Consider the following 62277-nt stretch of genomic DNA (forward strand, 5'->3'; position numbering starts at 1 on the left):
GCCGAAGGTGGAATAAGGGAGAAAGCATCGCCGCTGCAACAATAGGGAGCCTAAAAGAAACATAAGAGTTGCAAAGCCAACGTACACTGGGGAGCCTATGGAGCATGAGCCATGCATTTCCGTCTCCTTGCATGAGTACTTCCTGAAGGATTTCTTCCAATAGTGCCCTACCACTGCCTGTCACATGGATGAAGTAGAGATAGAAGAGCATTCAAAAGGAAAAGTTGTCATTGTTGAGGAAGAAAAAACTCATACGCCTGTGGAAAGCCTGTCGTTATACTTTAGCATCGAGGAGGCGCTATGATTGCCCAAAAAGATGCAAAGAGCACTAATAGCAGTCTTGGCAAGTCCTAACGACCATGAAATGCAATAAAGAAATGACAAAGGCCTGGAGCTTCAACCACGTGAATACGCCATATAATGTGAAACCCATGATGCAATCACCTTCATTGACGAAGACTTGCTGCTAGGGTCAAAGCCTCACAATCATCCTATCTTCATCTCTGGGTATGTGAGGCAGCACAAAGTCAACCGCATGATTGTGGATGAAAGTTCAGCCATAAACATCATGCCGAAGTCAATAATGACTACATTCGGCATCAAGGTAGATGAACGATCTCGAAGCCATCTTTTAATCCAAGGTTTTAATCAAGCAGGACAAGGAGCGACGGGTATGGTCCGAGTTGAAATGACCATTGGCAAACTCAAGTCAAAAACGTTATTCCACATGATTGATGCGAGAACTTCCTACAGCTTACTCTTGGGAAGGCCTTAGAACCACAAGAATGGAGTGCTGTCGTCCACCCTCCACCAAAGCCTAAAGTTCTATCGAGAAGGGGTAAAGGTGATACAAGGCGACACCAAGCCATTCACCGAAGTCGAATCACACTTTGCAGATGCTAAGTTCTACATGGATGAAGAAATGGTGCCTAGAGCTCTTTAAAAAAAGATTAAGTCCATAGGTAAAGCCGCACCCAAAAAGAATGAGTGGCAAGCTGTGCCCAAAAAGCAAGAAGGGGAAGTTGTACCATCTTCAAGCAAAGATGACGATGAGCCTACTAAGCCCGTAACAACCAAAGGGAGTGTGCTGCCCTCAAAATGGTCAAATACACCCGTCTTCCAATATATCCCAATGTGGAGAAGAAAGAATGGCCAATCCCCATTCAAAACTGGAGCAAGCAAAGCCGACACGCAGCTGCACAAAGACGGTGTAAAAATGCTCAAGACAAATGCAATGTTACCTCTGACACAGCTAGGCAATGCTAAAGTTTCAAAACCACCATAAGGTTTCGTAAAACCCCTGCCAAAGGGGGCGGAACCAAGCTCTCTTCCAACCAAGAGAACCGAAGAAGGTTTCGACCTACAAACTCATGTCAAAGGCTAGGTACGATTTCACCTCATTTTCAAATCTTGGAAAGAAGAACGCAAACACCGTCAATGACAAAGAACATGAACTTACTAAGACTCAAAAGAAGTTGAAGAAGCATGGGTACAAAGTTGACAACAACAAAGCTGGACTTGGCTTCACACCAATTACATCCGTGAAGATCTCAAGAAAAACGAAGAATGCTAGTACTCAACACATCAGCATTAGCATTAAACAAAATCAAGAGAAGCCTAAACCCACCCCTCGAACATCAACCTTCGATCGGCTGAACAGTTCAAAACCTAGGGTTTTGACACTTGATCGCATTGGTAGACAAGACTGAACCTCTATCTTAAAAAAGATTAACACACCAACACACCAAAGCTCTGTTTTTGAAAGGTTGTCAAAACCCAAGAAACAAAGCAATAATTTTCCTCCATGACGGTCGACCTTGGAAAGACTTGAAAAAACCAAGGAGCCTTTTAGAAAGAGGAAGACAATGCCAAAGGAAGAAAAGCTCGATGGTCTAGCAGAAAAAGACGATGTTCGAAGCTTGATTCCTTCAAGGATGAAACGCCAAGCAACCCTAAAGGTGGACACAAAAGAACCATTGAAGGTAAGAAGGTGCACCATCATCCACATCAGCTAATCTTCACGCCAACAAGCCCAAGGGGACGACACTGAATAGGAGGTCCAAGACGTCTTCCACATCACAATCCAATAGGACGAAGAAAACGAAGTCCCCGATAACTGCTGCACCACCTCAACTTAAAAACCGGGGGCAAGCCACGGTTGATGATCTCAAGGAGCTAAACTTAGGCATAAGCGAGGAGCTTAAGCCTATCTTCGTAAGCGCACTGCTAAGAATGGACGAGGTCAAAGAGTATTGATAAGAGCATATTTGTGCGACTTTGTTATTTTATTTCTTTACATTTATTTAGTTAATTTCCATTTATTTTGGTAATTTAAGTTATTTTTGTATTATTGTAGGTCCAATTGGTAAAGATGATAATAAAAGGCAAAATGGACTAATTTGGAGCAGTTTTGGACTTGGATTAGATAGTAGGCATGGATAGCATATGGGCTAGACATTTTTGGTGTTTAAAAGGTGTTAGACATGTGCTAAAATCTGGAGAAATTAAAGTTGAGGCTTGGACGACAAGGATTACCAAGAAAGAGGAATCGTAGTTGGAGACAAACATTATCTTATCTTATCTTATCCAACATTGTCTTATCTTATCTCCAACTGCAAGGAGGAATCCTAATCACATTCCAACATTTTCTACCTGATTCTTGGAGTCCTAAAATAATTCAAAATGCCTATTCCCTTTCCTCCTTGGATTCAGACGTTCCCCCTATATATATGAAATTCCTGCAACGATTTAGGGTGTGCCATGTCTACCATTCATCCATTGAAGTTGGAATTTTCAGAGTTCTTTCTATCTTTGTTTTAAGTTTCAATGTTTATTTTAGATTGTTTTTCAGTTATGATGAACATGTGTAACTAAGTTTCTTTTTAGCTAGAGGTGAATTCGAAGCCATGATCATATGTTTTATATAAATTTATTACATCCAGCTATTGTTTCATAAAATATGAATGCGATTTACTTATCTGCATTATAGAGAACTGATAGGAGCATATTTAGGCAACTTAGTTGGCTTGTTCTTGTGCATTTACGTTGTTATTTCTTAGTTCTTTAAGTCTTTTAAGTTATTTTCGTATGTTTTCAGGTCCTAAGGGCTAAAGGAGCAAAGAAGTGCATTTTGGAGCCTTTTGGAGCACTTTTGGGCTAAGGATGGATAGCTTATGCTTGGAGCCAAAGTGTTAGGACATAAAACAAAGGGCCTAGCCCATTCTAACACCATTGTCGTGCATTCCCCTTCCACTCCTTCCAATTACAGCTTTCCCACTTCATCATTCAACCACATGCTCTCCCATTCATTCACCCTTTAATCATTCACTCCCTAGCTGTTTTTCCATTCATTCCCTTCATTATTTCAGCCACATGCACTTTTAATCATATTCCCTAGTTGTTTTTCCATTCATTCCCTTCATTATTTCAGCCACATGCACTCTTAATCATAGAGCCACATGCACTCTTAATCATTCAGCCACATTCTCTCCCATTCTCTCCCTATAAAACCGTGCATCCCATCACCTATAGAGAAGAATCCTTGGTGCCGTGCATTCCCCTTCCATTTTCCAGCATTTCCCCCATCCTGGCAGCAGCACTCCAACCATTCCTCACTCTATTCCACACATCCACATACCTTTCCACCACTAGATTTGAACAATTGGAAACACTAGATTTGAACAATGCACAATTGCAAACACTAGATTTGAACAACGCATGTTAGATTTAGGTGCTTCTATTAATGTCATGCCATATTCCATTTATGCATCTATGAACCTTGGTGAGTTAAAACAAGATGGCGTTATAATTCAATTGGCCGATCGTTCTAACGCTTATCCCAAGGGAGTCCTTGAGGATGTTTTAGTGCAGGTCAATCATCTTATTTTTCCTGCAGATTTTTATGTCTTAGAAATGGAGGATTCGAGCCATGCTCCATCATTGCCAATCTTGCTAGGCCGTCCATTCATGAAAACAGCGAGAACAAAGATAGACGTGTTTACGGGAACATTAACCATGGAGTTTGATGGGGGCATTATTAATTTTAATCTTTCTGAAACCATTAAATATCCAATTGAGGACCATTCTTGTTTTGCTATTGACATTGTGGATTCGTTGGCACAGATGCATTTGGATCAAATGAACGAAGATGCACTCGAGGTAGCCTTAGTACACGGCATAGGAGCAAGAAATGAGGGTGGGGGAATTCTTGCAACCCACGGCATGCAATCTGACCATATTGCCGTGCCCGCTTGTGGTGAAGTGATTGAAATGGTTGCTGCCCTCGAGTCATTGCCCTCACACTCTGGTAAGTCTCCACTCTCAATTTTGGATTCGATTTTGACTAACAAGTTACTTCCATCAATTGTGCAGCCACCTACACTTGAGTTAAAGCTTTTACCTAGTCACTTGAAGTATGTTTTCTTGGGAGAAGATCAAACACTACCCGTCATCATATCAAGCTCACTCACGGCCCAAGAAGAAGACAAGTTGATAAGGGTGTTAAAGGAGCACAAATCTGCCATTGGATGGACCTTGGCGGATATCAAAGGCATTAGTCCCACCACGTGCATGCATCGCATCCTTTTGGAGGAGGGAGCCAAGCCATCTCGTGAAGCTCAACGTCGCCTTAATCTACCCATGTTGGAAGTAGTGAAAAAGGAGGTTATAAAATTGCTTGATTGTGGTGTTATATATCCTATTTCTGATAGTCGTTGGGTGTCACCCATGCAGGTTGTTCCAAAGAAGTCCGGAGTCACGGTGGTGAAGAATGAAGAACAAGAGCTTATACCCACTCGTGTTGTTACCGGTTGGCGTGTTTGTATTGATTACAGGAAGTTAAATGCCATGACAAGGAAGGATCACTTTCCATTGCCATTCCTTGACCAAATGCTAGAAAGGTTAGCCGGTTATAAATTTTATTGCTTTCTTGATGGATATTCCGGATATAACCAAATTGTGATAGCTCCGGAGGACCAAGAGAAGACAACCTTCACGTGCCCCTTCGACACCTTTACATATAGGCGCATGCTTTTTGGTTTGTGTAATGCCCCTGCGACATTTCAACGATGCATGGTGAGTATATTTTCTGATTATGTGGAGAAAATTATTGAGATATTTATGGATGACTTTAGCGTGTTTGGTAATTCATTCGATCATTGCTTGAATAATCTGACCTTAATTTTGAGACGTTGTGTTGAAACTAATCTTATGCTTAATTGGGAAAAATGTCACTTCATGGTTAAGCAAGGTATTGTTCTAGGACATATTATTTCTGAAAAAGGCATTGAAGTGGATAAATCTAAGGTGGACCTTGTTCGTCACTTACCCTCTCCAACTTCGGTTAGAGAGGTTCGTTCGTTTCTTGGTCACGCAGGTTTTTATAGGCGTTTCATAAAGGATTTCTCCAAGATTGCGCAACCACTATGCCGATTGCTTCAAAAAGAGGTGGTTTTCGAGTTTGATGATGCATGCTCCACGGCATTCAAGCACTTAAAAGAGGCTCTCACTTCGGCTCCCATTATCACACCTCCAGATTGGAGCCTTCCATTCGAGTTGATGTGCGATGCTTCGGACTATGCAATTGGTGCTGTTTTGGGGGAGCGAAAGAACAAACAACCTCATGTTATTTATTATGCATCTAGGACACTAAATGATGCTCAATTAAATTACTCAACCACTGAAAAAGAATTACTTGTTGTGGTATTTGCATTAGATAAGTTCCGATCCTACTTACTTGGTACTAAAGTTATTATTTTTACTGATCATGCAACTCTCAAGTATTTGCTCACGAAAAAGGAGGCCAAGCCTAGACTAATTCGATGGATGTTGCTTCTACAAGAGTTTGACATTGAGATTCGGGATAAGAAGGGCGTGGAGAATGTGGTGGCTGACCACCTAAGTCGAATGGTGCATGAGGAAGCATCGCCAATTTCTGAAACCTTCCCCGATGAGCAATTAATGTCTATCCAGGTAAGTGAGCCTTGGTATGCATATTTGGTGAACTTTTTAGTGTCTAAACAAACCCCTAGCACACTTAATAGGAATCAACGTGATAAGCTTAAAAAGGATGCTAGGTTTTATGTTTAGGATGACCCATACCTTTGGAAATTTTGTCCGGATCAGATTGTAAGACGTTGTGTGAATGAATCTGAGTTTCAATCTATTTTAACATTCTGTCATTCATATGCATGTGGGGGACATTTTGGCACCTAACGCACTGCCCTGAAAGTCTTAAAATGTGGGTTTTATTGGCCAACCATTTTTAGGGATGCTAGGACATTTTGCCTTACATGTGATCGTTGTCAACGAATGGGTAATATAAGTGTTAAGGTTCAAATGCCACAAAACCCTATACTTTCTGTTGAAATATTTGATGTGTGGGGAATTGATTTTATGGGTCCTTTTCCTTCATCACATGGTTTTCTCTATATCTTGTTGGCGGTGGATTATGTTTCCAAATGGGTGAAAGCAAAAGCCACCCGGACTAACGATTCCAAAGTGGTTGCAGATTTTGTGAAGTCTAACATTTTTGCTAGGTTTGGAATGCCTCGGGTCCTTATAAGTGATGGAGGTTCACATTTTTGTAATCACACGATCGAGGCACTACTCAAGAAGTACAACGTTACACATAGGGTTTCGACACCCTATCATCCTCAAACAAGCGGGCAAGCCGAGGTGTCAAATCGGGAGATAAAACAGATTCTTGAGAAGACGGTTGGGCCAACAAGAAAAGATTGGAGCTTGAGGTTAGAGGATGCATTGTGGGCGTATAGGACCGTCTACAAAACACCCATAGGAATGTCCCCCTTTCGGCTTGTTTATGGCAAACCATGTCACTTACTTGTGGAGTTGGAGCACAAGGCTCATTGGGCCGTGAGGAAGTTCAACATGGATGTAGATGAGGCGGGAATTCATCATAAGCTTCAATTGAATGAACTTTAGGAAATACGGAATGAAGCTTACAAGAATGCCCGCATTTACAAAGAAAAGACAAAGGCCTTTCATGATAAGATGATTCGCACCAAGTCATTCTCTGTTGGACAGAAAGTGTTGTTGTTTAATTCTCGTCTTCGTCTATTTTCGGGTAAGTTACGTTCACATTGGATTGGACCCTTTGTTATTACTAATGTTTTTCCTCATGGTGCAGTCCAAGTTCGTAGTTTCAAAACAGGTCAAGAGTTCAAGGTGAATGGGCATCGATTGAAGCCTTACTACGAGAGCTTTGTGGAACATAATGTGGAGGAAACAACCCACTATGCCATGGGTTCCCATGAAGGTTGATCAATATACCATCGTCCGGCTGCAAGACGATAAAGAAAGCGCTACTTGGGAGGCAACCCAATACACTGAATAAAATAAAGCATGTCCATTGATCTCCGATAAATTACAAGTGCGTAAAAAAAAAAAAAAAAAAAAAAAAAAAAAAAAAAAAAAAGATGGAGCCTTCACAAAGGTTGTTTACGTGAAGCCCCACTACTTGGCAAAACTCCAGGAGCGGGAGGCATCGAAGATAGATCATTCAAGGCCTCAATACTTGGTGGAACGCTAGATGACACAGGAAAAAGGTGCCTCTGGAAGAAAGCCGCAAGCCTTTGACGGTCACTTTGAATTCGACCTTCAGATTCTTGCAGCTGATCAAGCTTCCTCTTCATGCTTGTCGAATAATTATTTGCAAGCACGTGCAAACCTCTATTCTCGTGCTTAAGCTGTTTGATCTCTTGCTTAAGATTTTCCACCTCCGCCATCAATGATTCAACTTGACGGGATCGAGTAAGTAGGCGTTGGCCCATGTTGGACACAGAGCCTGCACACTGAACACTGAGAGCTAGGGACTCTTGAACGGCCAACTCATCGGACCGTCCTGAAAGCAGCCTACTATCTTTAGGAGTGAGGAGGTTCCTAGCTACTATCGTAGCTGTTGTTGCATCCTTCATCACGGAGTCTTCACCTGTAAGAGGGCCATTAGAAGATAAGAAAGACGGGCACCATACATTACCCTGACGCGGCGCACCCGGATCACTGCTGAGACTCAAATCTAAGCAAATGTTAGATGGGTTAGCCATTTTCAAAGATGTTAAAAGAGAAGGGTTGGATGTAGTAAAATCTCAAAGGGCCGGAGACGATTTTCACGAATGGGCAATCTTCAAAGTGTGCATGTTAGAGGTGATCGATATCACTATAAAAGGAGAGGCGACACAACCACCGATTCAAAAAGTCAGATTTTCCTGCGTAAAGCCGGATTTTCCTGCGTAAAGTTCGTCAACACTCTTCAGACACAATCTCGGCTTTTCAGATAACACGTGCAACTTTGTCAAAAGATCTCTGACAAAGTTGAAAACGCGTGGAGGTCATTATCCCAACTACACACTTTTGCCGACAAGCGTGGGTGACAAAGCCGCATCCGCACTACTACTTGCCATTAAAATTCCTATATACGTCAACATTCATGGCAAGGCATACATCCAAAAACGCATGACTTTTCTTCTCGGCCGAGAATGTAGCTGCAACCAGACCTCTCAACATGCTCAGTTTTCTTCTTCCCTTAAGAACACCTATTCAACCATTGATGTACCCCCAAAGAAGATACCAGATGCCTGGAGTACAGATGAGGCAGGAGGAAACGGTAGATCGAAGCATATGGAGACAAGCGCAACAAATATATGTGTTGATTCATTCGCTGCTTCTTCAAAAGCAAAAGTATCTCATATCATCAAGGGCGAAAGCAAAGGTATCTCATATCATGCTCTTTCCCTGTCTTTTCCTTTGTCCTTGTTCTTACTCGCATAGCAAAGTGAAAGAGAGCAATCAGCCGGCACTTGGAGTCAATCTTCCGATCTGGAACCGACTACCTGGAATCTATTCCCTGGTTGCTTACCTAGCGTTGCTCTCGAGTAGTCATCTTCAACGGTTGATACACTTCCAGAGAAGGGACCACATCTGCTTGGAGAACAGCTAAGACAAGTGACAATGAAACATCAATCTTGTGGATCGTCAACAAACGCAACAACTGCATATGCTGAGTTATCCTCTAACCCTCTTCAATATGAATTGGAAAGATTGAACAAAGAAACAGGTCATCACCTCCACCTCGTACTTGCCTGCCATGTGTCTGAATCCTGAAACCGCTCATGGTCCTATTTTTACTCAAGATCAAACCTCGATGGCCCTTGAAGAAATCACAAGTCCGATTCAAAATCAAGTGTTCACCACCCTTGAATCAAATTCAACTCCAGATAAAAGGAGTAAGTTCAGACCTTCGGGGGAGACCAAAAGAATCCTCCAGCCCAGTTCAAGATTAAGCCTGTGGAAAATCAACGATTGGAGGAAACCAGAAAATCTTCCAGTCAAACTCAAGATCAAGCCTCAATGCAATCACCAAGGAGAAGATGGAATTTACACTCCATAACCAGATTTGCATCCCTAAACTCTTCTCTTTGTTAGTTACATTCTGCCATGTTTAGTATGTTTAGTTGCTGTTTATGTGTTTACTTTTGTTTGGTGTGATTTTAGGCTTAAAACATTGAGGACAATGTTTGATTGAAGTGTGTTGGGGGGGGGGGGGTGACTAAGTATGTTGAGGCAAATTCGTGGGATTTTATCACCCATAACTTCCAATGTTGTTCCTTGCTGTTTTTAAGTGTTTTTAAGCTGTTTTAGAGTGTTTTAGGGTGTTTTGTTTTATAACTCCGAAAATCACATAAAAATTTGAAAAACATGTTTTGAAAAGCCTAAAAAGAGTGTTTTGAGTCATTTTTGTGTGTTTGTGTCTTAGGGTACCTTCCAACACAATGATGAGGATTCGGTTTGTAATTGCATGGCTGTTAAAGAGAGTTATAAACATGGATGAAAGTTTGATTTACTCTTGGTATATGCTTGGTTATGGTTATAATGTATGACTTCACATGCAATCATAAAAGAAAAAATTCGTTTTTGTAACATGCTTGAAGGAAGGAACTCATACAAACGCTACAACCTTGTGAGACTTGAGCCTAAACGTTATTTGGAGAGTTAAAATCTGTGCATTATTGTTTTCTAAAGCCGTTGCATGGTCTCATTATTCTTTGCTTGGTTACTACTTAGAAGGCGTTTCATCACTTAGTTCCAAATGCTAGAACTCATGCCCATTTCATTCAAAGCATGTTATTGATTTGCATAACACATATTCAAGATGAAGTTGTGTAGTGACCACCATCAAAGCCAAAAAGCCATGTGCCCTTAACTCATTTTGTGTTTAAGTTTAACCCCATTGAGCCGTGTTAGCCCATGTTCTTTGTTAACCCACATTATCCTCACCTAGCCTAGAATAGGACCATCCTTACCCTTGTTCTTGAAGCATAGTAAGCAATGAATTCCTTTTGATTAAGGTGTTGCAGAAAATAAGTGTGGGGGAAAGAGTATTTATGTAAGTTGATGTGCCATAGGCACGGCTAAAAAAAAAAAAAAAAAAAAAAGAGTTGAAAAGTATTGTTTGTTGAAGTAAGGGCCCAAAACAATGAATTAGGCCCTAAGAGTTGTTGAATCTCCCCCTTATGTCTAAAAGTTGATTTTTGCATGCCAAGTGAATTCTAAGTCTTAATTTCATTACTTTGCTTGCTATTGTTTAAAGAACTTTTGTTTATCCCTACCTTTCCTTGTGAGCCAATACCCCAAGCCCCGTTACAACCCTTGACTTCAATCTTGAGTGTTATGTGTTTCAATTCGTGGAGTTTGAACTTGGTATGAGCATATGGTGTCACTGGTTCTCGCATCTAAGTAGTAGCATTCCATTCATGAGATCATATCTAAACATGCTTATTAACTCCAGAAATTGCTTTCTTTGTGATACATATATGTGAGTGTTCGTTTTCATGCTTACATCAATCTTCTCACATATAACTAGATTAGGGTGTGTAGTCAAAAAATTGGAGTGAAAATTGAGTGCATATCTTGTAAGGAATTGAGCAAATTCTCTAAGGCATGTTACTACATTCAAAACATGGTTTTAAATGCTTAATTGTGAACTAGTATGTGATGACTATGATTAAGAATGTACTTAAGTGTGAAGATGACTAAAATCTGTGGGAATGATGATTTTTAACATGTCATGTGCATTGGAAATCCCTGAGGCAAATGTTGGAAGGTGTAAGTTGTGTTTTGTTCGTTTTGTCTAGTTTCGTGTTCTTTTGTTGTTTTGTTTTGCTCGAGGACTAGCAAAAGCTAAGTGTGGGGAATTTGATAGGAGCATATTTAGGCAACTTAGTTGGCTTGTTCTTGTGCATTTATGTTGTTATTTCTTAGTTCTTTAAGTCTTTTAAGTTATTTTCGTATGTTTTCAGGTCCTAAGGGCTAAAGGAGCAAAGAAGTGCATTTTGGAGCCTTTTGGAGCACTTTTGGGCTAAGGATGGATAGCTTATGCTTGGAGCCAAAGTGTTGGACGAAATTGAAGGCCTTGTATGCACTTTAGGACATAAAACAAAGGGCCTAGCCCATTCTAACACCATTGCCGTGCATTCCCCTTCCACTCCTTCCAATTACAGCTTTCCCACTTCATCGTTCAACCACATGCTCTCCCATTCATTCACCCTTTAATCATTCACTCCCTAGCTGTTTTTCCATTCATTCCCTTCATTATTTCAACCACATGCACTTTTAATCATATTCCCTAGCTGTTTTTCCATTCATTCCCTTCATTATTTCAGCCACATGCACTCTTAATCATAGAGCCACATGCACTCTTAATCATTCAGCCACATTCTCTCCCATTCTCTCCCTATAAAACCGTGCATCCCATCACCTATAGAGAAGAATCCTTGGTGCCGTGCATTCCCCTTCCATTTTCCAGCATTTCCCCCATCTTGGCAGCAGCACTCCAACCATTCATCACTCCATTCCACACATCCACATACCTTTCCACCACCTTCCAACCATCAAACACTCATCCACACCCAACCTACACCCCTTGCCGTGCCTCTACACCCCCCAAAACCCATTCTACATCATCAAAACAGCCCAGAAACCATCACTATCCAATCTGCCGCAAGCAAGGGAAAGGAGACAGTTTCACACAATTGTTTGGCTCTTCATTCTGAGTTGTTGAACAATTATAGGTGTATTCTATCTTATATTTCAATGTCTAATTCATGTAATCTTTGTTTTTCCTTGAGAATGATTGGCTAAATTCGTTTTGGCTAAGGGTGTATTCGAAACCATGATTATATATGTGAAATAAGTTGATTACTTCCAGTTATCGTTGCATAAGTCGTGAATACAATTTGCTTAACCATTTGATTTAGAACTTATTCTTGTATGTTGATTGAGAGTGCACGCTTAATTTGCATGCTTGAATTTGGTGCTAGGATATAAGTTTGTTTCACCTAATCGTTATGAATTTATATTCACAAGTAGTGAAGGTCGCTAGTCACGATCATGTTAAGTAGATTCCTGGCAAGAGTTTCATGCTTTTCATAGTTACAAATGCCTTGTCAATGCTTATGATTTCCAAAGATCGTAATGTTTCTAACTTGTATCTTTATCATGCTGTTCATATAGAGAACTTGTTAGGAATAATTTGTTTGCGATGCATATTCATCCAATTCAATGTTTCTAGGGAAATCTGAAGGTTAATTTAAGCGGACCTAATTAACTTGGAGTGTCGAGGTTCATAACTTATTGAATTGATAACTGGAAGTTGATTTACGTTGCATATATTTCATGTAAGGAGAAGAACCCCTTAGCTATTCCATCATCCATTGGTCTATCACAATTTGTCTTACAATCTGTTTTCTTTACAATATGTCCATTTAATTTAATTTCGTCCAAACACAATCCCCCCATATTTTGTTAAGTCTTAGTCATTACAATCTATCTTATTTTGTGTTTTTAAGTATTTGGAGTCTTGTGGACTTGTTTTGAGTTTTTGTTAAGTGAGTTAAGTGTTTTAAAGGTTAGTTTTATTTATTGGAATCAGTTTAAAGTGTTTAGCACCCCTAGTTAATCTCCGGTCAGAACGATCCCTACTTACATCATTACTACAATTGTCACAAATAGGGTTTAATTTGTGTGTCACATTCGTAACGCATCAAGAACTTATTCTTGTATGTTTATTAAGGGTGCACACTTAGTTTGCATGCTAGAATATAAGGGAATTTCACCTAATCGTTATGAACTTATATTTGTAAGTAGTAAAAGTCACTAGTTATGATTGAGTTAAGTAAATTCTTGGCAGGAGTATGATGCTTTTCATAGTTAGGGAACTTGAGAAGAATAATTTGGTTGCGTCGCTGAGTTCAATCAATGAACTTAGGAAAATCTGAGAGTTAATTAGTGATGTTCACAGTTAATTTGGGGCATTGTCATTCATGGTTTATAGGAAGAATAACTAGAAATTTATTTGTATGCCTATGTTTCATGTGGGGAGAAGAATCTTTTAGTTATCCTCTCATCCATATTTCATTCACAACTTAATTTACCTGCTGCCCTTTACTTTTATTTTAAATAAATTTGTCCAAAATCCCCCCAGTCATTGTTTTGATGTTAGTTTAACTTAGCTTTTAGTTTTATTAGTTTAATTTGTGTGTTAGTTTTTACCACATCAAATTTTGGCGTCATTGCCGGGGATTAGTAAAATTGCTAATCACTCTATGTTTTTCAATTTTTTTTTTCTTGATATTTTATTTAGTTTTATTTCTTTGATTTCAGGTACTAGAAAGGCAAGGCATGGAAATTGCTAATCATCGAGCTCAAATGGCGAATCTTACTTCTCTTATGTCATAGTATATCAAAAGGTTCACAATGCAAAGTGTGGCTACATTTGATATGTCCTATAGGCAAGGATATCAAACTAATCAACATCCTCAATTAATTGAGAATGGAGGTTAGGATAGTGTCAATGCTTGGGGTTATCAAGGCCATAATTAATCAAGGGATGACTTGTTTTCCAACACTTACAATCAAGGTGGGAGAGATCATTCAAATTTTATGTGGAGGGAACCTCTACAAGTTCAACAAGAAGGATATTGGCAGCTATATGAAGAGTTCTATTCAAGACTCATGCAGCCACCACAATCTCCCCCACAACAATTCCAACCAAATTCAATTATGCCAATGGATCATGTTAAAATTCTTCAAACACTAAATATTTCTTGAGCTTCATTGACTCATGACCTAGAAAACCAAGCTAAAGAGATGGTCGAATTGAAAAATCAACCAATTCTAGTAAGGTTGTTCCGAATTCAATTCTTTCTAACCCTATTCTACCAAATGTACCTTTTCCTCGCAGGTTTATGCACTCTAAGAAAGAAGAGAGAGGGAAAGACATCTTCGAAACCTTTCCAAAGGTGCAAGTTAATATCCTGATTCTTGGTACAATAAATCAAGTTCCAGAATGTGCTGAATTTTTTAAACAGCTTTGTACAACAAGATGGATTCAAGAAAAAGAAGTGGCTAGGGAATATCTAGAATTCATCAAAGAGGATGTACTTGAGACAACCATCCCTAAAGAAGTTGGATTTTATAACACAAGACAGTCACTGCTCTCACCCCAAATATGGACGAGAACAACATTCCTGAAACTTTTAAAGTAGTGTTTGTCCTAGAGTTCTTATCGCAACACATAGGTGGGCCACCTCCTTAAATTTCAATTTCCTTTTCTACTAACATGTTGATTTCAATGATTCAGGCACCCACTCTAGCATTTAAACCATTACCATATTCATAGATCAACTCCATGCTGCAGGCCATAGTAAAGCTTAAATGAAGGTATCGTCCAGCTATAAGACGTTAAAGCAAGCGCTTCTTGGGAGGCAATCCATGTGTTCAAATAAAGAGACAATGGAATTTTCGGCTCCTACAACCAGATTTGATCTCTTTTACCCTTTTCCTTATTGTTTTTACCTTGCCATGATTGTCTTGTTTGCTAGTTATCTTTTATTTCTTGTTTAAGTTTATTTTTGAAACATTGAGGACAATGTTTGGTTTAAGTGTGGGGGGGGAGGGGGGTAAACAGATTGCTTTTCATGACTTATCTTCGAATTTCACCACCTTTCACTACTAATGTTGTTATTCATTGTTTTAAAGTAAAGTGTTTATTGTTTGTCATAAAATCAAAATTTGAAAAAATAATCGAAAAAGTTCGAGAAAAAAACAAAAAGAGTCATTTTTGTTGCTTATTTGTGTCTTAGGGTACCTTCCAACACAATGATGAGGATTTGGTTTTTAATTGCATGACTATTAAAGAAAGTTACAAACATGGGTGGAAGTTTGATATGCTCTTTGGTTAATACTTAGTTGTAGTTGTCATCTACAAATTCACATGTAATCACAAAGAAAAAAAAATCAATTTTTGTAACATGCTTGAAGGAGGAAACTCAAACTAACACCACAACCATGTGAGACTTAAGCCTATTCTTTGTTTGGAGAGTTATTAATCTGTGATATTCTTGCTTTCTAAAGTCGCTGCATGATCTCATTATTTCTTTGCTTGGTTGCTACTTAGAATGCTTTTTCATCATTTTAGATCCAAATACTAGAACTCATGCCTGTTTTATTCAAAGCATAAAATTGATTGCATAACAAATAACAAGATGAAGTTGTTTAGTTACCATCAGAGCCAAAAAGCCTTATCCCTTGCATATGTATTGTAGGTTTAACCCCTTTGAGCCTTATTTAGCCTATTTTCTTTGTTAGCTTACATTATCCCTACCTAGCCTAGTATAGGAATATCCATACCCTTGTTCTTAAAGAATAGTGGAGCATGACTTGTTGGGAATTCCTCTTGATCTACAATATGTAGAAAAACAAGTGTGGGGGAAGAATTTGTTCTTTTGAATCTGGTGCAGTAGTGCTTATGTTTTATGTTTCAAAAAGAAAAAAAGAAAAAAAAAAAAAAAAAAAGAGAAGAAAAACGTTGAAAAAAGGTTTGAAAAGAAGTGAGAATGAGTTCATAAGTGTTGGTTGTTGAAGAAGGGTCCAAAAATGTGAATCTGACCCTAAAGTTGTACGAATCTCCCCTTTGTGTTTATAGTTGGCTGCTGCAATCAAAAGTTGAATTCTATGTGTTGATTTCATTACTTTTCTTACTATCACTTTAAGAACCTTTGTTTATCCTTAACCTTTCTTTGTTAGCCAATACTTTAGCCCCATTACAACCCTTACACATTTATCTTGATTGTTATGTGATTCAATATGTGGAGTTTGAAATTGATACAAGCATATGGAATCCATGGTTCTCACTTCTAAGTAGTGGCATTCCGTTCATGAGATCATATACATATTTGTATTAATTATTGCAGAAAGTGTCTTCTTTGTTATAACATATGTGAGTGCTAGTCTACATGTTTACATCAATCTTCTCACATATACTTAGTCTAGGGAGTGTAGTTAGAAAATCTATGGGAAAATAGAGAGTATATTACGTGAGGAATTGAGTGAATTCTCTAAGGCATGTTACTAGTTTCAAATGTTGTTTTAATTGATTAAATGCGAGCTAGTGACTGGTTACTGCAATTAAGTATAAGCTCAAGAGTAAGGATGGCTAAAATCTATGTGAGTAGTGATTTTTAACATGTCATATTTCATTGGAAATCCCTGAGGCAATTGTTGGAAGGTTTAGGTCTTGTTTTGTTTTCTTTGTTTTGCTCAGGGACTAGCAAAAGTTAAGTGTGGGGGAATTTGATAGGAGCATATTTATGCGACTTTGTTTTTTTTATTTTTTTACATTTATTTAGTTATTTTCCTTTTATTTTGGCAATTTAAGTTATTTTCATATTATTGTAGGTCCAGTTGGTAAAGATTACAATAAATGGCAATTTGTAGCAGTTTTGGACTTGGATTGGATAGCATGCGTGGATCGCATATGGGGTGGACGTTTTTGGTGTTTAAAAGGTATTAGACATGTGCTAAAATCTGGAGAAATTAAAGTTGAGGCTTGGAAGGAAAGGAATTACACAAGAAAGAGGAATCCTAGTTGGAGAGAAACATTATCTTATCCTATCTTATCCAACATTATCTTATCTTATCTTCAGCTGCAAGGAGGAATCCTAATCACATTCCAACACTTTCTACCTAATTTTTAGAGTCCTAAAATAATTCAAAATGCCTAATCCATTTCCTCCTTGGATTCAGCCATTCCCCCTATATATGTGAAATTCCTGCAACTATTTAGGGTGTGCCATGCCTACCATTCATCCATTGAAGTTGTTGGAATTTTCAGAGTTCTTTGTATCTTTGTTTTAAGTTTCAATGTTTATTTTAGATTTTTTTTAATTATGATGAACATGTGTAACTAAGTTTCTTTTTAGCTAGAGGTGAATTTGAAGCCATGATCATATGTTTTATATAAATTGATTACATCCAGTTATTGTTTCGTAACATATGTATGTGATTTACATATCTGCATTATAGAGAACTTATTCTTGTATGTTTATTAAAGGTGCACACTTAGTTTGCATGCAGGGATTTGATGCTAGAATATAAGGGAATTTCACCTAATCATTATGAACTTATATTTGTAAGTAGTAAAAGTCACTAGTCATGATTGAGTAAAGTAAATTCTTCGCAAGAGTATCATGCTTTTCATAGTTATGAAAGCATTATCAATGCTTATGATTTTCACAAAACTTAATGATCCCTGAGATGTATCTCTATCATGCTTTTCATAATTAGGGAACTTGAGAAGAATAATTTGGTTGCGTCGCTGAGTCCAATTCAATCAACTTAGGAAAATCTAAGAGTTAATTAGTGATGTTCATAATTAATTTGGGGCATTATCATTCATGGTTTATAGGAAGAATAACTAGAAATGAATTTGTATGCATATGTTTCATGTGTGGAGAAGAATCCTTTAGCTATCCTTTCATCCATATTTCATTCACAACTTAATTTACTTGTTGCCCTTTACTTTTGTTTTCATTAAATTCATCCAAAATCCCCCCAGTCATTGTTTTGATGTTAGTTTAACTTAGTTTTCAGTTTTATAAGTTTAATTTGTGTGTTAGTTTCTACCACATCAAGTACTACCAACTGCTCATAGAGTATAAAGATGTATTTACTTGGACTTACAAAGAAATGCCCGACCTTGACCCTACCATTGCCATGCATCACCTTGCAGTCAAGCCCAGAACTCAACCGATAAAGCAAACTCAAAGGCGCTATCGATCCGAGCTCATCCCACAAATTGAGGCCAAGATTAACAAGCTGATCGAAGCAGGCTTCACTCAAAATGTGCAATATCCTAAATGGCTCTCCAACATTGTCATTTTCCTTAAGAAATCTGGACAAATACGTGTTTGTGTGGACTTCCGAGACCTCAACGATGCTTGCCCGAAGGATGACTTTCCCTTGCCAATCATCAAAATCATGGTGGACACAACCACTTGCCACGAGGCACTGTCATTCATGGATGGCTCCTCTAGATACAATCAAATTCGCATGGCTCTCGAAGACGAGGAATTAATAGTTTTCCGCACTCCAAAAGTTATCTACTGCTACAAGGTAATGCCCTTTGGTCTGAAGAACGCTGAAGCTACATATCAACGCGCAATGCAAAAAATCTTCAATGACATGCTACATAAAAATGTAGAATGTTACATAGACAATGTGGTTGTTAAGACTAAGAAGATATCTGATCACTTGAAGGATTTACGAATGGTGTTCGACAAACTACGGCACTACAGCCTCAAAATGAACCCGTTGAAGTGTGCATTTGGCGTTACTTTTGGTAAGTTCCTCGTCTTCATTGTCAAGCACCGTGGCATTGAAGTGGACTAATAAAAAATGAAGGCCATTCAAAGCATGCCCAAGCCAAGGAATCTGCACAAGCTGAAAAGTCTACAAGGATGACTAACTTTCATTAGGCGCTTCATCTCCAACCTTGCTGGACGGTGTCAACCCTTCAGTAGACTCATGAAGAAATATGCTCCATTTATATAAGATGATACTTGCCGCAAGGCCTTTGAAAGCATAAAAAGGTACTTGACAAGCCCACCTGTCTTAGAAGCTCCCATGCTTGGAAAGTCGCTCATCTTATACATTACTGCATAAGAAGATTCCATTAAAGCACTCTTAGCACAAGAAAATGACAACCAAAAAGGAAAAAGCACTCAACTACCTAAGTAGATCTTTCACTGGTGTCGTGCCCAACTATTCACCAATTGAGAAGATATGCCTTACCTTAGTCTTTGCCGTCCAAAAGCTTAGACACTACATGCATGCTTACACCATCCATTTGGTTGCTAAAGTTAACCTCGTTAAATACGTTATGTCCAAACCAGTTTTGACGGGGTGACTAGCTAAATGGGCATTACTTCTCAATCAATATAAGATCACCTACGTCCCAGCCAAAGCCATCAAGGGATAAGCCCTAGCAGACTTCCTTTCCGATTATCCAATACCAGCTGATTGGAAAATCTCAAACGACTTGCCTGACGAGGAGGTGTTCTACATCGACATCTTCTCGACATGGACAATGTTCTTCGACAGATCCACACGAGCAAACGGAGAAGGGGTAGGAGTATTATTCATGTCACCACAAAGACAAATATTACCCTATTCCTTCCAACTAAGCGAGCTATGCTCCAACAACGTTGCTGAGTACTAAGCGCTACTTATCAAACTCAAATGGCAATCGACATAGAAATCACAACACTAAAAGTGTATGGCGACTCCAAGCTCATAATCAATCAACTCTGGACTAAATATGAAGTGAGGAAAGATGATCTCGTCCCATACTTCCGACTAGCAACTTAACTGCTACGAAAGTTCGAGGTCGTGACACTAGAACATGTGCCAAGAAAAAAAATCAAATGGCAGATGCTCTCGCTAACTTAGCCTCAAGTATGGCGCTAGGAAAAGACGAAGTTGTAGACGTGCCAATTCGCCAAAGATGGGTGATCCGACTCGTCACTGAAATGCTATTGGATGATACAAATGTCATCTCAGTACTTCTAGTCGACACTGAAGAATGGAGATAACTGCTGGAGCATAGAAAGCTTCCAGACAATCCTAGACGCCACTCTGAAGTACATCAACGAGCACCTCGCTTCTTTTATTACAAATGAACACTCTATAAATGCTCTTTTGAAAAAGTACTTCTAAGAAGCCTAGGTGAGGAAGAAGCCAATCAAGCTGTGGAAGAAGCACATTTAGGCGTATGCGAAGCACATCAGTCTAGACCAAAGCTACACTTCCAGCTCAAAAGAATGAGCTATTACTGGCCAAGCATAGTGAAGGATTGCCTGGAGCACACCAAAAGGTGCCAAGCCTGCCAGTTCCACTCCAACTTCATACATCAATCGCCTGAGCCATTACACCCTACGGTTGCTTCATGGCCATTTGATGCATGGGGATTGGACGTTATGGTACCAATCGCACCAAAATCATGTACCGGATAGGCCTACATCCTAGTAGCAATGAATTACTTCTCCAAGTGGGCTGAAGTCGTACCCCTAAAGGAAGTCAAGAAGGAAATCGTTGCCCGTTTCATCAAGGAGCATATCATTTATCGATATGGTGTGCCTCGCTACATCATCACTGACAACAGAAAACAGTTCTTCAACCGACGCATGGACAAGCTCTGTGAGAAATACAAATTCAAGCAACACAAGTCTTCCATATATCATGCTCTGGCCAACAGTTTTATAGAAGCATTCATCAAAATGATGTGCAACCTCCTGAAGAAGGTGATTAGCCATACAAAGAGAGATTGGCATGAAAAAATAAGTGAAGCAATTTGGGCATATACGATGACACATAGAACTTCTACCCAAGCTACGCCTTATTCTCTCGTATATGGCGTGGAAGCTATTCTGCCACTCGAAAGTTAAATCCCCTTACTAAGGATGGTTATATAAGAAGGCTTGACTAAAGAGGAAAACGCAAAGCTGCGACTTCAAGAGTTATAAGCACTCGACGAAAGGAGGCTCGAAGCTCAACAACACTTGGAATGCTACCAAACACGACTATCTAAGGCATTCAACAAGAAGGTCCACCTAAGGTCTTTCCAAACTGGAGATCTTGTCTTGACATTACGAAGGCCCATCATCATAACTCATAAAACAAAAAGCAAGTTCACATCAAAGTGGGATGGACCTTACGTAATACAAGATGTCTACACCAATAGCGCCTACTTAATCATGGCAGAAGATGGCTTAAAGATCAGCCCATCAACGACATGTTCTTAATGCACTATTACCCCTAAACCAAACAAACAATGCTCCTTACCTGCACGAGCCTAAACTTCACCTGACAACAATGCTCCTTGTTCGCACAAGCTTAAAAGGTGACCCATAAAGCTCCTCGCCTGCACGAGCCTAACTACACACAACACAATGCTCCTTGTTCGCACGAGCTTAAAAAGCGACACTCAAGATAACCATCAAGATCGCCAAGACCCATCACTCCCTTCCTCAACTGAGGGTATGTAGACAACTTGAAACTTCAAAAAAACTTCAAGTACAGTCAGATCATCAACAAAAAAAACACAAACACCTTGAAGAATAAAGAACAAATTCAAAAAGTGAATACTTTATTTCTTTAAAGGAAAAATTTGGCTACAAAGCCTTATTACAAAATGAGCAAAAACAAAGAACGCTTCAAGCAGAAAAATGGAAGACACTACTGAAGAGCTACGTCCCTAAAACTAGGACGACGTTCTTCAAGCAAGCCTTCCAAAGTCTTCAAAGTCTCTACATCAGTGGGAGACAATGTGATGCTAACTAATTAAGCACACAAATTAAAACCCTCTTTTGACAATTGTAGTAAAGATGCAAGTAGGGATCATTCTAGACCGGGGATTAGGAGGGATTACTAAATCACTTGGAAACTGACTCAAAAACGTAAAACAAACGTTAAAAACACTAAACTAGACTTAAAGACTGCAAAACACTTATAAACACAAACTAAGACACTTTCTAACTAAATTAAACACTAAAGTAAAGGGGGATTGAGGTTTTGACGAAATTAAACTAAATACACAGATTGTAATTTAAAGGCAGAATGTAAATATGAATGTGATGAAAATATGGATGAATGCTAGCTAGAAGGTTCTTCTCCACACATGTCACACTTGCATACAAGATGATTTTCAGTTGGTCTTTCTATGAATTATGAAACTCAACACCCCGGGTTAATTAGGTCCGCTTAAATTAACCGTCAAGTTTTCCTTAAGTTAATGAATTGGATGATTGCATGCGACAACCCAAAGCATTCCCCACAAGTTCCCTACATGAATTGCATAATAGAGATACAAGCAAGAATCATTAAGCATCATGAAAACTATAAGTGTTGACGAGGCATTCGTTACTATGATTGCATGAAACTTATGCCAAGAATTTATTTAACGCGATTGTTTATAAGCAACCTCCACTACTTGTGAATATAAGTTCATAACTATTAGGTGAAACTCACTTATATTCTAGCGTCATATTCATGCATGAAAATTAAGCGTGCACTCTCAATAAACATACACAAATAAGTTATCGATCAAGTAGTTAAACAAATTGAATTCACCATTCATGAAATTCCAACCAAACGTAATCAAATCATATTGCAAGCATAAACATGGTTTCGAATCACCCCCTAGCTAAATAGGGGTTTAGCCTCTCATGTTCACAACAAGAAAAATAAAATTGAATTTAAACATAAAGAACAAAGGATGGATTACACCTAGAACGCCCAACGAATCCACTTGAATTTCTGCACGTCTAAGTCCTCTTTCCTCTTCTCCTTGCTGCGGCAGTGAGGTTAAATGGATGATTTGGATGTTATTTTGGGTTGGGGATGGATCTAGGGAAGTGTGGTTGTGTAGGAAGGTGGTGGAGTGATGGAGGAAGGTTGGTATAATGGCTGGAAGGGTGGAGAAGGTTTGCGGCTGTTCAGTTTTTGGGTGGTGGGATGCGGCAGTTTTTTGTTTTGTGTGTGAATTTGTGATGGTTGGCTGCGGATTGGTGTGGTGGCAGCACGGCCAAGGGAAAAATGGAGATGTTGCACGGTTTTTGGGAATTAGGTTAGAATGGTGAAAAGTGCGGCTGCATTTAGAATTAGGGTGAATGGTGTCTTGGGAGTTTTTGCGGCTGTTGGCAGAATAAGTCAATGCATGCCGCTGGAATGAATTCGGAAGTGATGCTGCGGCTGTTTGGTGGATAATTAGGGTGCAAAATTGATGGGGGGGGCCACGGCTTAGAAGAATGGGATGGTGGCTTTTGGGGAGTGACGGCTTAGGTGGTAGAAATTAGGGTTAACTTTGATAAATAGGGGGGGGCCACGGCCTTGTAAGGCTAATGGGATTTTTGTGGCTGTTTTGTTTTATTATAAAAATGAAAATAAAATGGAAAGCTACGGATTAAAGGGGAGGATATGGAAAGGTGCGGCTAAGTATGTAAAACCTAGAGTTTTTAAATATGTTTGGTTCCTAGCTTATTTTTATTAACGAAAGTAAATTCAAAGGCTTCTAGAATTTAGGAAATAAAATCAGAAATTAAAGAGGGAAAGATTAAAGGGTGCGGCTAGGGTTAGGTTAGGAGAGGGAAATAGGGTTTAATTACATAACATTAGACAAAAATGCCCCCCCCTTGCACGGCAAGGAAAGGGAAGAAGGGTTAAGGCACGGCAAGGTTGTGTAATTGGGCTAGGGCCATGGTTTTATGTCCTAAAGTGCTTACAAGGCCTTCAAAGTAGCTAGAAAATACGGACGTTTAAGTTTAGGAAAGGTTACCAAAACGGGAACTTAGGGTTAACTTTCCTACTTCAAATAGGAAACCTTGTTTGAGTAGGATTCCTCGTTTTGGTAAGAATTCATCGTTGGAGTAGGAATTCGTCGTTTCTTCAAATCTTCAACTCATTCATTCCTCTTTCGCTCCAAAATACTCCAATTTGCATCTTCTTGCACACTTTGGCCTTATAATCTGAAAATACACAAAAGTAGCCTTAAACACTAAAATAGCTAAGCAAACACAACATAAATGCACGAGAACAAGCTAATTAAGTCGCATGAATATGCTCCTATCACAATGTGATATGGTAGAAACTAACACACAAATTAAACCATATAAATTATGCAATCGTAGTATGTATACGTAGGGATTGTTCTATTGCAAGGATTAGAAGGGATGCTAATCAACACAAACTAAACTTATAAATTGAAAACTAAGTTAAACTAACATTTGATAGGAGCATATTTATGCGACTTAGTTAGCTTGTTCTTGTGCATTTGTGTTGTTATTTCTTAGTTAATGTAGTATTTCAAGCCATTCTCGTATGTTTGTAGGTCCAAAGGGTTAAAGGTCTAAGAAAGTGCATTTTGGTACATTTTGGAGTAGTTTTGGGCACTAAATGGATAGCTTGTATATGGAGCAAGGTGGATGGACGAATTTGGAGTCAAAAGAGGCTAGGAACATGCTACAAATCAGAAAAGGAAAGTTCAAGACAAAGAAGATAAGGAAAGAGCAAGAAATATGGAAACTTATCCTAACAACCTTATTTTATCCAAACCTTATCCTATCTTATCCTAAACTAATCTTGTTCCACCTTAATCCTAGCTGCAAGTGGACCTAAAAACATGATTTCTAGAAGCCTTATCTGACCCTAAAAGGGTGCCGCATCCTTCCCCCTTTTATCTCTTCTAGAAAACCCAAAATCAGCCACAAAACACCTAGTTTCTAGAAGGCCCAATTTTGGACTAATTTCCTAAACCTTTTTCCTTTTGGATTCTGATTTATTAGGCCTTATTCATTGTGGATTTGGGTTATATAAATCCTTTTCTAAAATTAATTGGGCCAAACCTTCTCCTTGGTGGATTTTAATTACTTGTGCCGAACCCTAGGGCCCTAATCCTTAAAATGTGCTAAGTTGTAACCCTAATCTAATTAAACCTAGGGTTGGCCGAACCTATGTATTCATATTTTCAGCCACAAATTCGAAGAACCCTTTATGCTATTCAGAAAACCCTTGCCGCAACCTTCCACCCTAATTCTCCATCATTCATTCAATCCCCACACCTCCATACACAATCTGCCACACCCTTTCACCCCAATCAGCCATCATTCATCATCCCAAGAAAGAATGCATCATTCATCACCTCCAAAACCACCAACCACACCTTGTGCCATAGCAAGGACGAAGGATGAAAGCCCTTAGACGTGCATGCCATTTGACTTAGAGTTGCTGGAACGTTTTAGGTGTAATCTTTCTTGTGTTTTCAATGTTTAAATTCAAGAATCTTTGTTGTGTGAGTATGAGGAACTAATCCCCTCTTAGCTAGGGGGAATTTCGAAACCATGGCTATATTTGCATTATGATTTGATTACTTCTAGTTGTGATTTCATGAATTGTGAATTCAATTTACTTCTCTATTTGAATTAAAACTTTTTTGTGTATGTGGGTTGAGAGTGCACACTTAATTTGCATGCATAAATCTGATGCTAGGACATAAGGGAGCTTCACCTAATCGTTGTGAACTTATATTCACAAGTAGTAAAGATTGTTAGTCACAATCATGTTAAGTAAATTCTTGGCATAAGTATCATGCGCTTTCATAGTTACGAACACCTCGTCAACACTTATGATTTTCATAGAAATTAATGATCTTTGATTGTTTCTCTATTATGCGCTTTCATGTAGAGACCTTTTGAGGAATAATTTGATTGCAATGCGCTAATTCCATTCAATTCAATGACTTAAGGAAAATCTGAGGGTTAATTTAAGCGTACCTAATTAACTTGGGGTGTTGAGGTTCATGGTTCATTGAAAAAGCAACTGGAGATTGTTTTGTATGCAAATATGTCATGTGTGGAGAAAGACCTCCTAGCTAGCCCATCATCCATCTATTTCCACCAAATTCGTGCAAATTTGCCTAGTTTTAATTCTTATTTTGTTTACTTTATTTTCGTCCAAAACCAAATTCCCCTTTATTTTAGAGTGTCTAACTAGTTAGAATCTATTTCAGATTGTGTTTTCAAGTGTTTTGAGTCAAGTTAAAACCAAAATTCGTCTAAAATAGTGTTTAGAGTCAAATCTGCCCAATTTGTGTTTTTAGGCCGTTTTGAGTGTTTTTAGCTTATTTTGAGTCTTGTGAACTTGTTTTGAGTCTTTTAAGTTTAGTTAAGTGTTTTAAAGGTTAGTTTTATCTATTTGAGTCCGTTTAGAGTGTTTAGCAATCCCTCATAATCCCCGGTTTAAGAACGATCCCTACTTACTTATATACTACAATTGTCAAAAGAGGGTTTAATTTGCGTGTTAAGTTAATTTTTGCATCAACATTAAAACAATGAGGGGGATTTTTGGACGAATTTTAACAAAAATAAAGTAAATTGCAGCAAACAAATTAAGTCTTGTACGAAATATAGGTGAAAGGCTAGCTAGAGGGTTGTTCTCCCCACATGAAACATATGCATACAAATCCATTTCCAGTTATTATTTCTATAAACCATGAATGACAATGCCCCAAATTAACTGTGAACAGCACTAATTAATTCTCAGATTTTCCTAAGTTCATTGAATTGGACTCAGCGACGCAACCAAATTATTCTTCTCAAGTTCCCTAACTATGAAAAGCATGATAGAGATACATCTCAAAGATCATTAAGTTCTGTGAAAATCATAAGCATTGACAAAGCATTCGTAACTATGAAAAGCATGATACTCCTGCCAAGAATTTACTTAACTCAATCATAACTAGTGATTTTTACTACTCACAAATATAAGTTCATAATGATTAGGTGAAATTCCCTTGTATTCTAGCATCACATCCCTGCATGCAAACTAAGTATGCATCCTTAATAAACATACAAGAATAAGTTTTCTATAAAACAAATAAGTAAATCACATTCATGTTTTATGAAACAATAACTGGATGTAATCAATTCATATAAAACATATGATCATGGCTTCGAATTCACCTCTAGCTAAAAGGAAATTTAGTTACGTATGTTCAACATAACTGAAAACAATCTAAAATAAACACTAAATAAGGATAGAAAGAACTCTGAAAGCTCCAATGGTTGAATGGTAGGTTATGGCACAATCTCCCCTTAATCAATGTAGGAACTTCATATATATAGGGGGAAATGACTAAATCCAAGGAGGAAAGGGTTTTGGCATTTTTGAGTTATTTTAGGACTCCTAGAATTAGATGGGAATTATTTAGAATGTGATAAGGATTCCTTTTTGTAACTAGAGATAAGATAAGATGAATCTGGATAAGATAAGGTAAGTTTGGATAAGGTTGGATAAGATTATGTATTTCCTTGTCTTCCAAGCTTCAGCTTTGATTCCTCCAGATCTTAGCACATGTTTAGCACATGTTAAACACCAAAAACGTCCAGCCCATATGCTCTCCACGCATGCTACCCAATCCAAGTCCAAAACTGCTCCAAATTGCTCCATTTGGACATTTATTGTCATCTTTACCAATTGGACCTACAATAATACAAAAATAACACAAATTACCAAAATAAATGGAAATTAACAAAGTAAATGCAACACAATAAGATAACAAAGTCGCATAAATATGCTCCTATCACAAGGTAGGCACTTCCATGGCCATACTTGTCCCTTGCTCTAGGCGTAAAATCTCCTCTTGATGATGAGAAAATATAGCTTCCTGCTTCGAGAGAACGCCTTGAAGTCGTGATGCTTCAGCCTCCAACTGCTCTTGCTCTCGTGCCAACACTTCTAGACGTGCCTAGACTGAAGTTAAAGAGGTATATGTAGCTTGATAACCTTCTGAAACAACTTGCTGAGAAGACCAAACTCGGCCAATTGATAAGTCTATTGCCGCAAGTTGTTGAGCTCTAATCTCTGGACTCAATTTCTTTAAGGAAATAGCATGCAAAGAAGAATACTCAGTTGAGGTAGCCATAAGTTCGACAATCTTGACTCTCAAGAACGAGGAATCAACGTTAAGATTGTCAATCATAGAAACAAGCTTCGACTAGTCCTCCTCGAGCAAAGCAAGGTCCTCTAATGGGCACTTGGAAATCCTCAACATCATCCTTTGCCGCAGCTTCGAGGCGAATACCATCCGTACACCGTTTCAAGCTCAAAACTTGAAGCAATCGTTCAATCGTTCGTCCGAGATCAAGTCATTGCAACCCTTGGATCAACAACCTACGCAATTACATCAAATTTGAAGATTGAATCAGAGGAAAATTGTAAACAAAAATTGTAACCTACAAATTCAAATCAATACAAATCTACTTTGTACACGTGTTCTCGTTTCATTCGTTACATAATTTTCATGTTTATAGAATTCATAACTAATTATTTCACATAAGAATATAAAGCAAAAAAAAGCAATAGTAATTTTTTTAGGGAACTTTAACGAATAGCTCCTAGTACTGTTTACTTTAACGAAAACCATATTTTTACACTAAACGGTCAATCCTGGTACTATTCACTTTACCCTTTATTTTGTCATTTTTGTTAAAACTCAAAGTTTTCAAGTCATTTTCATTAGTTTTCCCATTTTTTTAAACTAGCTACGCTAAGCGTCATATCTGAAACCCAAGTTAAAATAAAAAAAAATAACAATAAAGAAAAAGTGATAACCAAAAGAAATCTAACTGAGCCATAAGAGGTAATTACGGAGAAGAATCCAGATTTAATGATTCTATTCTAACAAGTTTGTTTGAATTAATTAATTTGGATTTTGAACATCTTTTAAACTAACTTTTGGAGTTAATTGCAATTTACTAAAATAAGGGAAGATTATTCTTGTGACATTTTGGCAAAGAGAATATTTCCTATCCATTGTATGGCACGTAAAGTGAAAATAGTGCATGTAAAGCTGTAATTAAGAAAAATATTACCTATACTTGTATATTCAATCTAAAATGTCATGTCTCCGCATACAGAACGAAAAAGTATAGCAATTCAAACGAAATGGAAGAAATGAAAACAGAATAGAGAGAGACATAAAGAAAAAGTCCTCTAAACAACGTTGGCAAGATCCAAAGAGAAATAGCGATACAACATTTGCTGTGTTACTTGGCCTCTTCTGCAGCAGCCACCTTCGCTTCCTTTGTTGTTTGATCAGCAGTTTCGGTCACGGCTTCTGCAACTTTTTCTGATGCTGCTGATGCATCTTCTATTGCTATGTCTGTTGGAGCATCATGGGTCTTTTCCTTGAGAGGCTTTTCGGCTTCAAGTTGCTTCTCTGGTTCTGTTGACTCCTCTTTCCCTTCTACATTCTGCTAAATTCCAGGCTAGAACATCAATAAATCTAGTACTCATAAATTTACTAGAAACGTAAGTTGGAGTAATTTATTTGCTAGCAATTTGTAAAGGTATAAAATTACACTGTTAGTTTACACTTGAGAGTCTACAAAGACGTGACTTGTTCATAACTGCATGCAATTGAAAATATCATGCCAAAAGAAATTTATTTGAATTAGTAATCAAAATTCTTCCAAAACCAACAATTCAGGAGGATTCAATTGAAACTTTAAAAGATTTTGATTGATTTATAAACTCTCATATACCCTCTTCCCCATAAAAATAAAATAAAATAAAAAATAACAAATACTGTAAGTTTGTAATATCGCGAAATTACTACAATTCAAAATCAGATGACGAAAATACATCTGATAAATAAATTCGAGGTGGAAATCATAACTAAAAGTTGCAGCTCCCTTGCACTCAAATGCAAAATGAGATGTCCAAACCCATTTTCAAACTCAGATATGATAAACCATGATACTACCATCTAACTAATCCTCTTATAGCACAATGCCTCTGGACTATCAAAATTCATAAAAAATAAAATAAATAAATATTATTGGCACTTCAAAAATCTCATTCTACACTTCTCATAATTGTATTTTTCTTTCTAAATATAGAAAGTTAGGAGTGTAGAATGAAAATTTAGAGTGTTAATAACAATTCCACAAAAAAAAAAAAAAAGGAAACAGGGTAATAACAAAGTCACTAGCAAAAGAGATTCGAAGGACGAACAAGCTTCTTGGTTGTTCATTAGCAATAATTAGGTGGGGTGTGATGAACCATCCTTAATTTCGTTTTTATTTTCTCTCCAAAGCTGTGAAATGATGAAAATATCCTTGTTCGGCTAATTAGAATCCTACATAAATATTTGAGCTCACTTTCATATTTCGTCTTTGTTTTTGTCATATTTAAGTAGTACTCGTCGACATGAAAGTCTACGCGTGAACTGAACTTAAATCAGACTTCTAACGATAATTTACACTTGTTTTCAGTTCAGGGGGACGGTAATCATCCCATTGACAACACTACTGTCTATCGATCAACTCCCTCTCTATCTCTCTCACACTTTTCTTCTTCCTTCTGCAACTCAGAGAAAAATGACATCATACTCGACGAATTGAACCTCCAAACCATCACCATCATGATCCACTCATCAAACCCAGCACGATTGCGCCTTTCGTTTCCCGAACTCAGCCAGAAATTAGAGAACTACGAACTCTATTCAAAACTTTTCCGCGACCTTTCCGTCGATTCAGATGGCGTCAGACCACGATCTTGGTCCTGATCGACTCATTGTCAAAGCAGGTAACTTCTAGACTTATTTCACATGAAGATCTACTTTAGTTTAGTGAGATTCAACTTTTTTTCTCATAGGTCCGTTTTCCGGTGACTTTTGTAGAGAAAGCCGATGACTTTTCCGACCCTTTCCATCGAGTTGGGCGAGTTGGAGGAAGACATTCTAATCACCATCATCCCTAGACTATGTTTCAAGCAACTTGAGCTCCGATCTACTTCGGGATCAAAGAATCCCACAACTTTTGATTCGGGCCGAAACTTACAGGCCACTTTTTGGACTTGCAATTAGGTACAAAATGTGTTCCTCTCCTTCCTAGCTTCATTTTGATATAATTATCATGCAAAATGGTTGAAAAATGAGCTCTTTCTAAATATGTGAATTTTTTCGGCAAAAAAATCAGAATCCGTCGGCGAAGTAGACAACGGCGCCAGAGCCCGAAGGAAAGAAGAGGACGATGAAATATCCTGTCACAGTGACGGAATATTCCCTAACACCGGCTGCATTTTCCGTTAACGACATGTATATGCTGCGATGAAATATTCCACTCCAGCGTGTGACGGCGCCAGCCAGCATGTGCTAGCGCGTGACGGCTCCCATCGGCTTTCGGCCAGCGTGTGGCGACGCGAGGTGGCTCTCGAGCTTTGTTTTTAACACTTTCAATCCCCGTTTTGAGCAAACGAAGAGAATTTTGAGTCTTTTTCTTAGTATTTACAAATTTTGGGTTGTTTAATAATTAGTATTGTGGTTTTCCATATAGAAGAGACTTAGCCTGAGGAGTTCACAGGCCAAGCAAGGTAAGGTGGCTACGACCTCACTACGTATTAGTGGCTACGACCTCACTATGTATGTATGTATGTATGTATTTCCATAACTACTTGGATAATGTGTTTTTTACATCATGTCTTGCTCTTACTTATGATTATGATTCGAGAATATGGAGATTTATGAAATTATGATGACATGATCATACATATTTTTATTTGCTCATCATGCATGCTTATACTGGTGCTTATAATACTCGTCCGAGCCAGGACCAGGTTCCCATGAATGTTCATATCACATCGGTACACTCACCTTAGATGTACAAGTTTTCATTAGGCAAGGAAACTAGGACTCATATGTGATACGCTTAGTGCCAACTTTAGGACTATGTAGTACTTGAGCGTAAATTATTACATGGTTTACATTGCCTGTTTCATGTAGCTACTTCTGCATGGACATGTATGTTTGCATATTTTGATGAGCACGTGATATTATTTTGTTGATATTGAAATGTGGTTTACCATACATTTGAATATTTGGATATTATGGTAATTGATGTTCATACTCTTATGCAGTATGCTATTTTGGAAATCATATGGGTTTTACATCAAGGGGTTAGTATTCTACGAAAAACAAAGGTTTTATTAAACCCTTGCTTTTGTTTACTTACACTTACTGTTTTACACCCTTTCAATTCCTATTTTTGCGAAGAGCGAGGGATTTTTGGTGGCTCTAGCATCTACTCCAGTTGATGTAGGAATTTTCAATCCTATAGTTGTGTAATATCATCCTAATCAGGATGAGAATATTCCTACTTTCACTGCATTATTTGTTGTGTTTTGACAATTGCATACTTCGTAATATATGTTTTAATTTACTCGTACTGTCCACATATCATTCCCATTTTATGACTTTGTCACCTTTTAGATGTCGGTCATCATGCCTTGAATTCGGTGTCCACTTGGATATCCAAGTCTAGGTGTGGCATGAAGAGACTCAAAGTGGCATGAAGAGACTCAAAGTCAATTGTGGTTGAATGAATGGAAGTGAGACATGAAGACTTTTGTGATTTGGATGATACAGGTAGTGTGGCTTAAGAGGAAATTGAAGATAAATACGACAAATTGGAGGGCAACTGATTGTGATAGTGGGACTGGTAAGTCAGTAAGGTAATATCATGAGATCGAAGGAAACGGAAACTCCAACAAAATCTTAAGGGTGGAGGCAAGATTTGTTATGACTTAATTTACCCTATAAATTCCTATATAATCCTTTATTTTTAAAAATCCTTTCAAATCAATGGTATTTTGAATACAACTGGACTTCTATAAATTCATTTCAAATCCTAGCTAAATACTTTGTACTTCAAGAAATTCCTTTAAAATTCTGATTGAGTATCCTAGGGGTCGATGCATATGTACTTGGGTGGTCTCGGAACTACCTAGAAGTCCAAAGAAGTGCATGGGAGGACCTTTGAGGACCATCCAAAAGTCTGGGCAGGTGGTGGTAGAGAGAAGATCACCATGACTGTGCAAATGTTGTGCAGCATAAGCTTTGACCGAGAAGAAATATCTAATTTCAAATGAAGAGGAACACAGAGAAGACCATTATAACTCTGTTGCTCTTGGACCTTGGTTGCAACGAAGAAGGACTTTAGCTTTCCATTTCTCACGTGACCAGCTCCCACTTTTTAAATTGTTGACCAATCAGATTGTGCCAACCAGCATTTTAATTAATAAAAGAATGGTGTATTACTTAACCAGTATATTTATCTCATATGTGTGGCATTGTTATTTTTATAAAACTTACTATAAATTCACAGGACCTCTAAAAAATATTTTGTCAAGTATTCGAACTCGTAATGACTTGAGCATCCATCTTATACTATAAAATTCACTAAAATACTAGGTGTTAGGCCTTAGGTCCTAGCTCGCCACCTAACTAGCTTTTATCATACCTTGATTAGGACTACTCAATATGAGAATTCTAGATTCGCGACTAAAATTCCCCAAGTTTTTAAACTACATCTTTAATAATTAACCTGGCAGGTTGTCTGTTCGCATGCACATTTTAACTTGCAAACAGAGAGAGAGAGAGAGAGAGAGAGAGAGAGAGAGAGAGAGAGAGAGAGAGAGATAGAGGTTTTAAGAAGCCAGGGCCTCTTGTTTACTCCATGCATGGTCCCATATAACTACGGAAAGACGAATTTTAAACAGCCAAAGAAATTAAATTGAATAAAACACAAAGAAAGAAACAAGTAGGAGGTTGCCGGCATGTAAACTTCCAAACTATATTTAATCAAATGTCGGGCAGCAAACCTTATAGTCATCGTTCAGTGAAAAATATCTCAGCGGCTGAGAATCTGATGGAAAAATATTATAATGCCGACAGCACATTAGACAAGCATAAAGACATGGCCAGCTTATAAAAGTTAAAGGTTAGTTTGACAACTATTTTTTTCTAAAGAAAAAACTGAAAGTAATTATTTAATGTTTTTAATAATAATACTAAAACAAATGTAATTATAAATACTAAAAAGTTCTCATATCATATGCGTTAAAACAAAGCAATTCCCAAACGGAATGAGCCCTGCAATGAAATTTTTATGATTGAGTTTTCCAGCATCTGGCATAGAGGTATATTCCTCTTAATTTCTTAAAACTATTTTTGTTCGACTCACTTATATCACGAGTTTGATATCAAATTATTATGGTTTGTTCATTATGTATTTTAATACAAATACACATTCCTTTGTAAATATATTATTGTTTAAAAAAATAAAAGAAAAAAAGCTAGTAACTTTGCACATTAACTTTTGCATTTGGACATTTTCACTTTAACAAGTGACACGTGTCATGTTTTATACAAAATAACATAAATGACCATTTACCACAGTGGTAGAAATGAGTTGAACTCTTACATGACATCATGAGTTTGAACCCTATCGGTGTGTAATTTAACAAAATCTAACGTTTGACAAACAATAAATTTAATACCTTCGATATTAAAATTTTTTATGTTTTCCTTCTTGAATTCCTACCAAAAAAACATTAAAGGTTTTTTTTTTTTTTTTGTGTGTGTAAAAATGAAATGTGGCATTTGAGAAAGTTAGAAGGCCCAAATGCAAAGGTTGATAGCACTCCCCAAGATGATAAAAGTTAAAAGGAAAAACATTTTGCAAGTGGTTTGTAACTTAATTAGTTAAGAGCATTTGTCCATGCACTCAAGGTCTCGTGTTTGAAACCTCATTTTTTAGTTTACATGAATTTAGGAGAAGAAGAAAAACACATGAATATTTTGATGACAAAAACTGTCATATCCCGGCCCGGGACGGATCACTTCCCAGGCCCGCTCCACCATCGTAGCACGATATTGTCCGCTTTGGGCCCCGACCATGCCCTCACGGTTTTGTTTCTGGGAACTCACATGAGAACTTCCCAATGGGTCACCCATCCTGGGAGTGCTCTCACGCACTACTCGCTTAACTTCGGAGTTCCCATGGAACCCAAAGCGAGTGAGCTCCCAAAAGGCCTCGTGCTACGTAGAGATGAGAATATACATATAAGGATCACTCCCCTGGGCGATGTGGGATGTCACAATCCACCCCCTTAGGGGCCCAACGTCCTCATCAGCACACCACAGCCAGGGTTAGGCTCTGATACCAAATTGTCACATCCTGGCCCGGGATGGATCACTTCCCGGGCCCACTCCACCACCGTAGCACGATATTAGGCCTAGGTAGGGATGGGAATATACATATAAGGATCACTCCCCTGGGCGATGTAGGATGTCATAATTCACCCTCCTTAGGGGCCCGACGTCCTCGTCGGCAAACCACAGCCAGAGTTAGGCTCTAATACCAAATTGTCACATCCCGGCCCGGGGGGGACCACATCCTGGGCCCAGCTTTACCGTAGCACGATATTGTCCGCTTTGGGCCCCGACCACGCCCTCACAGTTTTGTTTCTGGGAACTCACACAAGAACTTCCCAATAGGTCACCCATCCTAGGAGTGCTCTCGCGCGCTACTCGCTTAACTTCGGAGTTCCCATAGAACCCGAAGTTAATGAGCTCCCAAAAGGCCTCGTGCTAGGTAGGGATGAGAATATACATATAAGGATCACTCCCCTGGACGATGTGGGATGTCACAAAAACATTTCACTTACTTGTAAAATAGAATATCATTAGACGGTAAGTGGGGTAATGAGTGTCGTACTACTAGGTAATAACTCTACAATAACTCTATAAAAGTCAAATTATATAAATGGATTTAGAAAATGTTTGAAAGGTTATTTCATAATGAAGTTAAAAATAAAGGTGTCATTCGTAAGTTAGAGATATAAGAAGTCCAAAAAACATAAATAAAGATAAAGGAAAATTAATACATGTGTTAAATTTGATATTAAAAACGGGATTTTGCAAGAATTTCATACTAACAGCTAATGACTATAGCAACAAAAAGTTGTCACAAACATGATGACGGGGAGACACACGGCTACTATTACCAGATATAGTTCAACACACACACACACACACACACACACGAAGCCTTTAAGAGAATGAATTTTTATGTTTTTTTATAAAAATGAGGATTATTTGTGAAGTCCACACAACATAGAATTTTAACGATCTAAGCCATTTATTTTTTCAAGTTGCACCTCATAGATCATCCTTACAAAGTATTAGCCAAATCGGAAATATTTAAGTCATTTAATTGGGTTAAAAAAATTAACAAATATTTTGTTATATAAGAAACAATGAAATTTGATGTTGATAATTAAATAGGCAATGATTTTGAATTGAATTGAATTTTTGTAAGGATGATCTATGAATCGAGACTTACAAACTAGACGGTTCAAATCGTTGAAGTTCAATGTAAATTGGGCCCCACACTAGTTCCCATTTTTTGAAAAAAATGAAAATCCCTTTGCATAAAGGGCCTATATATATATATATATTCCCTTCACTGAGAGGAGAAGAATTAAAATAATATCATGTGATTTGTTGGCGTAAAAAAAAAAAAAAATGTAAGAATGTGATAAAATACGTATAATAATTTAATTACTAGGTACGTACCTTGAACAAAAGACTGAGAGAGCGACGTTTACTTCCTTGTCCATCATCATCAACGATCTCCTTGGCTTTATCATCACCACCACCCTGAGCCTCCTCAGGCTCAGGCTCAGGCTCATGAGTTATTTCTATCTTTTTCTCAGCTTCATCACTATCAGCAACTAACACCACCTCCTTCTCCTTTTCTTGATCATCAACCGCCGCTGCGGCTATCGCTTGATCTTCCTTGGCTACAGGCTCTGGAGCTGGCACTGGCGCCTCGCTCGCTACCACCGCTGCTGCTTGATCTTCCTTGGCCGCAGGCTCTGGAGCTGGCACTGGCGCCTCGCTCGCCGCCACCGCGGCTGCTTGATCTTCCTTGGCCGCAGGCTCTGGAGCTGGCACTGGCGCCTCGCTCGCCGCCTCCCCCTTTGACACCTTTGGCTTCGTTGCACACCCTCCCATCTCTCTTACTTAAGGATCGAGTCAAAAATCAAATAAAGGAAATATCAAGACTAGCTAGCAGCAAAAAATCAGAGGACAAGAAAAAGTGGCTATGGAGACAGATTGTTTATAGGGAAAGCTTAGAGAGCACCTGTTGTTCCAACATTTGTTCCAAGGCAAATAAAAAATTATGTCTACATATTTTATTCATTCGTTATCATTGAAAATATAGTTGTAAAATAAAAACTATAAATATTAGGATAATACTTGTGTTCCTCCCACAAGGGCATAAATGTATCTCTCCTTGTGAATAACGTACTTTTATCGTATAACTCAATAATGAAATTCTTCATATTTTTAATTTTCATTTGAAGATCATCTATAAAAAAGATTGTTCAAATCCAATTCATCATCCAAATATGTCATATAAATGAATGGTTCCTCGTGAATATATATGTTACTTGGTAATTACACTGACGGTTTGTTTTATACATTTGAATGACTAAACTATCTTCAATTCAAATTAAATTTTTGTAAAAGTAATTTTCAAATATAAATTAAAAAATTGAATGATTTCGATTAAATGGCCAATAAACATTATGTGAAATAAGTGAGATGTGCACATTCCCAATGAAAGAGCGCAAGAATTATACTAAATATTACTAATGTGAAATGGGGGTCACTGCAGGCTTTGTGAAATTAACATAATTATTATGGGGTGAACAGTGGTAATTACTATTGATTTGGAAGCTAATTAAAGGCAAATAGGAAGTTGAAAGGGGCCAGTTTGAAAGGGAAAGCTTAACCTGTGGCCTATGGGATCAAAGGAGTATTTTAGAGAAGGACGTGTATGATACGAATATATGTTGTACGTGTGTTAATTTTTTTTTCATACGTCATTATTAACGCAAGACACTATTATAGCGGTGTATTTATGCTGTGGTAAACGAAATTTTTTTCAGGTGTTTTTTACAAATGATGAGAAATTATATTTTTTAAGTTATTAACTCTTAATATATAATGACGCGTGGTATACCACCTTATATTTCCGTTTGAAAAATCTCTCATTATTTACGAGAAATTTTTCCCTGTTCCGGGAACTCCACGTCAAACATGACATGTGGAGTATCGAACCAATATGCATCTACAACATGGCTTTTTGTTTTTTCCCCACTCAAATTCGCTTTTTTATTGTTTTATTTTTTTATGTTGAAAAGTAGTTCATTCTTTATTATTTTATCAAAACTCTTTCTAAAAATTTTGAAACTCATCTTCTTCGTCTGCAACCTTCTTCACAGTCTGATTTGAACTTAATAACTCTACAACCTTCTTCACAATTGATTCCCAATCCCGTCGGTTGTGCACTCTCAAAATCCCCCAACATCGCCATTTTGAGAGTCTCCATCGCCAAATCAATGGCGAGATCTTGTCGTCCATAAAATACTCACCCTCCTCACCAGCCTAAAATCGATGGCACCGCATCGTCTTCATTTTGCTCGCCTGCTCTCTGTCAAGTCCTCGGTCGTGCTGTCCGCCATGTGCAACATCAACAAGGGCTTGAACCCAGCAAAGAAAAAGGGTTTAGTATGTTTAGGAGTTGGGTGAATCTACGAATCTACGAAGGAAGATGATGAAAGGGATGAATCTAGAAATCTACCAAAGAAGAAGATGAACCAACTAAAAAATTAATGGAGTTAAAACTTTTTTTTTTTTCCAACCGTTGAATTGTTTTGTTAATAGACTTCATCTCGAACAAAACAAAATAAAAAAAGCAGGAGATTAATAGAAAACAGATTTGCCACATGTCAGATGTTTATTGGTGGAACACCATATGTCTAATTTGCTGGGTACTCTGAAAATTTTCTCGTGGTATACAAGTGAGCGTTTTGGCCTTTTCTATCTCAAGTGAGGCAGAGTGCATGTGGAGGCTTCTGCGTTGGCTGTTATATATGGCGTGCGAGTACTCCTTCCCACGATGAACAGCTAGGCTGGCCAATGATGCATAATATTGAATTATTTAATAGTTATACTTATATGTTTGTTCTTGTTTGTCCATGCAGTGGATGCCCCCGGACTTCTGTGGTACCAAACGGAATAATGTTCCAGATTCACTGATCAATTCATTAGAAACTACATTTAAATTATTGTTTAGGAACTGTTATTAGCACTTCATAAATCTCATTCTACACTCCTCACAAGTGTATTTTTCTTTCTAAATATAGAAAGTTTGGAATGCAAAATGAGATTTGTAAAGTGCCAATAACAATTCTCATTATTTAAGTTTGGCTGATATGATTGATTATCTGATGGTACATAACATATTAGTTATTGGATGTATCAATGGATATTTTCTAGGCTCTAACGTTTTTTGCTATGGAAAAACACATTATTTTGTTTGAAAATTGATGTTATCTTGTCAAATTATTTGACATAGATATTTATGTTGCATAACTACTCAAATAATTGATTGTTGTCACAATGGGTAGTTTAAATTCACAATTCAAAGATATAATTGTTTAGCAATATACGTTGTGCAAGATAGCACTACTCCAGTTTATACGTGATAAATTGATTAAGAAACTATTAAGAGCATATTCTTTATGTTAAATATGTAACATATATGATGACATCAGCTAAATAGCACATACGATGACAACTAATAAATATGTAACTCCAAATGCATAAGAGCAATGAATCTTCTTATGTGACAACTAACACATAAAAAGGCTTTTTTAGTCAAATTAGAAATTGAGATTGACATAATTTCTCACTTTGGTCCCTGAAATTTGAATCAATAGAAGTGGTTACTAAGTTTGTCCACCATCAATCAATTTAGTCATTTTGTGAAAAATCTCCATAAAATAAGAATAAATGACAAAAATACTCTCGTTTTTTGTCAAAGGATTTTTGTCCGTTGTTTATTAAATTAAGGGTATTTTTGTTATTTTGGTCCTTATTTAACATAATTTTTCACGGAATGACCAAAATGATTGATGGTGGACAAACTCAATAACCACTTATATTGATTTCAAATCTCACGGAACAAAGTGAGGAGTTGTGCTTGTGGATGTAAATTTATGCCATCTTCTCCTTTGACGAAAATGCACCTGCAAAATAATTACACCTAAGATTATGGCCAAAAGCCTCACATGTCCACAATGAATGAAGGGGCTTTGGCCGAAGAATCTCCGATGTCAAAGTTAGAATTCTGAAAAGAATGTGTTTAGGAGTTTGTAGGTGGCAAATGGCTTAACATTTTAGTGGGATAATAAGGGCAAAATAATTACACCTAAGATTAAGGCCAAAAGCCTTACGCGTCCACAATGAATGGAAGGGCTTTGGCCGAAGAATCTTTGATGTCAAAGTTAGAATTCTGAAAAAAATGTGTTTAGGAGTTTGTAGGTAGCAAATGGCTTAACATTTTAGTGGGATAATAGGGGTATTTATAGGAGGGTGGCCGGCCCTATTAGTGGAGGAATGGCCGGCTATATATGGTGGTAATTGGAGAATAATTGCAAGATATTATGTGAAGTAATATCTTGCAATTAACATGACAATTATTCCTAAATTAAATAGGAAGTTTTGGGGAGTTAGCTTTTGAATAAAATCAATAAGGGATTGATGAGGAGTGATGAGAGGAATTTGAATAAATACCATGTTGATCACCTTTGACTCTTCCTTGATTGAGCTATTATTGCCCATTGCATGCGCGTGAGAATCCTAGTGTGCCTTGAGGGTAATTTTGTCCTTTTAACTCAAAAGTCCACATGTCACCTCCATAATTTTTTTAGCCCTACAAATGCCCCCACACTTGTTGGGCTACTCGTAGAAAAGAGTAGTAGGTGTAGAGATATTCCCTTGCTTTAGGAAACATAATATTGTTTCCTATTTTAATGTAGATTCCCACTTTGATTGGAAATTAGATCCTTCTAGGAAAGGGAAATAAATCACTTCCAAATTCTATTTAAGTCTACCTTAAGTAGATGATTAAATCAACTTTAGAAAGCAATTTATTCAACCTTACAAGAAAGAGAAAGCTAGAGGATATTTGTTCCCCATCCCCTAGCAATCTTATTCACTTGCCTATGCAAAGGACCATCTTTCTTCGCCTTCACACCGCACCAAGGTAAGAAAACTTTAATTCTTATCTTCTTAATTTTTTGGAGCCTCAGGGCTTGAAATTTGGCTCGACAAGGGTTGAGGATGTGTCAAAAAGTAGTTGGGAAGCCACAACATTGTTGTAACTGTCGGGCTATTGTTGTCGGCTTAGTACGGTGGCGGCTCGGCGCAGGCCGAGGATTGGCTATAATAGCGTGGGCTACAAAGGTGAGTTAGGGCTCGGCTTGGGTTAGCCGTTAGGGCGCTGACTTTGGGTCGCTGGGCTTCGGCTCGTGCGGAAGAAATGCAAAAGAAATAGGGAGGCACGGGGGCGCCAATCCCTTTCCTTTTGGATTGGGCCGCGAGGTCTATGGCCCGAGAGAATGGCAGGGACAAAGTTGTAGGGCTTGGCATGGCTATTTAGCCCTCTAGGAGAAATGTGGCATGCCCCTAAGAGAAGAGATAAAACGGATCAAGTCAGAGGCATTGGCTTGTCCGATCACTGTTAAGGTGCCTGCTGTGAATGAAGGTGGAAAGAATAGATCTTGCTCGCCTGCTCAAAAGATGTTGATTGAGAAAAAATTGAAAACGTCATTCGCTACTCGTAAGGGTCCGTCTACTGCCGAATGACTTGTGATTGACTTGACTTTTTCCAAGGGGAAGAAAGATGAGGAAACTAGATTTAAGCCTGTGATGCCTACTATGCTAAAAATGGCTAGTACAATTACTAATAGGATAGCTCAGAGTAAAGGTTCCGTTGTGCCCCCAATGTCGAAGTTTGTACCAAGACGTCCGTTGAGAGCTAAGTCTGGTTTACCTTTGATGAAGAGCGATAAGGTGGACTCTGATAAGAGCATATTTATGCGACTTAATTAGCTTGTTCTCGTGCATTTATGTTGTGTTTCTTTAGTTATTTTAGTGTTTAAAGTCACTTTTGTGTATTCTCAGATTATAAAGCCAAAGTGTGCAAGAAGATGCAAATTAGAGTCTTTTGGAGCAAAAGAGGAATGAATGAGTTGAAGACTTGAAGAACGATGGATTCCTACTTCAACGAGGATTCCTACTTCAACAAGGATTCCTACTTGAAGTAGGAAAGTTAACCCTAGGTTTCCCATTTTGGTAACCTTTCCTAATCTTAAACGTCCATATTTTCCAGCCACTTTGAAGGCCTTATATGCACTTTAGGACACAAACACAAAGGCCCTAGCCCACTTTCAAACCTTTGCCGTGGGTTTCCCCTCTTCCCTTCCCTTGCCGTGCAAGGGGGGCAATTTTGTCCTAGGTTATGCACTTAAAACACATGCTCTTGCCTAAACTAAACCCTAGCCGCACCTTGCAGCCACTTCCCTTTTAATTTCTGATTTAATTTCCTAATTCTAGAAGCCTTTGATTTAATTTTAATTAACCAAAATAAGCTGGGGTTTTATTTTCTGAAACCTTATATAATCTAAAGCCTAGCCGCACCCTAGGAGGCTCTTGATTCATTTTTTTTTCATCATTCAGCCACATTCTCTCCCTTTGCCACAGCCACCATTCAAACCTCCATACACCTTCCACAACCCTTGCCGCAACCCTTCACCTTCCTAAACCCATCTACAACCCAGAAAATCATTCAAACTCACCCTAAAACCCTATCTGCCACAACAAGAAGAAGAAGAAAGAGGAGCTTGAAACGTGCAGAAATTCAAAGTGGATTCGTTGGGCGTTCTAGGTGTAATCAATCTTTTGTTCTCTATGTTTAATTTCAATTTTGTTTCTCTTTCTGTGAACATGAGAGGCTAAATCCCTAGTTAGCTAGGGGGTGATTCAAAACCATGTTTATGCTTCCAATATAAATTGATTACCTTTGGTTGGAATTTCATGAGTTGTGGATTCAATTCGTTTAACTACTTGATTGATAACTTATTTGTGTATGTTTATTGAGAGTGCACGCTTAGTTTTCATGCATGAATATGATGCTAGAATATAAGTGAGTTTCGCCTAATAGTTACAATCTTATATTCACAAGTAGTGGAGGTCGCTTATAAACGATCGCGTGAAATGAATTCTTGGCACCAGTTTCATGCTCATCATAGTAACGAATGCCTCGTCAACACTTATAGTTTTCATGTTGCTTAATGATCTTTGATTGTATCTTTATTGTGCTTTTCACGTAAAGGACTTTTGGAGAATGTTTTGAATTGTGTATGCGCTGTCCCATCCAATTCATTAACTTAAGGAGAACTTGAAGGTTAATTTAAGCGAACCTAATTAACCTGGGGTGTTGAGTTTCATGATTCATCGAAAGACCAACTGAAAATCATCTTGTATGCAAGTGTGACATGTGTGGAGAAGAACCTTCTAGCTAGCATTCCATCCATATTTTCATCAAATTCGTATTTACATTCTGTCTTTATTACAATCTGTGCACTTTGTTTAATTTCGTCAAAAACTAAATCCCCCTTTACTTTAGTGTTCAATTTAGTTAGAAAGTGTCTTAGTTTGTGTTTCTAAGTGTTTTGATTCAATCTATCACCCAAATTCGTCCAAATTAGTGTAAGTGCTCAAAACTGCCCATATTGTGTTTTTAAGGCAGTTTTGAGTGTTTTGGTGCTGTTTTGAGTCTTTTGGTTTGTTTTAGTGTTTTAGTGTTTAGTTTTGCATTCTTTGAGTCTAGTTTAGTGTTTTAACCTTTGTTTTACGTTTTTGAGTCAGTTTTCAAGTGATTTAGCAATCCCTCCTAATCCCCGGTTTAGAACGATCCCTACTTATACATATACTACAATTGTCAAAAGAGGGTTTTAATTTGTGTGCTTATATATTTCGCATCAAATTTTTGGCACCGTTGCCGGGGATTAGCAACTTTGCTAATCCCTTGGATTGTTACTTTCTGTTTAGTTTAGTTTGTTAAAGTTTCTGACCTTGTTTTGTTTTTCTTGTTTTAGGTACTAGTGTATGACTTGGAGTTCTCAAACGATTCGTGAGCATATCTTCGACTTTGACAGCGATTTTGAGAGGACTTTGAGACGAAAGAGAAAGCAACATGAATCAAATCCACCAAGCCCGGAACCTGACCTTGAAGAACAAGTTCTAGAAGAGGAAGGAGAGGCCACGGCAAGGGTTTTTGAAGAACCACAAGGCATGGCCATGGACAACCGGACACTCAAGGAGCTTTCTGCTTCGGGATTGGATAATGTTGCACCTTTGTGTATCCAATATCCCCCACTTGCCCAAGGTAAGACCGAAGAGTTCGAGTTGAAGTCAAGTTTGCTCCACCACATTCCAAAATACCATGGGTTGTCCATGGAGGATCCGAACAAGCATCTGAAAGAATTCGAGGTGGTTTGTTCAAGCATGACTCCCGTCAACGTCGATGGAAGTATTTTGAAGATGAAGGCTTTTCCATTCTCTTTAATGGACAAAGCCAAAGATTGGTTGTATGAATTAGCTCCCGGAACCGTCACATCATGAGAGAGTATGAAGAGGGCATTTCTGGAGAAGTTTTTCCCAACTTCTCAAATCATCCTTTTACGTAAAAGGATAAGTGGAATTCAGCAAGAAGAAAGTGAGTCTTTTCCTACATATTATGAACGTTTTAAATCACTTGTTGCTTCTTGTCCACAACATCAAATGAAGGAGGAGTTACTTCTACAATACTTCTACGAGGGGCTCCTACCAATTGAACGTCAAATGCTCGATGCCTCGGAGGGTGGAGCATTGGTGGACAAGACACCCATGGCTGCCAAGGTCTTGATTGCTAATCGAGTGTTGAACGCTCAACAATACGAAGGAGTAGGCCAAAAAGGACCCCTACGGCAGCAAGTTCATGAGGTAAGTTCCACACCCGACATTCATTCACAATTAGCTAATCTTACTTCCATTATGTCTCAGATGGCTGAAGGGATGAGGATGCAAGGACCAATTGTATACGGAGTGTGTTCTATCCAAGGACATGCTTCTGAGAAGTGCCCACAACTCATTGAAAATGGTGGATGGGAAAGCGCAAATGCAATTGGATTTCAAGGCCAAAACCAACCAAGGAACGACCCATATTCTAACACATATAATCCAGGTTGGAGAGACCACCCAAACTTCAAATGGAGAGAGCCCCAACAACCACCACAACAAGGAGGCTTTAGACAACAACCCCTGGGTTTCTTCACTAAGCCATACGCACCCACACATGCTCCACAACAATCTGCCCCAAATGCTTCAGGTACATCCCTAGACAATGATACACTTCTTAAGTTACTAACTAATTTGTCTCAGGGGCAAGAAAATCAAGCTAAAGCCATGCAAAACTAAGACAAGAGGGTGGATCAATTGGAGAAACAAATTGGGCAGATTGCAGATTTTGTAGGGAAATTTCGTGACCAAGGACAACTTCCTAGTTCTACCATTCCAAACCCCAAGGGAGGCTTCGAAAGTGCAAAGGCGATACTCTTGAGAAGTGGAAAAGAAGTTGGGGTAGGTCCTACACCATCACCATCAGGTCCTAACGAGGATGAAAAACTGAGAATTGAGGAGGAGGAATCAAGCCAACCCACGGCAAAGGTGGAAACACCTTTGCCGCAAGCTTCTAGTGATCCAAAACTGTCCAATTTGTCCAAAAAGGGTAAGAATGTGTCAAATTCGGTTCCTACTAATGTTTTTCCTTTGAATGTGCCTTTTCCTAGTAGGTTCATGCAAACAAAGAAAGAAGAAGCTGAGAAGGACATCCTTGAGACATTTCGGAAAGTTCAAGTCAACATACCCCTTTTGGATGCAATCAAGCAAGTCCCGAGGTACGCCAAGTTTTTAAAGGAGCTTTGCACCACTAGCAAGAGGATGTCGACCAAAGAGGTGGTAAAGGTAGGTGAAAATGTCTCTGCCATCTTGCAACGCAAACTACCCCCCAAATGCAAAGATCCGGGTAGTTTTACCATTCCTTGTGTCATAGGTAACACTCGTTTTGAATTTGCCATGTGATAGGAGCATATTTAGGCGACTTACTTAGCTTGTTTTCGTGCATTTATATTGTTAATTCATAGTTGTTTTAGTAGTTTAAGCCATTTTCGTGTGTTTTTAGGTTCATATGGCTAAGGAAGCAAAAAGATGCATTTTGGAGCATTTTGGAACAAATTAGAGATTGGAATGGATATCATATGCTTGGAGCCAAGAGGATGGACGAAATTGAAGGATTCCTAATCCATTGCAGCCACATGCACATTCAATCATTCACACCAAAACCTTGCACATGCTTTCCCATTTCATTATTCATTCACTTTGCAGCCACCATTCACTCTTTAATCCACATGCATTCATCATCATTCACCACACCTTGCAGCCACATGCATTCCCCTTTTATATTTCCAACCCACATGCACTTCCCCCTTTAATCATTCAAACATGCACTCCCTTTAATCACATGCATAAATCAGCCACATGCATCTCCCATCACCATATCAGATTTCCATCATATTCACATGCATTCCATCCTTTAAAACATTGCACATGCACTCCCTTTAATTAATTAAGCCACATGCACTCCCATCCATTTCATCATTGCAGCCAACACATGCTTTCACATGCATTTTCAGATTGTCCCCTTGCACATGCAGCCACATATTCATTGCACATGCAATTCCAACCCACATGCATCCTTTAATCATTCAAACATGCAGCCACATTCCCTCCTAGCTGTCATGTTCCCCCCATTTCACCTATAAATAAGCATCCATTGCATTCATTCTCATTCACTCCTCCATTTCAGAAATTCATCCATTGTACATACCACAACACAAACCCTTCCATTTTCAGAATGTAGACCATCACAAACTGCCCTTGGTGCCGTGGCCTTGAGGCACCACTCCCTTACAATCCAAACACCATCCTTCCATCTTCACCACTCCCCAAACCATTCACACCATCAAACTATCCTTAGACCTTGTGCTACAACGAAGAGGAAGAGAAGAGTGCCTAAACGTTCATACAATTCAAGTTTGAGTTGTTGGAATGTTTAGGTGTGATAGGAGCATATTCATGCGACTTAAATGGCTTGTTCTCGTGCATTTACGTTATGTTTCTTTAGTTATTTTAGTCCTTTATGCTTCTTTTGTGTGTTTTCAGGTTCTAAGGGCAAAGTATGCAAAAGGATACCTTTTGGAGCCTTTTGGAGCAAATTAGAGATTGGAATGGATATCATATGCTTGGAGCCAAGAGGATGGACGAAATTGAAGGATTCCTCCTCCATTGCAGCCACATGCACATTCAATCATTCACACCAAAACCTTGCACATGCTTTCCCATTTCATTATTCATTCACCTTGCAGCCACTCCACATGCATTTCTAGCTTTTCCTTTGCATTCCCCCTTTAATCAACACATGCATCCACTCACCAAGAAATCATTCATTCCACATGCACCCAAAACACCACCAGAAATCATCATTGCCGTGGGTACCTATCCCATTTCAGATTGTCATTCCACTTCATTGCACATGCATCTTCATAATTCAACACATGCATTCATTATTTATTTACTTTGCATCCTTTAATTTAATCACATGCACATTCAAACAAACACAATCATTCCAGCCATACCTTGCATTTTCAGATTGTTCCTCCATCATTGCACCACAATGCAGCCACATGCACTTGTTCCTCTAACATTTCAGCCACTTGCACTCCCATTCTCTCCCAAAACCGTGCACATGCCTTCTCCTTGCATTTCCAGCCATTCCACATGCTATTTCAGCCACATGCACTCATAATCATTCAACCAACATGTGCACATGCAACCTAGCTGTCATGTTCCCCCCATTTCACCTATAAATACTCATTCATTCACACTCATTCATACACAATTCATTTCACAACAGAAATTGGTCCCTTGGGGCCGTGCCCTTCACAAGTCCATCCATTCCATTCATAAACACTCATCCATTGCAGAAATGTAGACCATAAAACTCCCTTGTGCCGTGCTCTCACTTACTCTTCCATACACATTTTCAGTTACAAACACCAAGCAACAAACCCATTGCATTGCCGTGAGTCCCACTTCATTTTCTGCATATTTTCTCTTCATTCTTCCATCTCCAACCACTCCCTACTCCATTCCACATACACCTAAAGCCCTTAAGCTCACCTTAGACCTTGTGCTACAACAACGAGGAAGAAAAGAGTGCTTAAACGTTCATACAATTCAAGTTTGAGTTGTTGGAATGTTTAGGTGTTTCTTTGATTTCAAAGTTTAAATTTAATTCTCTTTGTTTTGTACGTATGAGAAGGGAAGAGAAGAGTGCCTAAACGTTCATACAATTCACGTTTGAGTTGTTGGAATGTTTAGGTGTTTCTTTGATTTCAAAGTTATGAGGAACTAACCCCCCTTTAGCTAGGGGGTGATTCGAAACTATGTTTATATTTGCAATTTGAATTGATTACGTTTGGTTGGAATTTCATAAGTTGTGGATTCAATTCGTTTAACTGTTTGATTGATAACTTATTTATGTATGTTCATTGAGATTGCAAGCTTAATTTTCATGCATAAATATGACGCTAAAATATAAGTGAATTTCACCTAATCGCTATGAACTTATATTCACAAGTAGTGGAGGTTGCTTATAAACAATCGCGTTAAACGAATTCTTGGCATAAGTTTCATGCGTATTCCATAGTAACGATTGCCTCGTCGATGTTTATGATTTCCGTTGAACTTAATGATCTTTGTTGAATGTCTCTATCATGCGTATTCCATAGTTAGGGACTTTGATTAAGAATAATTTGGTTGTAATGCGTATTCCATTCAATCCAACGAATTTAGGGAAATCTGAAAGTTAATCTAAGCGGATCTAATTAACTTGGAGCATTGAGTTTCACAACTTATCGAAAGACCAACTGAGAATCAATTTTGTTTTGCAAGTGTAACATGTGTGGAGAAGAACCCCTTGGCTATTCCATCATCCATATTTTTATCACATTCATATTTACATTTTGCCTTTAATTATATTCTGTCTTTTTAATTTAATATCGTCCAACCACAATTCCCCCCCTATTTTGTTAAGTCTTAATCATTCGTATTTGTTTTATTTTTGTATCTTTAAGCTTTTGGAGTCATAAACAATTGCAAATTCGTCTAAATCAAGTTCTAGCTTCTATTTGAGTCAATTTGATTGTTTTAGACAATTTGAGTTTTTCAAAGCCTTTCTGAGTCATAGTAGTCTTGTTAAGAGTATTTTAATTTAGTTTTTATGTTTTTAAGTCAATTTAGAAGGTTTTAGCAAGCCCTCCTAATCCCCGGTCTAGAACGATCCCTCACTTATCCATTCTACTACAATTGTCAAACGAGGGTTTAATTTGAGTGTCAAGTAAAATCTCGCATCAAATTTTGGCGCCGTTGCCGGGGATTAGAAAATTTGCTAATCCCTTGGATTGTTTTATTTTCGTTTGTTTTTATTTTTCCAGATTCTTAATTTTGTTTTGTTTCTTGTTTTAGGTACTAGTTCATGACTCGGAGTTCTCATCCGATTCGTGAACATATCCTGGAGTGATTGGATTCTTCGTCCGGCTGCAAGACGTAAAAGAAAGCGCTACTTGGGAGGCAACCCAATGCACTGAAAAAAAAAAAAAAAATTTCATATATTAAAAAAAAAAAAATACTAAACATGGAGAAAGATGGTGCTTCACAAAGGTTGTTTACGTGAAGCCCCACTACGAGGCGTCGAAGCGGAAGGCATTGAAGCAGAAGGCATTGAAGCGGAAGGCATCGGAGCAGAAGGCATCGGAGCGGAAGGCATCGGAGCGGGAGGCATCGGAGCTAGAGCATTCCAGGCCTCAATACTTGGCCAAGCGCTGGATGAGCCAGGAAAAAGGTGCCTCTGGAGGAAAGACGAAAACCTTTGACGGTCACTGTGAATCCGACCTTCAGACTCTTGCAGCTCATCAAGCTTCCTCTTCATGCCCGACGAATAGTTATTTGCAAGCACATGTAAACTTCTATTCTCATACTTCAGCTGCTGGATCTCTTGCTTAAGACTCTCCACCTCTGCCATCAATGATTCCACCTGACGGGAGCGGGCAAGCAGGCGTTGGCCCATGTTGGACACAGAACTCGCACACTGAACACTAAGTGCGAGCGACTCTTGAACGGCCAACTCATCGGACTGTCCTGACAGCAGCCTACTATCTTTCGGAGTGAGGAGGTTCCTAGCTACTATTGTAGCTGTTGTGGCGCCCTGCATCACGGAGTCTTCACCTGTGAGAGGACCGTTAGAAGAAAAGAAAGAAGGGCGCCATACGTTACCTTGACGCGGCGCGCCCGCATCACTGCTAAGGCTCAATTCCAAGCTAAGGTTCGATGAGTTTGCCATTTTTCAAAAGTGTTCAAGGGGTGGATGGAGTTAATTCTCAAAGGGCCGGAGTCGATTTTTCAAGAATGGGATTTCTTCAGAGTGTATTTGTTGGGGTGATCGATAGCTCCATAAAAAGCCATGGCGACGCGTCCACCGATTCAGAGATCCGGATTTTCCTCCGCAAATTTCGACGACGCATTCGCGGCTTTTCAGAAAACGCGTTCAGCTTTGTCAAAAGATATCTGACAAAGCTGATAACACGTGGAGGCCATCATCTCAATTACACGTCTTTAGCCGACAAGCACAAAGTTCGGCGACGCTTTCTCTGCTTTTCAGAAGACGCGTGCAGCTTTGTCAAAAGGAGCCGCATCTGCACTACCACGTGTCGTTCAGAAAGCGAAGGGGCGTCGTTCAGAAATCGAAGGGGCGCCTGCTCAGAAATCGAAGAGGCGTGTTCAGAAATCGAAGAGGCGTGTTCAGAGATCGAAGAGGCGCCACTATTTCAAAAAGCCAGATTTGCGGGATCAAAACGTTTGTCGACAAAGGTAAAAAATACCACCACTTGATATTATCTCTATATATGTCGACCTTCGTCTTTTATGGCAGGGCAAACCTGAAGAAAAATGCCCAACTCTCCCTCACCTCTGAGGGCGTACTCCCAGCAAAGCCTTTCGAAAGACTCAATTCTTTCTTCTTCCCCAAAGATGATACCAGATGCCTGGAGTACATATGACCCAGGAGGAAACAGCACAACAAATACATGTGCTGATTCATTCACCGCTTCTTCAAAAGCAAAGGTATCTCATATCATCAAGGTCAAAAGCAAAAGTATCTCATATCATGCTCTTTCCCTGTCTTTTTCTTTGTCCTTGTTCTTACTCGCATGGCAAAGTAAAACAAGCAATCAGCCGGCACTTGGAGTCAGTCTTCCGTTCTGGAGCCAACTGCCTGGAATCTATTCCTGATTGCTTACCTAGCGTTGCTCTCGAGTAGTCATCTTCAACGATTGATACACTTCCGGAGAAGGGACCACTTCTGCAAAGGGGAGCGAGTAAGGCAAGTGAAAATGATACATTGAAGCATGTGGAGACAAACATAGGCTGAGTTATCCTCCAACCCTTTTCAATACGAATTGGAAAGATTGAACAAAGAAACAGACCAAAGGGGTAAGCTCAGACCTTCGGGGGAGACCAAATGAACCATCATGCTGCCCAGTTCAAGAAGTAGCACAAAGGAAAATCAACGATGGGCGGAAACCAGTTCAAGAGTAAGCCTGTGGAATCACAAAGATCAAAGCCTCAATGCAATTACCAAGGAGAAGATGGAATTTACACTCTATAACCAGATTTGCGTCTCTAAACTCTTCTCTTTGTTAATTACATTATGCCATGTTTAGTATGTTTAAGTGCTTTTTGTGTATTTACTTATGCTTTGTGTGAATCTATGCTTAAAACATTGAGGACAATGTTTGATTTAAGTGTGGGGGGGTAACTAAGTATATTTGATGCAAATTCGTTGGATTTTATCACCTATCACTTCACATGTTGTTTCTCACTGTTTTAAAACTATTTTAGTGTGTGTTGTTTTATAACTCCGAAAAGCACATAAAAATTTGAAAAATTGTTTTGAATAGCCTAAAAAGAGTGTTTTGAGTCGTTTTTTTTGTGAGTTTGTGTCTTAGGATACCTTCCAACACAATGTTAAGGATTTGGTTTATAATTGCATGACGGTTAGAAAGAGTTATAAACATAGAGAAAAGTTTGATTTACTCTTGGTATATGCTTGGTTATGGTTATAATGTATGACTTCACATGCAATCATAAAAGAAAAAAAAATTAGTTATGTAACATGCTTGAAGGAAGGAACTCAAACAAATGCTACAACCCTGAGAGACTTGAGCCTATAACGTTCTTTGGAGAGTATAATCTGTGATTTCTTGTTTTCTAAAATCGTTGCATGATCTCATTATTCTTTGCTTGGTTACTACTTAGAAGGCGTTTCATCATATAGTTCCAAATGCTAGAACTCATGCCCATTTCATTCAAAGCATGTTATTGATTTGCATAACATATATCAAGATGAAGTTGTGTAGTTGCCACCATAGCCAAATAGCCTCGCTTCCCATATTTCGTATATGTTGTAAGTTTTACCCCCGTTGAGCCATGTTAACCCATGTTCTTTGTTAACCCACTTTATCTTCACCTAACCTAGAATATGACCGTCCTTACCCTTGTTCTTAAAAGATAGTGAGCATGACTTAATTGAATTCCTTTTGAGTTACATTATGAAAGAAAATAAGTGTGGGGGAGAGAATGTTTAAGTGTTTTTGTTTTGAGATTCAAAAAAAAAAAAAAAAAAAAAAAAAAAAAAAAAAAAAGAGAAAAGAATAAGTGATTGAAGAAAGGTTCCAAAACACCAATTCTGGGCGTAAATTGTCTAAATTCTCCCTTTTTGTTCAAAAGTTGAGTTTTCATTCAAAAGTGAATTCTAAGTTGATTCAAATGCTTGCTCACTATTTCTTTAAGAACCTTTGTTTTCCATATCCCTTCTTTGTTATCCACATACCCCAAGCCCCGTTACAACCCTTGACTTCTATCTTGAGTGTTGTGTATTTCAATTTGTGGAGTTTGAACTTGGTATGAGCTTATGGTGTCACTGGTTCTCGCGTCTAAGTAGTAGCATTCCATTCATGAGATCATATGTAAACTTGATTATTAACTCCAGAATTTGCGTTCTTTGTGATACATATATGTGAGTGTCGTTTTCATGTTTACATCAATCTTCTCACATATGACTAGATTAGGGTGTGTAGTTAGAAAATCTGAGTAAAAATTGAGTGCATATCTTGAAAGAAATTGAGCAAATTCTCTAAGGCATGTTACTACATTCAAAACATGGTTTTAAATGCTTAATTGTGAACTAGTATATGGTGACTATGATTAAGAATGTACTTAAGTGTGAAGATGACTAAAATCTGTGAGAATGATGATTTTTAACATGTCATGTGCATTGGAAATCCCTAAGACGGTTGTTGGAAGGTTTAGGTTGTGTTTTACGTGTTTAGTGTCGTTTTGTTTATTCGTTTTTATTCTGTTTTGCTCGAGGACTAGCAAAAGCTAAGTGTGGGGGTATTTGATAGGAGCATATTCATGCGACTTAAATGGCTTGTTCTCGTGCATTTACGTTATGTTTCTCTCGTTATTTTAGTCCTTTATGCTTCTTTTGTGTGTTTTCAGGTTCTAAGGGCCTAGGGAGCAAGTAAGTGCATTTTGAGGCCATTTGGAGCATTTTTGGGCATGGATTGGATAGCTTATCCATGGAGCCAAGAGGATGGACGAATTTGAAGGCCTTGTATGCACTTGAAGACACAAAACAATGGCCCTAACCCAATCACATAACACATTATGCCATACAAACCAACCTATTTTAGGCCCATTCTATGTACTTAAACCCTAGCCCTTTAAACTAGTTCATTTATCACTTATCAAACCATTCACTTATCACTCACCACATATCATTCACTTATCACTTAACATATCATTCATTTATTTCACTTCCATACTCCTCTTAATTCCACATGCATTCTCACACATGCACATCATTCACTCACATTTCCACCATTCATTCTTTATTCCTTTCCAAACATCTCACATGCATTTCCACCTTCCTACTTCATCATTTCACCACATTCTCCCTCTTTAACTCACATGCATTCATCATAATTCACAACACAAAACAACTTCATTGCCGTGGGTTCCCATTTCCTTTCCAAACATCTCACATGCATTTCTTCATTATTTCCTAACCCTACATGCATTATTTATTGCATCTTCACATGCATTCACACACACTTTACACATTCAAACCGTGAGCTCCCATTCCTATATGCCATTTTCAGATTTCCACCCACTAACCTAGTCATCAACACATGCACTTCCACCTTTCATCCACAATGATTCATGATTCATTCACTTTGCATCCTTTAAATCAATCACATACTTTTCCATCATTAATTAGCCACTTGCATCTTAAACAAACAAGCCATATGTTCCCTCCACTACTCCTATAAATACCCTTGCATTCATTCATTCAAGAACATCTCATATCTCATTCACACACAACACCCCTCAAACACTTCCATTCTTTCCCTAACCGTGAGTTTCCCTTTCTCCTTCATTCTTCCATCTCCAACCACTCCCTACTCCATTCCACATACACCTAAAGCCCTTAAGCTCACCTTAGACTTTGTGCTACAACAACGAGGAAGAAAAGAGTGCTTAAACGTTCATACAATTCAAGTTTGAGTTGTTGGAATGTTTAGGTGTTTCTTTGATTTCAAAGTTTAAATTTAATTCTCTTTGTTTTGTACGTATGAGAAGGGAAGAGAAGAGTGCCTAAACGTTCATACAATTCACGTTTGAGTTGTTGGAATGTTTAGGTGTTTCTTTGATTTCAAAGTTATGAGGAACTAAACCCCCTTTAGCTAGGGGGTGATTCGAAACTATGTGTATATTTGCATTTTGAATTGATTACGTTTGGTTGGAATTTCATAAGTTGTGGATTCAATTCGTTTAACTGTTTGATTGATAACTTATTTATGTATGTTCATTGAGATTGCAAGCTTAATTTTCATGCATAAATATGACGCTAGAATATAAGTGAATTTCACCTAATCGTTATGAACTTATATTCACAAGTAGTAGAGGTTGCTTATAAACAATCGCGTTAAACGAATTCTTGGCATAAGTTTCATGCGTATTCCATGGTAACGAATGCCTCGTCGATGTTTATGATTTCGTTGAACTTAATGATCTTGGTTAAATGTCTCTATCATGCGTATTCCATAGTTAGGGACTTTGATTAAGAACAATTTGGTTGTAATGCGTATTCCATTCAATCCAACGAATTTAAGGAAATCTGAAAGTTAATCTAAGCGGATCTAATTAACTTGGAGCATTGAGTTTCACAACTTATCGAAAGACCAACTGAGAATCAATTTTGTTTTGCAAGTGTAACATGTGTGGAGAAGAACCCCTTGGCTATTCCATCATCCATATTTTTATCACATTCATATTTACATTTTGCCTTTAATTATATTCTGTCTTTTTAATTTAATATCGTCCAACCACAATTCCCCCCCTATTTTGTTAAGTCTTAATCATTCGTATTTGTTTTATTTTTGTATCTTTAAGCTTTTGGAGTCATAAACAATTGCGAATTCGTCTAAATCAAGTTCTAGCTTCTATTTGAGTCAATTTGATTGTTTTAGACAATTTGAGTTTTTCAAAGCCTTTCTGAGTCATAGTAGTCTTGTTAAGAGTATTTTAATTTAGTTTTTATGTTTTTAAGTCAATTTAGAAGGTTTTAGCAAGCCCTCCTAATCCCCGGTCTAGAACGATCCCTCACTTATCCATTCTACTACAATTGTCAAACGAGGGTTTAATTTGAGTGTCAAGTAAAATCTCGCATCAAATTTTGGCGCCGTTGCCGGGGATTAGAAAACTTGCTAATCCCTTGGATTGTTTCATTCACCGCTTCTTCAAAAGCAAAGGTATCTCATATCATCAAGGTCAAAAGCAAAAGTATCTCATATCATGCTCTTTCCCTGTCTTTTTCTTTGTCCTTGTTCTTACTCGCATGGCAAAGTAAAAGAAGCAATCAGCCGGCACTTGGAGTCAGTCTTCCGATCTGGAGCCAACTGCCTGGAATCTATTCCTGATTGCTTACCTAGCGTTGCTCTCGAGTAGTCATCTTCAACGGTTGATACACTTCCGGAGAAGGGACCACTTCTGCAAAGAGGAGCGAGTAAGGCAAGTGAAAATGATACATTGAAGCATGTGGAGACAAACATAGGCTGAGTTATCCTCCAACCCTTTTCAATACGAATTGGAAAGATTGAACAAAGAAACAGACCAAAGGGGTATGCTCAGACCTTCGGGGAAGACCAAAAGAATCCTCCAGCCCAGTAGCACAAAGGAAAATCAACAAGTGGCGGAGACCAAAAGAATCATGCAGCCCAGTTCAAGAGTATGCCTGTGGAATCACCAAGATCAATGCCTCAATGCAATCACCAAGGAGAAGAGGGAATTTACACTCCATAACCAGATTTGCGTCCCTAAACTCTTCTCTTTGCTAATTACATTCTGCCATGTTTAGTATGTTTAGTTGTTGTTTGTGTGTTTACTTATGTTTTGTGTGAATCTATGCTTAAAACATTGAGGACAATGTTTGATTTAAGTGTGGGGGGGTAACTAAGTATATTTGATGCAAATTCGTGGGATTTTATCACCCATAACTTCAAATGTTGTTCCTTGCTGTTTTAAGGTGTTTTTAAGATGTTTTAGAGTGTTTTAGTATGTTTTGTTTTTATAACTCCGAAAAACAAATAAAAATTTGAAAAACATGTTTTGAAAAGCCTAAAAAGAGTGTTTTGAGTCGTTTTTGTGTGTTTGTGTCTTAGGGTACCTTCCAACACAATGATAAGGATTTGGTTTGTAATTGCATGACGGTTAAAAAGAGTTATTAACATAGAGAAAAGTTTGATTTACTCTTGGTATATGCTTGGTTATGGTTATAATGTATGACTTCACATGCAATCATAAAAGAAAAATTCGTTTTTGTAACATGCTTGAAGGAAGGAACTCAAACAAACGCTACATCCCTGTGAGATTCGAGCCATTACTTTATTTGGAGAGTTATTTTCTGTGATTCTTTGTTTTCTAAAGTTGTTGCATGATCTCATTATTCCTTGCTTGGTTGCTACTTAGAATGCAATTGTATCATGATAGAACTAAATGCTAGAACTTATATCCGTTTCATTCAAAGCATGATATTGATTGCATAACATACAATAAGATGAAGTTGTTAGTCAAGCCAAAGCCAAAAAGCCTATCCCTTTTCACATGTATTGTAGGATTACCCCTTTTGAGCCTTTTCAAGCTTATTTTCTTTGTTAACCCCTTGTTCTTAAAGGATAGTGAAACATGACTTAGAATGAACTCCTTTTGATCAATATACTGCAGAAAATAAGTGTGGGGGAAGATAATAGGGCACGGCCAAAGAATGAAATAAAGAAAAAAAAAATTGTTGAAAAGAAAAAAAAAAAAAAAAAGTTGAAAAATAAGTGAGAATGATCTCACAAGCATTGGTTATTGAAGGAAGGGTCCAAAAGAGTGAATTTGACCCTAGTTGTTGCATGAATCTTCCCTTTTGTTTAAAAGTTGATTTCTGCCATTAAAAGTGAGTTTAAGTGTCAATTTCATTACTTCGCTTCCTATTACTTTAAGAACCTTTGTTTTACTTTACCTTTCTTTGTTAAACCATTACCCTTAGCCCCGTTACAACCCTCAACTTCTATCTTGATGTTATGTATTCAATATGTGGAGTTTGGAATTGATATGAGCTTATGGAATCACTGGTTCTCATTCTAAGTAGTAGCATTCCATTCATGAGATCATATTCATGTCATTATCGTAAATCCAGAAAATGCTTTCTTTGTTATAACATATGTGAGATACTAGTCTTTCATGTTTACATCAATCTCTCACATATAACTAGTGTAGGGTGTGTAGTCAGAAAATCTGTGTGAAAATAGAGTGCATTCTAGTAAGGAATTGAGGAAATTCTCTAAGGCATGTTACTACATTCGAAATGTGTTTTAAATGCTTAAATGCGAACTAGTATGTGGTGACTATGAGTAAGAATGTACTTAAGTGTAAAGATGGCTAAAATCTGTGGGAATAATGATTTTTAACATGTCATGTGCATTGGAAATCCCTGAGACGATTGTTGGAAGGTTTAGGTTGTGTTTTACTTGTTTAGTGTCGTTTTGTTTGTTTTGTTTTTTTGTTTTGCTCGAGGATGAGCAAAAGATAAGTGTGGGGGAATTTGATAGGAGCATATTTAGGCGACTTACTTAGCTTGTTTTCGTGCATTTATATTGTTAATTCATAGTTGTTTTAGTAGTTTAAGCCATTTTCGTGTGTTTTTAGGTTCATATGGCTAAGGAAGCAAAAAGATGCATTTTGGAGCATTTTGGAACAAATTAGAGATTGGAATGGATATCATATGCTTGGAGCCAAGAGGATGGACGAAATTGAAGGATTCCTAATCCATTGCAGCCACATGCACATTCAATCATTCACACCAAAACCTTGCACATGCTTTCCCATTTCATTATTCATTCACTTTGCAGCCACCATTCACTCTTTAATCCACATGCATTCATCATCATTCACCACACCTTGCAGCCACATGCATTCCCCTTTTATATTTCCAACCCACATGCACTTCCCCCTTTAATCATTCAAACATGCACTCCCTTTAATCACATGCATAAATCAGCCACATGCATCTCCCATCACCATATCAGATTTCCATCATATTCACATGCATTCCATCCTTTAAAACATTGCACATGCACTCCCTTTAATTAATTAAGCCACATGCACTCCCATCCATTTCATCATTGCAGCCAACACATGCTTTCACATGCATTTTCAGATTGTCCCCTTGCACATGCAGCCACATATTCATTGCACATGCAATTCCAACCCACATGCATCCTTTAATCATTCAAACATGCAGCCACATTCCCTCCTAGCTGTCATGTTCCCCCCATTTCACCTATAAATAAGCATCCATTGCATTCATTCTCATTCACTCCTCCATTTCAGAAATTCATCCATTGTACATACCACAACACAAACCCTTCCATTTTCAGAATGTAGACCATCACAAACTGCCCTTGGTGCCGTGGCCTTGAGGCACCACTCCCTTACAATCCAAACACCATCCTTCCATCTTCACCACTCCCCAAACCATTCACACCATCAAACTATCCTTAGACCTTGTGCTACAACGAAGAGGAAGAGAAGAGTGCCTAAACGTTCATACAATTCAAGTTTGAGTTGTTGGAATGTTTAGGTGTTTCTTTGATTTCAATGTTTAATTTCAATACTCTTTGTTTTGTACGAATGAGGAATGGAAGAGAAGAGGACCTAAACGTTCATACAATTCAAGTTTGAGTTGTTGGAATGTTTAGGTGTTTCTTTGATTCTCTTTGTTTTGTACCATGAGGAACTAAACCCCCTTTTGGTTAGGGGGTGATTCGAATATATGTTTATGCTTGCATTTTGATTTGAATACTTCTAATTGCGTTTCATAAGTTGTGGATTCAATTCGTTTAACTGTTTGATTGATAACTTATTTATGTATGTTCATTGAGAGTGCACACTTAATTTTCATGCATGAATATGACGCTAGAATATAAGTGAGTTTCACCTAATCGTTATGAACTTATATTCACAAGTAGTGGAGGTTGCTTATAAACAATCGCGTTAAATGAATTCTTGGCATAAGTTTCATGCAATCCATAGTAACGAATGCCTCGTCAACACTTATAATTTTCATAGAGCGTAATGATTCTTGCTTGTATCTCTTCTATGCATTCATGTTGAGGACTTGTGGGGAATGTTTTGAATTGTTGTATGCGCTAACCCATCCAATTCAATAACGTTAGGAAGATTTGAAGGTTAATTAGTGCATCACGGTTAACCCGGGGTGTTGAGTTTCATGGTTTATTGAAATGCAATTGGAAATCATTTTATTATGCAAGTATAACATGTATGGAGATGAACCCCTTAGCCATTCTATCATCCATTCATTCCATTCCATCAAATTCGTTTTACAATCTGTTTCGTTTATTAACTTGTTTTGTTATATCAATTTTCGTATAAATCTAAATCCCCCTTTACTTTAATGTCCAATTTAGTTAGAAATCAATTTAGTTTGTGCTTTTAAGTGTTTTGATTCATTTTATTTCCCAATTTCGTCCAAATTCACCAAAGTGCTCAAAACTGCCCAGAAAGTGATTTTAAGGCAGTTTTGAGTGTTTTGGGTGATGTTTGAGTCTTTTGGTTTGTTTTAATGTTCTAAGTGTTTAGTTTTACATTCTTTGAGTTAGTTTAGTGTTTTATATTGTGTTTTTACGTTCTTGAGTCAAGTTATTACTTAATTTCGTCCAAATTTGTGTTTGTGCTCAAATCTGCCCAGAAAGTGGTTTTTAGGCAGATTTGAGTGTGTTTGTGTTGTTTTGAGTCTTTTGGTTTGTCTTAGTGTTTTAAAGTTTAGTTTTGCATTCTTTGAGTCTAGTATAGTGTTTCATATTGTTATTTTACGTTTTTGAGTCAAATCCAAGTGGTTAACAATCCCTCCTAATCCCCGGTCCAGAACGATCCCTACTTATACATATACTACAATTTGACGAAAAGAGGGTTTAATTTGTGTGCGTATAAATCTCGCATCACCATGCTAGACCAAGGTGCTTCTATAAATGTCATGCCATATTCAATTTATGCATCTATGAACCTAGGAGTATTGAAAAATGATGGTGTGATCATACAATTGTTGGAAATGTGCCCTAAAACCAATCATATGATGATACTTTTTGGACATTTCACATGTTAAACTAATCTAGTTTAATATTAAGGGCAAACATTATTGTTTGAGCAGTCTCATATAAATGTTATATGCTTAAACGATAAGTCCAAGGAATATGTGATTGGAAGAATGCGATCTAAAGAAGTTAGATTCATGAGACCATTCTTTCGTTGACACATCCTAAACGTTCCTGATCATAGGATTGTCAATTGGGCATTGACAGTCCGTTAAGATCAGTACGTGCTATGTCTTCTCTCAGGGAGAGTGACTAGTCTCGAGTCATTGGTGTGTGCGACATCAAGACAAGTACGTAGGTGCTCAATAGAGAATGAGTTCACTGAACACGATCAACGAAGAGTTCTCATATTCATGTCACATGAGAACTCATGGTTGGGATAATGCAAATTAGTCTTTTGACCTGAGGCATCACAGTTGTCTTGTGGTTAGGTCCTTAATCTTTGATTATGTCAAAGTCACTCCATCATGAGGGTGTCCACGGCATCGTTGGGGTTAAGCCACTTAGCCATGGAGGCAAGTGAATGCGCAACAAGAGATCTCTAACCTTCAAACTGTTTGAGGGAGAATACTCTATGATATGATTAAGAATCTTTGGCCAAAGTATGAATGAGATTTAGGAATGTGTTCCAAATCACATTCAAGGTAATCATATAAGCACAAGACTCACATTGGATAGTAGACATGAATAAACTATCAAACCAAACAATGTGGTCAAGAGTATTGTATTAAAGAAAGGCCGTATTGCATTTGTAATCCTAAAACTGAATAGGTTCTCCACCTCTTCTGATTAGCTTGGGTAACCATGACATGCTGCTAGGCGTCAACCATGGTTTGTGGAAGCCCTAAAAGTGTATTATCATTAACGGGAGAATTGAAAGTAAGTTCCAATTCACAATCGATTTGAAAGAGTTTGAATCGCCCACTGCCTCGCTAAAAGGAACCTAATGGATCGTACACCGTGTAAGGTAGAGATTGAAGATTCAACGGAGATGAGTAAGAATAATTAAATGGTTTAATTATTTATGGCAAGGATTAATTAATATGATTATTAATCAAACGAATAAGTTCGTTAAAAGACATCGGGATAGTTTTGGACCTTAAGGCCCAATGGGCTTCGAACGTCAAGTCCATTGACTTAAGTTGTGTGACAACTTAATGAATAATGATTCACAAAGGCCCAAATAGCCCAATAAATCCCATGTTAAAGAAGGAGTGGTTTTGGACTTATTTACAAGTTTGCCACTCAAATGAATTAAGGAATAAGTATGACTTAATAGCCAAAATTCATTAAGGGTAATTTTTGGGGAAAGGATGAGAACACAAGCTCTCCTTTCTCTCTAAAATTTCAGCCACCTTGGAGGGATCATCTAGCAATCAAACTCCTCCAAGGTCACTCATTTCTTCTACAATATGCCTTGGTGTGGAGACTTAGAGGTTTTCAATTTTGGGAACTTGGAGAAACCTTTTCATCCATCCAAATCCATGGATCTAAGATGCAAGGAATGAAGGCCCTCTCTTTGGGTGATTAGCCTTTGCTTATGCAAAGAGGAATCTACAAAGGTATTGATTTCTCAACTCACTTTGTTTTGAGTTGAGTCTTGGTTCACCTATCTACTAGGCTTTGAAGTTCATGGGTTAAGTTTTGTTTTTGAGTGCATATAAACATGAT

General features: G+C 38.1%; 1 protein-coding gene and 1 long non-coding RNA gene across 3 annotated transcripts; one reads left to right on the plus strand and one right to left on the minus strand.

Annotated features, from left to right (window-relative positions):
* Positions 1-28762: 28762 nt before the first annotated feature.
* LOC137727413 (uncharacterized) lies at positions 28763-36994 on the minus strand. The gene is made up of 3 exons (XM_088685199.1): positions 36897-36994; positions 36326-36774; positions 28763-29159 (listed from the first exon to the last, which is right to left on the minus strand). Exons 2-3 carry the CDS (start codon positions 36764-36766, stop codon positions 28953-28955), a joined length of 648 nt encoding a protein of 215 aa, XP_088541325.1. The 5' UTR covers positions 36767-36774; positions 36897-36994; the 3' UTR covers positions 28763-28952.
* On the plus strand, positions 30074-32581 carry LOC137731188 (uncharacterized). Of its 2 annotated transcripts, XR_015956312.1 has the most exons (5): positions 30074-30495; positions 30590-30775; positions 30888-31281; positions 31825-31863; positions 32177-32581. It is a non-coding gene; the product is annotated as an uncharacterized LOC137731188 (long non-coding RNA). The 2 variants fall into 2 exon arrangements; XR_015956311.1 differs by having other exon boundaries at positions 31825-32581.
* Positions 36995-62277: the final 25283 nt, after the last annotated feature.

This window comes from Pyrus communis, chromosome 15 (genome assembly GCF_041283825.1).
Source record: "Pyrus communis isolate YQ-2024b chromosome 15, ASM4128382v1, whole genome shotgun sequence".
NCBI lineage: Eukaryota > Viridiplantae > Streptophyta > Magnoliopsida > Rosales > Rosaceae > Pyrus > Pyrus communis.

Coding starts and splice junctions, on each gene's coding strand:
- LOC137727413 (XM_088685199.1), bottom strand. CDS start 36,766: ATGGGAGGGTGTGCAACGAAGCCAAAGGTGTCAAAGGGGGAGGCGGCG. Junction 29,160..36,325: donor CTCTCAGTCTTTTGTTCAAG/GTACGTACCTAG, acceptor GGAATTTAGCAG/AATGTAGAAGGGAAAGAGGA.